Here is a 72,089-nt window from a genome sequence, read left to right as displayed (position 1 = left end):
CAAGATTAGCAGGTTAGCAAGGTTAGCAGATTTGCAAGGTTAGCAAGGTTAGCAGATTTGCAAGGTTAGCAAGTCTAGCAGGTTAGCAGGTTAGTAGGTTAGCAGGGTTATCAAGGTTAGCAGGTTAGCAGGTTAGCAAGATTAGCAGGTTAGCAAGGTTAGCAAGTTTAGCAGGTTAGCAAGATTAGCAGGTTAGCAAGGTTAGCAAGTTTAGCAGGTTAGCAAGGTTAGCAAGGTTAGCAATAAGACAGATACCGGTCCCAATGGGCCCTCAGTGTGTCTGAGGCCTGTGGCGTCAGTGTCAGGTCGTACCGATGAACTCGTGTCGCAGTCGGACCCGCCGCCGCAGGTCCTCCTGACCCAGGACCAGCACGTTGACCACACTCATCAGCGCCATCATGTAGGGCATGCTGTCGGTGGCGTGGAGCTCGCTCATGATCACGCTGAAGCGGTACTGCTGCTTCTTCAGGCTCTGAACACACACAGGACAGAAAAGAAAAGAAGCAAAGCTGGACCTGAGAGGAGGCCGAGGAGGGAGGTGAAGGTGGAAGTGAAGATGGAGGTGAAGATGGAGGTGAAGATGGAGGAACCTTGTAGCTGTCCAAGGCGTCCAGGGTCAGGTGACATCCCTGCGGGTCGAACAGAGCCAGCGCCGCCAGCAGCTCGAACACCTGCATCTTCACCATCACGTTGGATGTGTCCAGAGCTGGGGGGGGGGGGCACAGAGAGAGAGGGAGCCAGACAGGGTCAGAACACACTTGAATTCCCCAAAGACCCAAAAACCACTGGACTGGAACACCCGGACCAGCACCGGGTCGGGACACCGAGTCCTTTAACAATGGACAAAGGACTCTCCCTTAAAACATGTGACCAGGTGTGACCTCACAAAGGCTGTGTTCGAATCCGCATACTTCTCCTACTACTCATACTTACATACAACTTTAACTTTTTTAAGTTCCCGGATGCATCCTAGATTCTCTAAATGTTGGGTATGCATCATGAGGTTACTACTCATACTCAAACTACCCAAGATGCAACGTAACTTGACGTCGCCGATCGTCATTTCCTGTCAAAACGGCAGTTTCAAGCTAGCTACAACGAGGGTAGGTTCACTTCCTGTTTTCAAAACAAAAGCACCAATTGTATGGTAATGGCTTTCCCTATGATAAAAGGCAACGGGTATTTTATTTTGTGAAAATAACCGGAAGTGCGTTGCTCACTGCGGCTAGCTTTAGTAGCGCCGAATTCGTGGGAAGAAAATTGTAAACAGCCGGTATTTTGTCAGGTTTTCAACACGTTGGGGATCTAAACGACTACTTTCTCTCCTGAAAATGTTTCAAATGTTGCTAAAGTTTACAGAGTTTAGAGCTTAAGGGAAATCAGCTTCAGGCCGGCTGATTTCGGCTCGGGCAGGAGCGAGATGCATTGTGGGTAAACGCTCTGCATACTGTCTGATCGATGAGTATGTAGTATGCAGTATGCAGTATGTAGTATGTAGTATGTAATATGTAGTATGCAGTATGTAGTATGTAGTAGGCTGTTTCGAACACAGCTTAACACTCGGGTGTTAGCGCCCCAACAGCAGCTGTGGACCTAACGGAACCTGGCAGAACCGAACAGAACCCTTTGGTGTGGATAAACACCTACAGAGCTGCTGGTTCAGACTCCACCTGCTGTGTCCCACCCAGAACACATCGGACTAGGTCCTGATCAAACCTGGGTGACACCACCCTGCGGGACCATCAGGTCTGGCTTTCTGAGGCAGAGGGGCTGTGCCCCGCAGCAGCCTCCACCCACCCAGGGTCAGCCCAGGGTCAGCCTCCACCCACCCAGGGTCAGCCTCCACCCACCCAGGGTCAGCGTCCACCCACCCAGGGTCAGCCTCCACCCACCCAGGGTCAGCCCAGGGTCAGCCTCCACCCACCCAGGTTCAGCCTCCACCCACCCAGGGTCAGCCTCCACCGACCCAGGGTCAGCCTCCACCCACCCAGGGTCAGCCTCCACCCACCCAGGGTCAGCGTCCACCGACCCAGGGTCAGCCTCCACCCACCCAGGGTCAGCCTCCACCCACCCAGGGTCAGCGTCCTGACGTAGCCCTCGTTGTCCAGGATGAAGATCAGTCCCGAGGACGAGTTCATGACAGCCCGGATGCACTCCACACAGGTCAGCTGCAGCAGAGCGTCAGAGATGCGGGAGCAGCCGCGGCCCGACAGACGCTCCAGCGCCTCCATCAGCAGGTCCAGGCCGCGCTGCTCCAGGAACTGGACCATCCAGGACTCGCTGCTGGCCTCCAGCCGCCGCCGCAAGCCCGAGTAGTTGACCACCGTGGGAACCTGGAGGGGACGCAGTCATTATCCTTCAGCTGCTTCATCTTTAACCACCTCAGCTCCACCCTTTACCAGCTTTACACCAACTTCCAAACTTCTACTCTTATCAACATTTAGAGTAAAGTGGCTGGAACCGTTCAGTTAACAAGGTAATGCGGGAACAATGATACTCATCTTTCCCTAACCCTATCCCCTACCCTATCCCCTAACCTAACCCGCTACCCTATCCCCTAATCTAACCCGCTACCCTATCCCCTAACCTAACCCGCTACCCTATCCCCTAACCTAACCCGCTACCCTATCCCCTAATCTAACCCGCTACCCTATCCCCTAACCTAACCCGCTACCCTATCCCCTAACCTAACCCGCTACCCTATCCCCTACCCTAACCCGCTACCCTATCCCCTAACCTAACCCGCTACCCTATCCCCTAACCTAACCCGCTACCCTATCCCCTACCCTAACCCGCTACCCTATCCCCTAACCTAACCCCCTACCCTATCCCCTAACCTAACCCACTACCCTATCCCCTAACCTAACCCGCTACCCTTTCCCCTAACCTAACCCCCTACCCTATCCCCTAACCTAACCCCCTACCCTATCCCCTAACCTAACCCCCTACCCTAACCTGCTACCCTATCCCCTACCCTAACTCGCTACCCTATCCCCTAACCTAACCCCCTACCCTACCCTATCCCCTACCCTAACCTGCTACCCTATCCACTAACCTACCCTAACCCCCTACCCTATCCCCTAACCTACCCTAACCCCCTACCCTATCCCCTAACCTAACCCCCTACCCTATCCCCTAACCTAACCCGCTACCCTATCCCCTAACCTAACCCGCTACCCTATCCCCTAACCTAACCCCCTACCCTATCCCCTAACCTAACCCCCTAACCTAACCCGCTACCCTATCCCCTAACCTAACCCGCTACCCTATCCCCTAACCTAACCCGCTACCCTATCCCCTAACCTAACCCGCTACCCTATCCCCTAACCTAACCCCCTACCCTATCCCCTAACCTAACCCCCTACCCTATCCACTAACCTAACCCCCTACCCTATCCCCTAACCTAACCCCCTACCCTATCCCCTAACCTAACCCGCTACCCTATCCCCTAACCTAACCCCCTACCCTATCCCCTAACCTAACCCCCTACCCTATCCACTAACCTAACCCCCTACCCTATCCCCTAACCTAACCCGCTACCCTATCCCCTAACCTAACCCCCTACCCTATCCCCTAACCTAACCCCCTACCCTATCCACTAACCTAACCCACTACCCTATCCCCTAACCTAACCCCCTACCCTATCCACTAACCTAACCCCCTACCCTATCCCCCTAACCTAACCTGCTACCCTATCCCCTAACCTAACCTGCTACCCTATCCCCTAACCTAACCCCCTACCCTACCCCCTAACCTATCCCCTAACCTAACCCCCTACCCTATCCACTAACCTAACCCGCTACCCTATCCCCTAACCTAACCTGCTACCCTATCCACTAACCTAACCCACTACCCTATCCCCTAACCTAACCTGCTACCCTACCCCCTAACCTAACCCCCTACCCTACCCTACCATAACCCCAACCCCCTAACCCCCCAACCCTAACCCCAACTCTAACCCCCTACCCTATCCTACCATAACCCTAACCCCCTAACCTAACCCCCTACCCTACCGTAAGTCGGGGTTTACATGCCACATTTTGATAAATTAATATTAATGATATAAATATAATATTTAATATATTTATTTAATAAAGTTGAATAATTTCTCCAGGGAGTTGTCCCAGTGAGGTCTGCCTTCATGCCCCTACCTTCCCTTCAGGATCACAGCACCAGCCCCTCAACATAAGTCTGGATGTCCATGCAGCAATTTGGAAAACAAAGTTTTTAATAAATAATAATAAAAAAAATTTCTTCTGCTCGCCCTCCTTTTGCAGCACATAACATACCCCAATCAGGACCCGGATCAGGACCCGGATCAGGACCCGGATCAGGACTCGGATCAGGACCCAGATCAGGACCCCAATCAGGACCCCAATCAGGACCCAGATCAGGACCCAGATCAAGACTCGGATCAGGACCCAGAGTCAGGACCCAGATCAGGACTCGGATCAGGACCCAGAGTCAGGACCCAGATCAGGACTCGGATCAGGACCCAGATCAGGACCCAGATCAGGACCCGGATCAGGACCCAGATCAGGACCCAGATCAAGACTCGGATCAGGACCCAGATCAGGACCCAGATCAAGACTCGGATCAGGACCCAGAGTCAGGACCCAGATCAGGACTCGGATCAGGACCCAGATCAGGACCCAGATCAGGACTCGGATCAGGACCCAGATCAGGACCCAGATCAGGACCCAGATCAGGACCCAGATCGGGACCCAGATCGGGACCCCAATCAGGACCCAGATCAGGATCAGGACCCCGATCAGGACCCCAATCAGGACCCGGATCAGGACCCGGATCAGCCGTACCTGCAGCAGACGGATGCACAGCTCAGGGTCGGCGTTCTCCAGATTCGCCTCCAGCGCGGCGTCCGCCTCATCGGCGGCGTGCCTGGTCACGTGCTCCTTAACCGCTCCCCACTTGGTTTGGGACGCCATGACGACGGGAGTCCGCAGAGACGAGACTAAAGGGTCCCGGTTACTTCTTCAGCTCTGAAAGGAATGACATCATATGTTAAAGTTTTAGTTTGTCTCTGAGCCGAATACAGAGTTCAGTCAGAGACAATGAAGCCTTCAGTTATCAGCAGATGTGGAGTCACTGCGTCATGTGACCCAGAGGGTGTGTGTGTGAGTGTGTGTGTGTGTGTGTGTGTGTGTGAGTTACAGTCTTTGTGGGGACTCCAGGGAGCTGAACTCTGCTGGTTTCCACCCTTCAGTTTGTTTCTGCTGTAAACAAACAGAAAATCTGAGGTTTTAAACCAGCTCAACACAGAACATTTAACAGGAATTATTCTATAATATGCATGCTTGGAGATAACTGCAGCAGATCCACAGTTTGGGCCTATTTTAGGTTTCCTAAGGAACTATTTTAAGTTTAGGACTCATTTTCAGACAGTTGGAGGTTCCTGGTTCTAACCCGGCTGGTTCTGTCTGTGTGGGTTCTCTCCGGCTTCCTCCCACCGTCCAGAGACAGGCTGTCAGGTTGACTGGTGTCTCTGTGGTCCATGGTGGACTGGCCCATGGTGGACTGGCCCATGGTGGACTGGCCCATGGTGGACTGGCCCATGGTGGACTGGCCCATGGTGGACTGGCCCATGGTGGACTGGCCCATGGTGGACTGGTCCATGGTGGACTGGTCCATGGTGGACTGATCCATGGTGGACTGGTCCATGGTGGACTGGCCCATGGTGGACTGATCCATGGTGGACTGGTCCATGGTGGACTGGCCCATGGTGGACTGGTCCATGGTGGACTGGCCCATGGTGGACTGATCCATGGTGGACTGGTCCATGGTGGACTGGCCCATGGTGGACTGGCCCATGGTGGACTGGTCCATGGTGGACTGATCCATGGTGGACTGGTCCATGGTGGACTGGCCCATGGTGGACTGGCCCATGGTGGACTGGTCCATGGTGGACTGGCCCATGGTGGACTGGTCCATGGTGGACTGGCCCATGGTGGACTGGTCCATGGTGGACTGGCCCATGGTGGACTGGTCCATGGTGGACTGGCCCATGGTGGACTGATCCATGGTGGACTGGCCCATGGGAGAAAAGAAGAAAAGATCTAAAGTCCGCGTCTATCAATGAGCTGACTGACTGATCAATGAGCTGACTGACTGATCAATGAGCTGACTGATTGATCAATGAGCTGATTGACTGATCAATGAGCTGACTGACTGATCAATGAGCTGACTGACTGATCAATGAGCTGATGGACTGATCAATGAGCTGACTGACTGATCAATGAGCTGACTGACTGATCAATGAGCTGACTGACTGATCAATGAGCTGATTGACTGATCAATGAGCTGATTAACTGATCAATGAGCTGACTGACTGATCAATGAGCTGATGGACTGATCAATGAGCTGATTGACTGATCAATGAGCTGACTGACTGATCAATGAGCTGATTAACTGATCAATGAGCTGATTGACTGATCAATGAGCTGATTGACTGATCAATGAGCTGATTGATTGATCAATGAGCTGACTGACTGATCAATGAGCTGACTGACTGATCAATGAGCTGATTGATTGATCAATGAGCTGACTGACTGATCAATGAGCTGATTGATTGATCAATGAGCTGACTGACTGATCAATGAGCTGACTGACTGATCAATGAGCTGATTGACTGATCAATGAGCTGACTGACTGATCAATGAGCTGACTGACTGATCAATGAGCTGATTGATTGATCAATGAGCTGACTGACTGATCAATGAGCTGACTGACTGATCAATGAGCTGATTGACTGATCAATGAGCTGACTGACTGATCAATGAGCTGACTGACTGATCAATGAGCTGACTGACTGATCGATGAGCTGATGGACTGATCAATGAGCTGACGGACTGATCAATGAGCTGATTGACTGATCAATGAGCTGACTGACTGATCAATGAGCTGACTGACTGATCAATGAGCTGATGGACTGATCGATGAGCTGATGGACTGATCAATGAGCTGACGGACTGATCAATGAGCTGATTGATTGATCAATGAGCTGATTGACTGATCAATGAGCTGACTGACTGATCAATGAGCTGACGGACTGATCAATGAGCTGATTGATTGATCAATGAGCTGATTGACTGATCAATGAGCTGACTGACTGATCGATGAGCTGACTGACTGATCGATGAGCTGATGGACTGATCAATGAGCTGACGGACTGATCAATGAGCTGATTGATTGATCAATGAGCTGATTGATTGATCAATGAGCTGACGGACTGATCAATGAGCTGATTGACTGATCAATGAGCTGACTGACTGATCAATGAGCTGATTGACTGATCAATGAGCTGACGGACTGATCAATGAGCTGACTGACTGATCAATGAGCTGACTGACTGATCAATGAGCTGATTGACTGATCAATGAGCTGACTGACTGATCAATGAGCTGATTGATTGATCAATGAGCTGACTGATTGATCAATGAGCTGACGGACTGATCAATGAGCTGACTGACTGATCAATGAGCTGATTGACTGATCAATGAGCTGACTGACTGATCAATGAGCTGATTGACTGATCAATGAGCTGACTGACTGATCAATGAGCTGATGGACTGATCAATGAGCTGACTGACTGATCAATGAGCTGACTGACTGATCAATGAGCTGATTGACTGATCAATGAGCTGACTGACTGATCAATGAGCTGATTGACTGATCAATGAGCTGACTGACTGATCAATGAGCTGATTGATTGATCAATGAGCTGATTGACTGATCAATGAGCTGATGGACTGATCAATGAGCTGACTGACTGATCAATGAGCTGATTGACTGATCAATGAGCTGATTGACTGATCAATGAGCTGATGGACTGATCAATGAGCTGATGGACTGATCAATGAGCTGACTGACTGATCGATCACACAGAAACAGAGTGAACTCTGTGAAACGTTGGAACCCATCAGCGGGAGGTGTGGGACCCGCTGCCCGGACACACCCCCTCCTCTGCCGCACCAGGGTCCCGGTGAATCTCACCGGATTTAACGGCAGAAACACACAGTTTGTTTATCTGAGGTTTTTCGGACGGTTAAACTGAGTCAAAGCGGCGGTTGGACCAACGGACAGAACTAAAACACGTAGTTCGGCCCCGAAATGAACTAAAACTACATCAAACTTTCCTAAAAACTCACAGTTTATCAACAGCATTAATTCGTACCTGTTTAAACTTTAAATTTACCGAGCAGAACCGAGCAGAACCGAGCAGAACCGGTCGGAACCAGCGGGGCGGCGGTTGGATCCTTACCGTGGTGAGCGCGAGGGGGCGGCGGCGCGCGGCGCGTCTCTCCGGTGGATGAACACGTCCGCGTGCGGTGGGCGGGGTCAGAGGTCAGAGGTCACCGGCTCTGATAAGAAACTCTGGATGAGGGCCAGGGGCGCGGCTACGGGGGGGGCCGGGCTCCGACTTTAAGAGGCTCCTCTCAGAAAATGAGGAAATCCTTCCAGGAACCAATAAACCAGGAGTAAAAAACGAGTTAAAGCCCAAACAAACGATGAGATCTCTGACCTACAGACACACCGAGAGGAGGACCGGTACCCAGAAAGGTCTGACCCACATGTAACCCACATCATAAAAGTCTGGCTCCAGCATCTGGGCCAGAACTGAGCCAGAAGCCAGAGCTGCCTAAAGTGGCCCAGATGAGGCTCCAGCTGTAGTCCACAGGCAGAAATACTCCCATCAGAGCAGAAACGGACTTTCCTGAGTTCTTACAGACGGGCAGATAAAATATTTAAAGAATATATAAAGAAAAACATAATTTATGAAGTAATGATCCCAATAAATCAGACCCCTGGACTCAGGCCTCTGGACTCAGGCCTCTGGACTCAGACCCCTGGACTCAGGCCTCTGGACTCAGGCCTCTGGACTCAGGCCCCTGGACTCAGACCCCTGGATTCAGGCCTCTGGACTCAGACCCCTGGACTCAGACCCCTGGATTCAGGCCTCTGGATTCAGGCCTCTGGACTCAGGCCTCTGGACTCAGGCCTCTGGATTCAGACCTCTGGACTCAGGCCTCTGGACTCAGGCCTCTGGACTCAGACCCCTGGACTCAGGCCTCTGGACTCAGGCCTCTGGATTCAGACCTCTGGATTCAGACCTCTGGATTCAGACCTCTGGATTCAGACCTCTGGACTCAGGCCTCTGGATTCAGGCCTCTGGACCCAGGCCTCTGGACTCAGACCCCTGGACTCAGACCCCTGGACTCAGGCCTCTGGACTCAGGCCTCTGGACCCAGGCCTCTGGACTCAGACCCCTGGATTCAGGCCTCTGGACTCAGACCCCTGGACTCAGACCCCTGGATTCAGGCCTCTGGATTCAGGCCTCTGGACTCAGGCCTCTGGACTCAGGCCTCTGGATTCAGACCTCTGGACTCAGGCCTCTGGACTCAGGCCTCTGGACTCAGACCCCTGGACTCAGGCCTCTGGACTCAGGCCTCTGGATTCAGACCTCTGGATTCAGACCTCTGGATTCAGACCTCTGGATTCAGACCTCTGGACTCAGGCCTCTGGACTCAGACCCCTGGACTCAGGCCTCTGGACTCAGGCCTCTGGATTCAGACCTCTGGATTCAGACCTCTGGATTCAGACCTCTGGACTCAGGCCTCTGGATTCAGGCCTCTGGACCCAGGCCTCTGGATTCAGACCTCTGGACTCAGGCCTCTGGACTCAGGCCTCTGGACTCAGACCCCTGGACTCAGGCCTCTGGACTCAGGCCTCTGGATTCAGACCTCTGGATTCAGACCTCTGGATTCAGGCCTCTGGACTCAGGCCTCTGGACTCAGGCCTCTGGATTCAGGCCTCTGGACTCAGACCCCTGGACTCAGACCTCTGGATTCAGGCCTCTGGACTCAGGCCTCTGGATTCAGGCCTCTGGACTCAGGCCTCTGGACTCAGGCCTCTGGATTCAGGCCTCTGGACTCAGGCCTCTGGACTCAGACCTCTGGATTCAGGCCTCTGGACTCAGGCCTCTGGACTCAGGCCTCTGGATTCAGGCCTCTGGATTCAGACCTCTGGATTCAGGCCTCTGGATTCAGGCCTCTGGATTCAGGCCTCTGGATTCAGGCCTCTGGACTCAGGCCTCTGGACTCAGGCCTCTGGATTCAGGCCTCTGGACTCAGGCCTCTGGACTCAGGCCTCTGGATTCAGGCCTCTGGACTCAGACCCCTGGACTCAGGCCTCTGGACTCAGGCCTCTGGATTCAGGCCTCTGGATTCAGACCTCTGGATTCAGGCCTCTGGACTCAGGCCTCTGGATTCAGGCCTCTGGATTCAGACCTCTGGATTCAGGCCTCTGGACTCAGGCCTCTGGATTCAGGCCTCTGGATTCAGGCCTCTGGACTCAGGCCTCTGGACTCAGGCCTCTGGATTCAGGCCTCTGGACTCAGGCCTCTGGATTCAGGCCTCTGGACTCAGGCCTCTGGATTCAGGCCTCTGGATTCAGGCCTCTGGACTCAGGCCTCTGGATTCAGGCCTCTGGATTCAGGCCTCTGGATTCAGGCCTCTGGACTCAGGCCTCTGGATTCAGGCCTCTGGATTCAGGCCTCTGGACTCAGGCCTCTGGATTCAGGCCTCTGGACTCAGACCCCTGGACTCAGGCCTCTGGACCCAGGCCTCTGGATTCAGGCCTCTGGACTCAGGCCTCTGGACTCAGGCCTCTGGATTCAGGCCTCTGGATTCAGGCCTCTGGACTCAGGCCTCTGGACTCAGGCCTCTGGATTCAGGCCTCTGGATTCAGACCTCTGGATTCAGGCCTCTGGACTCAGGCCTCTGGACTCAGGCCTCTGGATTCAGGCCTCTGGACTCAGGCCTCTGGATTCAGACCTCTGGATTCAGACCTCTGGATTCAGACCTCTGGATTCAGACCTCTGGACTCAGGCCTCTGGATTCAGGCCTCTGGACCCAGGCCTCTGGACTCAGACCCCTGGACTCAGACCCCTGGACTCAGGCCTCTGGACTCAGGCCTCTGGACCCAGGCCTCTGGACTCAGACCCCTGGATTCAGGCCTCTGGACTCAGACCCCTGGACTCAGACCCCTGGATTCAGGCCTCTGGATTCAGGCCTCTGGACTCAGGCCTCTGGACTCAGGCCTCTGGATTCAGACCTCTGGACTCAGGCCTCTGGACTCAGGCCTCTGGACTCAGACCCCTGGACTCAGGCCTCTGGACTCAGGCCTCTGGATTCAGACCTCTGGATTCAGACCTCTGGATTCAGACCTCTGGATTCAGACCTCTGGACTCAGGCCTCTGGACTCAGACCCCTGGACTCAGGCCTCTGGACTCAGGCCTCTGGATTCAGACCTCTGGATTCAGACCTCTGGATTCAGACCTCTGGACTCAGGCCTCTGGATTCAGGCCTCTGGACCCAGGCCTCTGGATTCAGACCTCTGGACTCAGGCCTCTGGACTCAGGCCTCTGGACTCAGACCCCTGGACTCAGGCCTCTGGACTCAGGCCTCTGGATTCAGACCTCTGGATTCAGACCTCTGGATTCAGGCCTCTGGACTCAGGCCTCTGGACTCAGGCCTCTGGACTCAGGCCTCTGGATTCAGACCTCTGGATTCAGACCTCTGGATTCAGACCTCTGGATTCAGGCCTCTGGATTCAGGCCTCTGGACTCAGGCCTCTGGATTCAGGCCTCTGGACTCAGACCCCTGGACTCAGGCCTCTGGACCCAGGCCTCTGGATTCAGGCCTCTGGACTCAGGCCTCTGGACTCAGGCCTCTGGATTCAGGCCTCTGGATTCAGGCCTCTGGACTCAGGCCTCTGGACTCAGGCCTCTGGATTCAGGCCTCTGGATTCAGACCTCTGGATTCAGGCCTCTGGACTCAGGCCTCTGGACTCAGGCCTCTGGATTCAGGCCTCTGGACTCAGGCCTCTGGATTCAGACCTCTGGATTCAGACCTCTGGATTCAGACCTCTGGATTCAGACCTCTGGACTCAGGCCTCTGGATTCAGGCCTCTGGACCCAGGCCTCTGGACTCAGACCCCTGGACTCAGACCCCTGGACTCAGGCCTCTGGACTCAGGCCTCTGGACCCAGGCCTCTGGACTCAGACCCCTGGATTCAGGCCTCTGGACTCAGACCCCTGGACTCAGACCCCTGGATTCAGGCCTCTGGATTCAGGCCTCTGGACTCAGGCCTCTGGACTCAGGCCTCTGGATTCAGACCTCTGGACTCAGGCCTCTGGACTCAGGCCTCTGGACTCAGACCCCTGGACTCAGGCCTCTGGACTCAGGCCTCTGGATTCAGACCTCTGGATTCAGACCTCTGGATTCAGACCTCTGGATTCAGACCTCTGGACTCAGGCCTCTGGACTCAGACCCCTGGACTCAGGCCTCTGGACTCAGGCCTCTGGATTCAGACCTCTGGATTCAGACCTCTGGATTCAGACCTCTGGACTCAGGCCTCTGGATTCAGGCCTCTGGACCCAGGCCTCTGGATTCAGACCTCTGGACTCAGGCCTCTGGACTCAGGCCTCTGGACTCAGACCCCTGGACTCAGGCCTCTGGACTCAGGCCTCTGGATTCAGACCTCTGGATTCAGACCTCTGGATTCAGGCCTCTGGACTCAGGCCTCTGGACTCAGGCCTCTGGATTCAGGCCTCTGGACTCAGACCCCTGGACTCAGACCTCTGGATTCAGGCCTCTGGACTCAGGCCTCTGGATTCAGGCCTCTGGACTCAGGCCTCTGGACTCAGGCCTCTGGATTCAGGCCTCTGGACTCAGGCCTCTGGACTCAGACCTCTGGATTCAGGCCTCTGGACTCAGGCCTCTGGACTCAGGCCTCTGGATTCAGGCCTCTGGATTCAGACCTCTGGATTCAGGCCTCTGGATTCAGGCCTCTGGATTCAGGCCTCTGGATTCAGGCCTCTGGACTCAGGCCTCTGGACTCAGGCCTCTGGATTCAGGCCTCTGGACTCAGGCCTCTGGACTCAGGCCTCTGGATTCAGGCCTCTGGACTCAGACCCCTGGACTCAGGCCTCTGGACTCAGGCCTCTGGATTCAGGCCTCTGGATTCAGACCTCTGGATTCAGGCCTCTGGACTCAGGCCTCTGGATTCAGGCCTCTGGATTCAGACCTCTGGATTCAGGCCTCTGGACTCAGGCCTCTGGATTCAGGCCTCTGGATTCAGGCCTCTGGACTCAGGCCTCTGGACTCAGGCCTCTGGATTCAGGCCTCTGGACTCAGGCCTCTGGATTCAGGCCTCTGGACTCAGGCCTCTGGATTCAGGCCTCTGGATTCAGGCCTCTGGACTCAGGCCTCTGGATTCAGGCCTCTGGATTCAGGCCTCTGGATTCAGGCCTCTGGACTCAGGCCTCTGGATTCAGGCCTCTGGATTCAGGCCTCTGGACTCAGGCCTCTGGATTCAGGCCTCTGGACTCAGACCCCTGGACTCAGGCCTCTGGACCCAGGCCTCTGGATTCAGGCCTCTGGACTCAGGCCTCTGGACTCAGGCCTCTGGATTCAGGCCTCTGGATTCAGGCCTCTGGACTCAGGCCTCTGGACTCAGGCCTCTGGATTCAGGCCTCTGGATTCAGACCTCTGGATTCAGGCCTCTGGACTCAGGCCTCTGGACTCAGGCCTCTGGATTCAGGCCTCTGGATTCAGACCTCTGGACTCAGGCCTCTGGACTCAGGCCTCTGGATTCAGGCCTCTGGACTCAGGCCTCTGGATTCAGGCCTCTGGACTCAGGCCTCTGGACTCAGGCCTCTGGATTCAGACCTCTGGACTCAGGCCTCTGGATTCAGACCCCTGGACTCAGGCCTCTGGACTCAGGCCTCTGGACTCAGGCCTCTTGATTCAGGCCTCTGGATTCAGGCCTCTGGACTCAGGCCTCTGGACTCAGGCCTCTGGATTCAGGCCTCTGGATTCAGGCCTCTGGATTCAGGCCTCTGGACTCAGGCCTCTGGACTCAGGCCTCTGGACTCAGACCTCTGGACTCAGGCCTCTGGACTCAGGCCTCTGGACTCAGGCCTCTGGACTCAGACCTCTGGACTCAGGCCTCTGGACTCAGGCCTCTGGATTCAGACCCCTGGATTCAGACCTCTGGACTCAGGCCTCTGGACTCAGGCCTCTGGACTCAGGCCTCTGGACTCAGGCCTCTGGACTCAGGCCTCTGGACTCAGACCTCTGGACTCAGACCTCTGGACTCAGGCCTCTGGACTCAGGCCTCTGGATTCAGACCCCTGGATTCAGACCTCTGGACTCAGGCCTCTGGACTCAGGCCTCTGGACTCAGGCCTCTGGATTCAGGCCTCTGGATTCAGACCTCTGGACTCAGGCCTCTGGACTCAGGCCTCTGGATTCAGGCCTCTGGATTCAGACCTCTGGACTCAGGCCTCTGGACTCAGGCCTCTGGATTCAGGCCTCTGGATTCAGACCTCTGGACTCAGGCCTCTGGATTCAGACCTCTGGACTCAGGCCTCTGGATTCAGACCTCTGGACTCAGGCCTCTGGACTCAGGCCTCTGGACTCAGACCTCTGGATTCAGACCTCTGGACTCAGGCCTCTGGACTCAGACCTCTGGACTCAGACCCCTGGATTCAGACCTCTGGACTCAGGCCTCTGGACTCAGGCCTCTGGATTCAGACCCCTGGATTCAGACCTCTGGACTCAGGCCTCTGGACTCAGACCCCCGGACTCAGACCCCTGGACTCAGACCCCTGGATTCAGACCTCTGGACTCAGGCCTCTGGACTCAGAATTATTCTGCATTCTGCCACCAGATGGCGCCACATAATAACAGCAGAGAAACTCATTTCATTGAACTTCTTCTTCTCTGTTTTCACTCGCCTGTTAGAATAATAATGTTCAGCCTTTGATAACTTATTTTAACTTTATTGGGTTTTTATTGTTTTACATGTTTTAGCTTCTCTATAAATCTAAAGAGCCAAAGAGCTCTCCACCTTTCATCTGGAGGAAAATGCACTTTTATGGCTGATTTATGCCCAGAGCTCTGAATGTAAGGTGGGTGCACAGAAATATTTAGCATTATTTATTTATATTATTATTATTTATTCATATCATTTTTATTTATTTATATTAAGCTGTATTTATTTATTTTATTTTTATTTATTTATATTAAGCTGTATTTATTTATATTATTTTTATTTATTTATATTAAGCTGTATTTATTTATATTATTTTTATTTATTTATATCATTTTTATTTATTTATATTAAGCTTTATTTATTTATATTATTATTTATGTATATTTAGCTTTATTTATATTATTTTTATTTATTTATATTAAGCTTTATTTATTTATATTATTATTTATGTATATTTAGCTTCATTTATATTATTTTTATTTATTTATATTAAGCTTTATTTATATTATCATTATTTATTTATATTTAGCTTTATTTACTTATATTATTATTATTTATTTATATTATTTGTATTTATTTATATTTAGTTTTATTTATTTATATTATTTGTATTTATTTATATTAAGCTTTATTTATTTATATTATTATTTATGTATATTTAGCTTTATTTACTTATATTATTTTTATTTATTTATATTAAGCTTTATTTATTTATATTATTTTTATTTATTTATATTAAGCTTTATTTATGTATATTATTATTTATTTATATTTAGTTTTATTTATTTATATTATCATTATTTATTTATATTTAGCTTTATTTACTTATATTATTATTATTTATTTATATTATTTGTATTTATTTATATTTAGCTTTATTTCATCAGGCTCAGCCTCTTTGTTTCCACCATCATCATCATCATCATCGTCATCACATGTTTACAGTCATCACACACATTGTTGTTCTTATATAGTTTTAATGTGTCATCTGAGCTCACTCACGTGCACGCTGAACGCACGTGCACGTTTCTATTTACATGAGATGCAGTAAATATGAAGAAGGGCTGTCACAGTGTTGGACTGAGAGGAGCGTGCACGTTGTGTGCACGGATAACAGAACCTTAAACTCATTAAAATGTTCCAAAGGCACAGAAATGAAAACACAAACATGATTATGGAATAAATAAATAAAGATAAAACAGCTCCTGATTAACTGCTGTGGAAACAAACGTTCCATTATTTAATTTATTTAAAACTAATTAGCCTCCTGATGAGGCTCCGCCCCCCTGAAACCAGTCTGTGCACGGCGCCCCCTGCAGGTGTGGGGAGTCACATGTTTACAGCGCTGACTGTGAGCAGAACCGCTGAGCTCAGGGTTAGTGGTTAGTCTCCGGGCCGGGCCGGGCCGGGCCGGGCCGGGCTGAGCGTAGGAACCAAGCTGTACAAAAAGCTTTCAACATATTTACACCAACAGATCGGTGGTCTTCACATTCTTGGCGGTCCCGTTATGATCAGAACTTTAAAGGAAGAGTTCTGCAGAGTTCTGGCGTTCAGCTGCGGTTCTGGAACTTCTCCCTCAGGTTCTTCACCATGTTGTTCTGACCGCCGTCCGTCCTCCATCTCGCCCTCTGGGGCTCGTCCTGCTCGGGCCGGTCCGGCTCCTGGGGCCGGGCCTTGGCCTGCTCGGGCCGGTCCGGCTCCTGGGGCCGGGCCTTGGCCTGCTCGGGCCGGTCCGGCTCCTGGGGCCGGGCCTTGGCCTCCTCCCGCTTCTGGTACTCCTCGGACTCGCGGTAGGCCCGGCAGCGGTCGATGACGGCCATGATGGAGATCTTCTCCCGGCTGGTTGGGGAGCGGATCTGCACGTAGCCGTCCTCTCTGGGCTCTCTGGGCTCTCTGGGCTCTCTGGGCTCTCTGGGCTCTCTGGGCTCTCTGGGCTCTCTGGGCCCTCTGGGCTCTCTGGGCTCTCTGGGCTCTCTGGCCGTCTCTCCGGGCTCCGGCAGCTTCTCCATGACGAGGATCTTGTGCTCGGGGTCGTCGGGTCGCGGCGCCGCGGCCGCCACGTAGTAACCGCCGTAGTCTCCGTGGGCGGCCTGCTCCTGGAGCCTCTGCAGGTCGGACAGCTGGGCGGCGCCCAGTCGGGGGTCCAGAGAGTTGGCCCTGAGGAGCCGTTTGCTGCGGTCGTCCTGAGCGGACCCCCGGCCGCCGGGAGCTCTGGAGGGAGCGGCGCCGCCGGAGGCTCCGTCCGCCGGGAGGTGGGAGGAGCCGCTGGAGTGCCTCCTCAGGCCGCCGTCGAAGTCCTGGTCCGCGCTGACCGGGCTCTTCTGGGGGCCGCCGCGGTCCGAGTACTTGGAGCGGAGTTCACGGACGTCGGGCCAGTCGAAGCCCTCGATGTGCGATGGGGGGCTCAGGGGGCTGCGAGCGGGGGGCCGGACCTGGTCCACCGGACTCAGAGGTAGACAGGCCTGGCTGTCCAGAACCAGCGGCAGAGTCAGGCTGGGGTTACCTGCAGAGGATGGAACAAACGTTAGCTTTGTTAGACCCGATTCTTTTATTGGAAGCCCAAGAACAAGCTGGAGGAATCTTAAGTTAAACAAAGTATTTATTGGTGGTCACATGTGAAGTTTAGCCGTGCTGAACTCAGAGAGACAGAGCCCTCGCAGGGCCTCCATCAGAGAGAGCCCCGATATCTGGACACATTTCATATTTATGTCCACCTTTATCTCTCAGAGGTTGTACCTACATTTGACGACGCATCATTGAATACTTACTCATGCTGTGAACAGGCCATCCACCGTCTTTGTCATGTTCTTTGGATGTGATAAGCGATGTGTGTGTGTGTGTGTGTGTGTGTGTGTGTGTGTGTGTGTGTGTGTGTTTCAGGCGTGCATCTACTGCACCAGACCTATCTGTCCTAAGAGACGCTTTATCTGACCCAGTTATTTTATCCCGCTACGTCATCTTAAAGTGTTGGACATACATTCGCGTTGTATGAGCAGAGTGTAACGTACACACTAGGAACATAGATTATCTAGAGAACTACAGAATATGAATACATAAAGTCTAAGAATAAAGCCAATTTATAACAGTTTTAAGAGCCACATTAATTTAAAAATTACAGAATTCTCTCTGTTAGAGTTAGTTTAGGTCTGCTAGCTTCCTTCTGTTCTCTGTTAGCTTCCTTCTGTTCTCTGCTAGCTTCCCTCTGTTCTCTGTTAGCTTCCTTCTGTTCTCTGCTAGCTTCCTTCTGTTCTCTGTTAGCTTCCTTCTGTTCTCTGCTAGCTTCCCTCTGTTCTCTGTTAGCTTCCTTCTGTTCTCTGCTAGCTTCCTTCTGTTCTCTGTTAGCTTCCTTCTGTTCTCTGCTAGCTTCCTTCTGCTCTCGGCTAGCTTCCTTCTGTTCTCTGCTAGCTTCCTTCTGCTCTCGGCTAGCTTCCTTCTGTTCTCTGCTAGCTTCCTTCTGTTCTCTGCTAGCTTCCTTCTGCTCTCGGCTAGCTTCCTTCTGTTCTCTGCTAGCTTCCTTCTGTTCTCTGCTAGCTTCCTTCTGTTCTCTGTTAGCTTCCTTCTGTTCTCTGCTAGCTTCCTTCTGTTCTCTGTTAGCTTCCTTCTGTTCTCTGCTAGCTTCCTTCTGTTCTCTGCTAGCTTCTTTCTGTTCTCTGCTAGCTTCCTTCTGTTCTCTGCTAGCTTCCTTCTGTTCTCTGCTAGCTTCCTTCCTTTCTCTGCTAGCTTCTTTCTGTTCTCGGCTAGCTTCCTTCTGTTCCCTGCTAGCGTCCTTCTGTTCTCGGCTAGCTTCCTTCTGTTCTCGGCTAGCTTCCTTCTGTTCCCTGCTAGCGTCCTTCTGTTCTCAGCTAGCTTCCTTCTGTTCTCAGCTAGCTTCCTTCTGTTCTCGGCTAGCTTCCTTCTGTTCCCTGCTAGCGTCCTTCTGTTCTCAGCTAGCTTCCTTCTGTTCCCTGCTAGCGTCCTTCTGTTCTCAGCTAGCTTCCTTCTGTTCTCTGCTAGCTTCCTTCTGTTCTCAGCTAGCTTCCTTCTGTTCTCTGCTAGCTTCCTTCTGTTCTCGGCTAGCTTCCTTCAGTTCCCTGCTAGCGTCCTTCTGTTCTCAGCTAGCTTCCTTCTGTTCTCGGCTAGCTTCCTTCTGTTCTCGGCTAGCTTCCTTCTGTTCCCTGCTAGCGTCCTTCTCAGCTAACAAACCGACTGATTTCCATTAAAATGCTAACGTGAAATGTTCCCTTGTGTTTGTTCCGCTCAGTGGACTCGATATGTGAACCGGCTGCTTTCTGCTGAGATGCTGTAGCACTGACGTTGTGCTATCGTGCTAAGCTAACTGGCTTTTACAATGGAGCCACTGTGCAGTATTTTCTCTTTTCTTTAAAATGCTCCCAAACTTTAGACATTTTCCCTCTTTTTCTCAGATTTTGCTCCTCGTTGGGCAGAGATGTTGGTGGGAGTCAAACGAATGTAATTAAAACTCAGATCTAAGAACAGAAACTAAACTGAGGTTCCATGTAGAGAAGTCAGAACGCGTTGGAGGTGACGGGCAGCCGATGTTTTACCTGAACTCTCCTTCTCCTCCACCACGCAGGCCAAACTCTTCTGGCCCATCAGGAGGCCCTGGCTTCGCTGTCGGACCACCGGTTTGGGGGTTTTGAGCCGCTGGCTGTACTGGCGGGCCAGATGGAGGACTTTGCTCTTGGCCGTGTCGACGTCATCCAGCTCTGAGTCCTCGCCGGGCCTTTCCCCCCCGGCCTCCGCCCTCAGCTGGACCACCCGGGGAACCGGCGCCCTGAGGCCCACCGCGGCCTGCGGCCCCAACGCCCGCCGGGCGCTCCTCAGACTTCCTGTTGGGTTCGGCGGTTTGCTTTGGTCTCTGGTCCTGAGGGGCAGAGGACTCCAGCTCTCCTCTGTGATGGTGCTGAGGTCGGACGCTTCGCTCTCTGGGCAGCGGGTCCTGGTGGGGTGGGAGAGGCCGGGGGGTCTGGGGGGTCTGGGAGCCTCTCTGGATGAATCGCTGACTTCCTCGCTGATCTGTCGCTCCATGGCCTTCCAGACCTGAATCATCTCAGAAGAAGGTCTGAACTCCTCGTCCTCAGACGGACCGTCCTGCACACTCTGGGACCCGAACCAGAGGGGTTCGCCAGAATCTGGGCTGAACCGATCCGCCTTCAGGGAGTCCAACGAGTGGCTGCACACCATGTTGCCCCGGAGCTCTGTGGGCGGGGCAGAATCCGCCGGGGGGGCATCCGGACCGGGGCAGGAGCCGGGCTGGGTGGTCTAGATAGATAGATAGAAAAATAATTTATTCATTGTTGTGTTGCAGCAGCGTACAGTAAAAGATATGTAAACAATTAAAGTAAAAACAAGCAAATAGAATAAAAAAAAAATATATATAAATTAAATTAAAATTTTTTTTTTTAAAAATTAAAAAAATAAAATAAAATAAAAATAACATAAAATTTTCCTTGTTTTCATATATATATATATATATATATATATATATATATATATATATATAAAATAATAATAACAATAATAAAAAAATAAAAAAATAAATAGAATAAGAATAAGAATAGTGAGTCTGCACCGGCTCGTCCTTTGGGATGCTGTCGAAGCGGCTGACGGAGCTCCGGACCAGCCCGGGCGGGATGTAGGTCAGACTCTCGCGGCGCTGCAGGCAGAAGTTGGTGTCCTGGGCGCTCTCGTAGTAGCTCTTGATCTTCCCGATGAGCAGCAGGTCCTGCGTGGACAGGGTGGAGTCCCGCCGCCGCCGGACGCTCCGCTCCGGGTCGAAGACGGCGTCGTCCCGGGGAGACAGCGGCGCCGGGTCCGTCCCGGCCTCAGGAGGCTCTGAGGAGGCGCCGGCGGGCGACTCGCCGCCGAGGCTGAGGCTGCTGCCGGTCCTGCTGGGTAACCGTGGCGACGGACAGCCCAGGGAGCGGGCGTCGTCCTGGGCAAAGCTGCCGCGCTTGATGCTGCTGGTGAAGTGGCGAGCGATGGCGCCGGCCTGGTCCAGGACGGAGGAGGGGAGGATGCTGGGGGAGGCGCACTCCTTCCCCGCCGCCTCCTCCTCCTCCTCCTCCGAGGACTCGCCGCTGCTCAGCGTCTTTGCGTCTGAATCAGGCGCCGCAGAGGGCGGCTCCTCCACGGGCGCCGGGTCTGCGTCCGGCTTCAGATCCTCCGGCTCAGCCGCAGGGATCCCGGAGGGACCCAGGTCAGAGCTCGGTTCTGGTTCAGGATCCTCGGTTGGGTTCTCCTGTGGCTGCTTATCTGCAGAGCAGATCTGTTCCTGACAGAAACACAAGAATCAGAGATGAAAAATACCAAAGAGCCAAAACATGAGCAGCTTCTGGTCCCCAGAGGCCTGGACCAGAGTCCTGATCAGCCTCATTTCTTTACATATTTTATGTAAAAACATGTTCCAACATGAACATAAACCCAGAATCTGAGGCAGAACCAGAGTTAGTTCAGTTCTGAGCAGCTTTAAAGTGAATATCTGCAGATGTTTCCATGGTAACAGCTGCAGAGACTCACTGAAACATGTTCCAACATGAACATAAACCCAGAATCTGAGGCAGAACCAGAGTTAGTTCAGTTCTGAGCAGCTTTAAAGGGAATATCTGCAGATGTTTCCATGGTAACAGCTGCAGAGATTCACTGAAACATGTTCCAACATGAACATAAACCCAGAATCTGAGGCAGAACCAGAGTTAGTTCAGTTCTGAGCAGCTTTAAAGTCAATATCACCTTGTTGCTGCAGAAATCCTGTTTTCTGTCTGTCACACTGTGTTATCTTTGCTGTTTTTCACACATGCAGCTAAAGAAATGGGAACAAATGATGTGTCTTTGAGCCAATCCATAACTTAAAGTTCCTCAGGGCTCCATTCTGGGCCCTCGTCCTTTTCCCTTTAACTTTCTGTTACCCGACGAAAAGCTTGTAAATGTAAAAGTTACTGAACTCGGTTAGTAAAGAGCACATTTTCCTGCAGTAAGTGACTGAGACGGTGACCTCAGCGACACGTCATCATGTCATCTCACAGAGAATCGGCACAAAGCCTCGTTCATGTGTTCAGAACACAGAGTCGTGAGCAAATGAGAAAGTACTGGAGAAAAACAACTTTCACCATCAGTCTTAATGTGAGAATCTTTCTTTTCACTTTTTAATCTCAATCAATATCCTCGTTTTTCCTGTAATAATGTAAAAATGTTCTTTTCTTTGTGAATCTACCAAAGAAATTCACATAAATTTGTTCTTTTTACCTTCCAAATGTACAAATTTAACCTTTTTTTCTTGTAAAAATCATTTATTTGTTGCTAATTTTTGGCTTTATTTTTCACTAATCTGTACATTTTGCTGTTTTTCACAGATGCAGCTAAAGAAATGGGAACAAATGATGTGTCTCTGTGACAGGCTGCTGGCAACAAAAAGCCTAAAGATCCAGTTTAAAACGGCTTCTTTGCTAAGTTGGACACAACACTGGTTCAGGACTCTTTTGTTTACCTGGTCAGGAGTTGATTCTGTTCCACCCGACTCTTCTTCAGAAAGACATCCATTTTCTTTGTTTGTGGAGATGCCTCCTCTCTCTGCCTCCTTCAATAAGTACAACAACAATATGTTATAATATATATATAATAAACTATGTTGCTCTCTGTTAAACTGTTCATGTATTAAAGGGTCATTTCATTCAAAGAACTTTGTCCTCAGAATCTAAGTCCTGGTTTTTTTAACTTCCCCCGTTTATCCTGAGATTAAACAAACTGAGTGAACTGGCCCTTTAATACAGACCGACATGAATGCACAACATGCAAAAAGACCACAATGCAACAGCAAACTAAAAGGCAGCAGCAGCAGCAAACTTCTGGTTTCAGCAGCAGAGCAACACATCAGAGGCTCAGAAACAAACAGAAACGTCCTGTTTGTTTGACTTCTCCAGAGCAGAGGTTAGCCTAGCTTAGCACAAAGATCCATAACTTGTACTGGAAACAGAACAATGACATCGTTTGTTTCTGTTTGTCAGAGGAACACAAACCGACAGAACTGCAGATCTGCAGTTTCTGCTGTAAAACCAGTAAAACCAGTAGAACCACAGGGGCTCCAGCACCGAACCCTGAGGAACTCCACATGTCCACTAACCAGGAAGCCACCAGTCAGAGACGCTGAGTGAGGTCATGACTGATAATTAAACTCAGTGAGAAGTCTTTCTGGCTTCTTCAGACAGAAGGTGACCGAAGGCCGGCGGTGTTCTGGTTCTGGTTCTGGTCTTTGTGCTGAGCTAACCGACCCACCTGAGACCACCGGACTCTGGAGAGAACTCTGGAGTTTACCCGCTCTCCTCATGGACACCAGAGTCTTTTTTATCTGCCGGGGTTTCCTGGGGCAGAATGAATGTGGGGGGGTCTGTTCCTAACATTATTGGGGGGGGGGGGGTCTGTTTGACCTGGTGATGATTTCAGAGAACACAGAAAACATCAGAACTTGATTCTGCCCCTGGAACCCAGCACGGCTGTGGTATTCGTGTCTTTGAGGAGTCTGCAAGCGACCCGTCACTTCGGCGTCTGCTGAGCCCAACATGCTGCTGTTAGTCCCGAACACAAAGCCCACGCAGAAGATGCTCAGAGCTCTGCAGCAGCTGGCGTTTTGGCTGTTGTCCGTTTAGCGTGTTAGGGAGCGGAGCGGTGGCGATGAAGCCGGCCGGCAGCAGAACGCCTCACCGTCCCGGCAGAGGAAAGGAAGACCGTGTACCGCCAGCAGGAGATGGCGGCCAGCACGGAGCTGGCAAAGTCTTCTACCTGCTCGCCCTCCAGCACAAACTCATTCTCTTCTTCTTCGCTGCACATCAGGAGCTCCGGTGAGCCTTTCCTGCAGAGCTCCTCCTCCTCCTGGTGGGCGGGGCCTTCGAATCCCAGCGTGCTGACGGCGGGCTGCAGCGGGCGCCGCTCGCCCGATGACACGCCGTCGCTGTCCGAGTGCTGCGGACGTCACACACTGCTCATCCTGCTGCTCTACCGCTAACATGCTGCTGCTCTATCGCTAACATCCTGCTGCTCTACCGCTAACATCCTGCTGCTCTACCGCTAACATCCTGCTGCTCTACCGCTAACATCCTGCTGCTCTACCGCTAACATCCTGCTGCTCTACCGCTAACATCCTGCTGCTCTACCGCTAACATGCTGCTGCTCTACCGCTAACATCCTGCTGCTCTACCGCTAACATCCTGCTGCTCTATCGCTAACATCCTGCTGCTCTACCGCTAACATGCTGCTGCTCTACCGCTAACATCCTGCTGCTCTACCGCTAACATCCTGCTGCTCTACCGCTAACATGCTGCTGCTCTACCGCTAACATGCTGCTGCTCTACCGCTAACATGCTGCTGCTCTTCCGCTAACATGCTGCTGCTCTACCGCTAACATCCTGCTGATCTACCGCTAACATGCTGCTGCTCTTCCGCTAACATGCTGCTGCTCTACCGCTAACATGCTGCTGCTCTACCGCTAACATGCTGCTGCTCTTCCACTAACATGCTGCTGCTCTACCGCTAACATGCTGCTGCTCTACCACTAACATGCTGCTACCGCTAACATGCTGCTGCTCTACCGCTAACATGCTGCTGCTCTACCGCTAACATGCTGCTACTCTACCGCTAACATCCTGCTGCTCTACCGCTAACATCCTGCTGCTCTACCGTTAACATGCTGCTGCTCTACCGCTAACATGCTGCTGCTCTACCGCTAACATGCTGCTGCTCTACCGCTAACATCCTGCTGCTCTACCGTTAACATGCTGCTGCTCTACCGCTAACATGCTGCTGCTCTACCGCTAACATGCTGCTGCTCTACTGCTAACATCCTGCTGCTCTACCGCTAACATCCTGCTGCTCTACCGCTAACATCCTGCTGCTCTACCACTAACATGCTGCTGCTCTACCGCTAACATGCTGCTGCTCTACCGCTAACATGCTGCTGCTCTACCGCTAACATGCTGCTACCACTAACATGCTGCCGCTCTACCGCTAACATGCTGCTACCACTAACATGCTGCCGCTCTACCGCTAACATGCTGCTACCACTAACATGCTGCCGCTCTACCGCTAACATGCTGCTACCACTAACATGCTGCTACTCTACCGCTAACATGCTGCTACCACTAACATGCTGCTGCTCTACCGCTAACATGCTGCTGCTCTACCGCTAACATCCTGCTGCTCTACCGCTAACATCCTGCTGCTCTACCGCTAACATGCTGCTGCTCTACCGCTAATATGCTGCTGCTCTACCGCTAACATCCTGCTGCTCTACCGCTAACATGCTGCTGCTCTACCGTTAACATGCTGCTGCTCTACCGCTAACATCCTGCTGCTCTACCGCTAACATGCTGCTGCTCTACCGCTAATATGCTGCTGCTCTACCGCTAACAATGCTGCTGCTCTACCGCTAACATGCTGCTGCTCTACCGCTAACATGCTGCTGCTCTACCGCTAACATCCTGCTGCTCTACCACTAACATGCTGCTGCTCTACCGCTAACATGCTGCTACCACTAACATGCTGCCGCTCTACCGCTAACATGCTGCTACCACTAACATGCTGCCGCTCTACCGCTAACATGCTGCTGCTCTACCGCTAACATGCTGCTACCACTAACATGCTGCTGCTCTACCGCTAACATGCTGCTGCTCTACCCCTAACATGCTGCTGCTCTACCGCTAACATGCTGCTACTCTACCGCTAACATGCTGCTACCACTAACATGCTGCTGCTCTACCGCTAACATGCTGCTGCTCTACCCCTAACATGCTGCTGCTCTACCGCTAACATGCTGCTACCACTAACATGCTACTGCTCTACCGCTAACATGCTGCTGCTCTACCGCTAACATGCTGCTGCTCTACCGCTAACATCCTGCTGCTCTACCGCTAACATCCTGCTGATCTACCGCTAACATGCTGCTGCTCTTCCGCTAACATGCTGCTGCTCTACCGCTAACATGCTGCTGCTCTACCGCTAACATGCTGCTGCTCTTCCACTAACATGCTGCTGCTCTACCGCTAACATGCTGCTGCTCTACCACTAACATGCTGCTACCGCTAACATGCTGCTGCTCTACCGCTAACATGCTGCTGCTCTACCACTAACATGCTGCTGCTCTACCGCTAACATGCTGCTACCACTAACATGCTGCCGCTCTACCGCTAACATGCTGCTCCTCTACCGCTAACATGCTGCTGCTCTACCGCTAACATCCTGCTGCTCTACCGCTAACATCCTGCTGCTCTACCACTAACATGCTGCTGCTCTACCGCTAACATCCTGCTGCTCTACCACTAACATGCTGCTGCTCTACCGCTAACATCCTGCTGCTCTACCACTAACATGCTGCTGCTCTACCGCTAACATCCTGCTGCTCTACCGCTAACATGCTGCTGCTCTACCACACCTGTTCACCATCACAGCACCAAACATGGAGGCTGCGGCAGTTTCTTACCTGCAGGGGCGCTGAGAGTCCAGCAGCAGAAGAAGAGCAGCGGGTGACGTGATTGGATGAGCACAGACAGCAGGTTAAAAACAGAGCAAACAGAAGATCAATAAAGGTGTAAAATGATGTTGACAGAAGGAGCAGCTGGGTGAGCCCAGGGTTCATAGTCCACAGACTGTTTACCTTTGCTGCTCCTCAGGATCTGTTTGGTTGGTTCTGCCGAGCAAACACAGTCAAATATTTAGATCCATGAGAATCAGTGAGATCAATAACCAATAATCAGGTTATAGTCAGAGATTACCTGACTGTCTGCGGCCCGGACGGGCGTCCCGGGGAAACTCGTCAGACTGAGCAGACGGAGCTTTCTTCAGACGCTCGGGACTGTATCGATACCGGGGGGGGTCTGCAGGAAGGGAAGGCCGACAAGAGTTACAGCATACTTCAACCACAACAACAACAACAACAACAACAACAACAACAAAAATCACAAAAACCACAACCACAACAACCACCACATAACAACAACCACCACACAACAACAGCAAACAACAAAAAAAACAACAACCACAACAACAGAACATGAAACAACTTTTACTCACAAATAGAATCCATCTCCAGGATGGCCTCTTTGGCCTGAAACACACAAACAGAAAATTTAATGAAGATATGGACCGGTGTATGGACAGGTGTATGGACCGGTGTATGGACAGGTGTATGGACCGGTATATGGACAGGTGTAAGGACAGGTGTATGGACCGGTGTATGGACAGGTGTATGCACCGGTGTATGGACCGGTGTATGCACCGGTGTATGGACCGGTGTATGGACCGGTGTATGGACCGGTGTATGGACAGGTGTATGGACCGGTGTATGGACAGGTGTATGGACCGGTATATGGACAGGTGTATGGACCGGTGTATGGACCGGTGTATGGACCGGTGTATGGACCGGTGTATGGACCGGTGTATGGACAGGTGTATGGACCGGTATATGGACAGGTGTAAGGACAGGTGTATGGACCGGTGTATGGACAGGTGTATGGACCGGTGTATGGACAGGTGTATGGACCGGTATATGGACAGGTGTAAGGACAGGTGTATGGACCGGTGTATGGACAGGTGTATGCACCGGTGTATGGACCGGTGTATGCACCGGTGTATGGACCGGTGTATGGACCGGTGTATGGACCGGTGTATGGACAGGTGTATGGACCGGTGTATGGACAGGTGTATGGACCGGTGTATGGACAGGTGTATGGACCGGTATATGGACAGGTGTATGGACCGGTGTATGGACCGGTGTATGGACCGGTGTATGGACCGGTGTATGGACAGGTGTATGGACCGGTGTATGGACCGGTGTATGGACAGGTGTATGGACAGGTGTATGGACCGGTGTATGGACCGGTGTATGGACAGGTGTATGGACCGGTGTATGGACCGGTGTATGGACCGGTGTATGGACCGGTGTATGGACCGGTGTATGGACAGGTGTATGGACAGGTGTATGCACCGGTGTATGGACCGGTGTATGCACCGGTGTATGGACCGGTGTATGGACCGGTGTATGGACCGGTGTATGGACAGGTGTATGGACCGGTGTATGGACAGGTGTATGGACCGGTGTATGGACAGGTGTATGGACCGGTATATGGACAGGTGTATGGACCGGTGTATGGACCGGTGTATGGACCGGTGTATGGACCGGTGTATGGACCGGTGTATGGACAGGTGTATGGACCGGTATATGGACAGGTGTAAGGACAGGTGTATGGACCGGTGTATGGACAGGTGTATGGACCGGTGTATGGACAGGTGTATGGACCGGTATATGGACAGGTGTAAGGACAGGTGTATGGACCGGTGTATGGACAGGTGTATGCACCGGTGTATGGACCGGTGTATGCACCGGTGTATGGACCGGTGTATGGACCGGTGTATGGACCGGTGTATGGACAGGTGTATGGACCGGTGTATGGACAGGTGTATGGACCGGTGTATGGACAGGTGTATGGACCGGTATATGGACAGGTGTATGGACCGGTGTATGGACCGGTGTATGGACCGGTGTATGGACCGGTGTATGGACAGGTGTATGGACCGGTGTATGGACCGGTGTATGGACAGGTGTATGGACAGGTGTATGGACAGGTGTATGGACCGGTGTATGGACCGGTGTATGGACAGGTGTATGGACCGGTGTATGGACCGGTGTATGGACCGGTGTATGGACCGGTGTATGGACCGGTGTATGGACCGGTGTATGGACCGGTGTATGGACAGGTGTATGCACCGGTGTATGGACCGGTGTATGGACCGGTGTATGGACAGGTGTATGCACCGGTGTATGGACCGGTGTATGGACCGGTGTATGGACCGGTGTATGGACCGGTGTATGGACAGGTGTATGCACCGGTGTATGGACCGGTGTATGGACCGGTGTATGGACAGGTGTATGCACCGGTGTATGGACCGGTGTATGCACCGGTGTATGGACAGGTGTATGGACCGGTGTATGGACAGGTGTATGGACCGGTGTATGGACCGGTGTATGGACCGGTGTATGGACAGGTGTATGGACCGGTGTATGGACCGGTGTATGGACAGGTGTATGGACCGGTGTATGGACCGGTGTATGGACCGGTGTATGGACAGGTGTATGGACCGGTGTATGGACCGGTGTATGGACCGGTGTATGGACCGGTGTATGGACAGGTGTATGGACCGGTGTATGGACAGGTGTATGGACAGGTGTATGGACCGGTGTATGGACCGGTATACGGACAGGTGTATGGACTGGTGTATGGACCGGTGTATGGACAGGTGTATGGACCGGTGTATGGACCGGTGTATGGACTGGTGTATGGACAGGTGTATGGACTGGTGTATGGACCGGTGTATGGACAGGTGTATGGACAGGTGTATGGACAGGTGTATGGACAGGTGTATGGACCGGTGTATGGACCGGTGTATGGACAGGTGTAAGGACAGGTGTATGGACCGGTGTATGGACAGGTGTATGGACCGGTGTATGGACCGGTGTATGGACAGGTGTATGGACAGGTGTATGGACAGGTGTATGGACCGGTGTATGGACCGGTGTATGGACCGGTGTATGGACCGGTGTATGCACCGGTGTATGCACCGGTGTATGGACCGGTGTATGGACAGGTGTATGGACAGGTGTATGGACCGGTGTATGGACCGGTGTATGGACAGGTGTATGGACCGGTGTATGGACCGGTGTATGGACCGGTGTATGGACCGGTGTATGGACCGGTGTATGGACCGGTGTATGCACTGGTGTCAGTGGTCTCGGACCTTCTGTGGGATGATGGCCTGGTGATTTTCCAGAATGATGCGTTTGATGTGGTGCGCCCAAAGCTTCTTTTCTTCCACCGTCTTCGCCTGAAACACAAAATGATGGATCCACAGATCACTGATCTGTGAGTTTATGTGCACAGAGGCAGAAATAAATCTGTTAATCTTTTACGCTTTAGAAACTCTAACTCACCTGGACGGTGTGAGGCTGCTTGGGCTGCTTGTAATGCGTGACGCTGAAGCTCAGAGAGTCTTTGGCGCTCTCGATCAGCATCAGAGTGGAGCACTGAAAACACAGGAGAAGCATCAGCACCACAGCCGCCGGTTACACCCGTTTCTCTGCTCGTTAGCTTGTTGCTCACAGAGATGTGCGTCTTGTAGGCGTAGTGCTCTCCACGCCGTTTGGTGATGAGCAGCATGCGGTCGAACAGGAAGAGCGTCCTCTCGTTTTTGGCCCGACGGACCTTGAAGGTTCCCTCGAGGACCAGTTCCCCGTAGGTGGTGAGGTCCGGACCTTTCCAGTTGAGCAGCAACGACTGGACCTCCTGAGGAGACAAAGACTCTGATCAGCTGGCTGATAATCTGAACCCCCCCACAAACTCCACAGGTGTGTTCCAGGTGTCATCTGGGTTATAAAAACGCTGGTTACACCCAGCCTAGAACACTTTAAAGCAGCAGTTCCCAAACTTTCTCTGCTGGGTAGGGATGGGAATTGATCAGATTTTTACGATTCCAATTCCATTTTCAATTCTGCTTAACGATTCGGTTCTTTGTCGGTTTCCTTATGGATTCTCATTTGGAGAAAAAGGACAACAAACCGGTCGATCAGCATCAACTTTGTTTAGTTTAGAAGTAACACGAGTCATGACCTCACAAACCCAACAACGGTGAGGTCCACATTGGTCTATCCTGGCCTGGGTAATTTAACTCTTCCTGCTCTGGTGAAAGGAGAAGCTGGAGGTAGAGGTGAACTGGGGGTAGTACCACCAGCCTCTGGCTCTGAGCCAGTCAGGCTCTGTCTCTCATGATTTCATCTAAATGTAATGCCTGAGAAGGCATTCATTTAACCTTAACCGTTACTAACAGCAGCTTTTACAATCAGGCAAATGGTGCTAACATGATAGGCAGTGTTTGTTAGTTAGTTAGTTACCTGCAGTGTTAGCCGAGGACATGCTAACGTTGCTAACGTTGCTGGGTTCAGATTCACCAACGTTAGTCCGGAGCGGATCGAAAACGCGACATTCATTCATAGTTATTGCATGTTGGTAGTATTTCCTCCCTTTGGTGAAATATTCACTTTGCAAGTTGCCCTGTTGTCGTCTTTTTTAGGGATGTGTAACCAAACTTTCGAGCGTTTGTACCGCTTGGGCGCCATGTTTACTGTTGGCTGCTGGCTGCGCTGGACTCGCCACGCAACGCTGCGTGGTGACGTCATTCGCGCCCACTGGAACCGATAAGGGAATCGTTTGCAAAATCGCCAAACGATTCCAAGGAATTGAAACACTGGGAACCGGTTCTCAACAAGAACCGGTTTTCGATTCCCATCCCTACGGCTGGGCCCCCCTTTGGTACATAAGAACATTTTAAAAGTAAATAAAGAAAACTGCCATCACAACTTGTTTTAGAGTGAGAAATAAATACCGCCTTTACAGTGTAATTATTTAAAGTGTCATGAGGCACAGTTGAAACTATGTCCACAGCACAGGGAAGTATTCATTCCTCTGCTATTGTGCTGCCACTAAAGACAACTTTATATGAGGAGAGTCGAGCATCTGCCGATGCTGCAGAACATGATCTGACGGATGCAGCTTTACCAACAAAAACTGTTGAGCACGGCAGTTATTGTGCTCTGGATGTTTTGTCTCCAAGTCAAAAGCTTGTTGGGCTTCAAGCTGTCACAAGCTAGCTTTAAATATATATGTTTATTAGGTTGTCAATATACAATCCAAGATCAATCTGAAAGGATACATTTCACCTATTTTTCCCCTTTTAGAACTCCCACAACCACCTCCCCAACCTAGAGTCACATTTACTTGACTTAGGCACATAACAATGGGTAAAAATGCTAATAAGCAAACACAAATCTATCCCCACATCAAAGAAAAAAAAAAAAATAATAATAATAATTATAATAATAATAATAAAAGGGAACATTGAGCAGGTTACTCTGCGGGGTTAGGGTAGCAGGTTACTGTGCAGGGTCAGGGTAGCAGGTTACTGTGCAGGGTCAGGGTAGCAGGTTACTGTGCAGGGTAAGGGTAGCAGGTTACTGTGCAGGGTTAGGGTAGCAGGTTACTGTGCAGGGTCAGGGTAGCAGGTTACTGTGCAGGGTAAGGGTAGCAGGTTACTGTGCAGGGTTAGGGTAGCAGGTTACTGTGCAGGGTTAGGGTAGCAGGTTACTGTGCAGGGTTAGGGTAGCAGGTTACTGTGCAGGGTTAGGGTAGCAGGTTACTGTGCAGGGTTAGGGTAGCAGGTTACTGTGCAGGGTTAGGGTAGCAGGTTACTGTGCAGGGTTAGGGTAGCAGGTTACTGTGCAGGGTCAGGGTAGCAGGTTACTGTGCAGGGTTAGGGTAGCAGGTTACTGTGCAGGGTTAGGGTAGCAGGTTACTGTGCAGGGTCAGGGTAGCAGGTTACTGTGCAGGGTTAGGGTAGCAGGTTACTGTGCAGGGTCAGGGTAGCAGGTTACTGTGCAGGGTTAGGGTAGCAGGTTACTGTGCAGGGTCAGGGTAGCAGGTTACTGTGCAGGGTAAGGGTAGCAGGTTACTGTGCAGGGTCAGGGTAGCAGGTTACTGTGCAGGGTAAGGGTAGCAGGTTACTGTGCAGGGTTAGGGTAGCAGGTTACTGTGCAGGGTAAGGGTAGCAGGTTACTGTGCGGGGTTAGGGTAGCAGGTTACTGTGCAGGGTCAGGGTAGCAGGTTACTGTGCAGGGTAAGGGTAGCAGGTTACTGTGCAGGTTTAGGGTAGCAGGTTACTGTGCAGGGTTAGGGTTACTGTGCAGGGTTAGGGTAGCAGGTTACTGTGCAGGGTCAGGGTAGCAGGTTACTGTGCAGGGTCAGGGTAGCAGGTTACTGTGCAGGGTCAGGGTAGCAGGTTACTGTGCAGGGTCAGGGTAGCAGGTTACTGTGCAGGGTCAGGGTAGCAGGTTACTGTGCGGGGTTAGGGTAGCAGGTTACTGTGCAGGGTTAGGGTAGCAGGTTACTGTGCAGGGTCAGGGTAGCAGGTTACTGTGCAGGGTTAGGGTAGCAGGTTACTGTGCAGGGTTAGGGTAGCAGGTTACTGTGCAGGGTTAGGGTAGCAGGTTACTGTGCAGGGTCAGGGTAGCAGGTTACTGTGCAGGGTTAGGGTAGCAGGTTACTGTGCAGGGTCAGGGTAGCAGGTTACTGTGCAGTTTTAGGGTAGCAGGTTACTGTGCAGGGTCAGGGTAGCAGGTTACTGTGCAGGGTCAGGGTAGCAGGTTACTGTGCAGTTTTAGGGTAGCAGGTTACTGTGCAGGGTCAGGGTAGCAGGTTACTGTGCAGGGTCAGGGTAGCAGGTTACTGTGCAGGGTCAGGGTAGCAGGTTACTGTGCAGTTTTAGGGTAGCAGGTTACTGTGCAGGGTAAGGGTAGCAGGTTACTGTGCAGGGTTAGGGTAGCAGGTTACTGTGCAGGGTCAGGGTAGCAGGTTACTGTGCAGTTTTAGGGTAGCAGGTTACTGTGCAGGGTTAGGGTTACTGTGCAGGGTTAGGGTAGCAGGTTACTGTGCAGGGTCAGGGTAGCAGGTTACTGTGCAGGGTTAGGGTAGCAGGTTACTGTGCAGGGTCAGGGTAGCAGGTTACTGTGCAGGGTTAGGGTAGCAGGTTGCTGTGCAGGGTCAGGGTAGCAGGTTACTGTGCAGGGTAAGGGTAGCAGGTTACTGTGCAGGGTTAGGGTAGCAGGTTACTGTGCGGGGTTAGGGTAGCAGGTTACTGTGCAGGGTTAGGGTAGCAGGTTACTGTGCAGGGTTAGGGTAGCAGGTTGCTGTGCAGGGTCAGGGTAGCAGGTTGCTGTGCAGGGTTAGGGTAGCAGGTTACTGTGCAGGGTCAGGGTAGCAGGTTACTGTGCAGGGTCAGGGTAGCAGGTTACTGTGCGGGGTTAGGGTAGCAGGTTACTGTGCAGGGTTAGGGTAGCAGGTTACTGTGCAGGGTCAGGGTAGCAGGTTACTGTGCAGGGTCAGGGTAGCAGGTTACTGTGCAGGGTCAGGGTAGCAGGTTACTGTGCAGTTTTAGGGTAGCAGGTTACTGTGCAGGGTTAGGGTAGCAGGTTACTGTGCAGGGTTAGGGTTAGGGTTACTGTGCGGGGTTAGGGTAGCAGGTTACTGTGCAGGGTTAGGGTAGCAGGTTACTGTGCAGGGTCAGGGTAGCAGGTTACTGTGCAGGGTCAGGGTAGCAGGTTACTGTGCAGGGTTAGGGTAGCAGGTTACTGTGCAGGGTTAGGGTAGCAGGTTACTGTGCAGGGTTAGGGTAGCAGGTTACTGTGCAGGGTTAGGGTAGCAGGTTACTGTGCAGGGTAAGGGTAGCAGGTTACTGTGCAGGGTAAGGGTAGCAGGTTACTGTGCAGGGTTAGGGTAGCAGGTTACTGTGCAGGGTTAGGGTAGCAGGTTACTGTGCAGTTTTAGGGTAGCAGGTTACTGTGCAGGGTCAGGGTAGCAGGTTACTCTGCGGGGTTAGGGTAGCAGGTTACTGTGCAGGGTAAGGGTAGCAGGTTACTGTGCAGGGTCAGGGTAGCAGGTTACTGTGCAGGGTCAGGGTAGCAGGTTACTGTGCAGGGTTAGGGTAGCAGGTTACTGTGCAGGGTCAGGGTAGCAGGTTACTCTGCGGGGTTAGGGTAGCAGGTTACTGTGCAGGGTCAGGGTAGCAGGTTACTGTGCAGGGTAAGGGTAGCAGGTTACTGTGCAGGGTCAGGGTAGCAGGTTACTCTGCGGGGTTAGGGTAGCAGGTTACTGTGCAGGGTCAGGGTAGCAGGTTACTGTGCAGGGTAAGGGTAGCAGGTTACTGTGCAGGGTTACGGTAGCAGGTTACTGTGCAGGGTTAGGGTAGCAGGTTACTGTGCAGGGTTAGGGTAGCAGGTTACTGTGCAGTTTTAGGGTAGCAGGTTACTGTGCAGGGTTAGGGTAGCAGGTTACTGTGCAGGGTAAGGGTAGCAGGTTACTGTGCAGGGTTAGGGTAGCAGGTTACTGTGCAGGGTCAGGGTAGCAGGTTACTGTGCAGTTTTAGGGTAGCAGGTTACTGTGCAGGGTTAGGGTAGCAGGTTACTGTGCAGGGTTAGGGTAGCAGGTTACTGTGCAGTTTTAGGGTAGCAGGTTACTGTGCAGTTTTAGGGTAGCAGGTTACTGTGCAGGGTTAGGGTAGCAGGTTACTCTGCGGGGTTAGGGTAGCAGGTTACTATGCAGGGTTAGGGCAGCAGGTTACTGTGCAGGGTTAGGGTAGCAGGTTACTGTGCAGGGTCAGGGTAGCAGGTTACTGTGCAGGTGAAGCCAAAAGCAAGATACGTGTCGTCATATCTTCTTTTCTTTGCCATGGAAGCAGATTTGGCTTCATCCTCTGCTTTGCCATCAAAAGTTGTCCATGTTTAGCTAGCAGTGTCATTTCTTGATTGATTTATTGCATTCCACCTGCCCCCACTTTGGGAACCACTTTTTTAATCAGCTGGTAGACCGATGAAGATGACCACGGCACGTAATGATGATGTCATTGGAAGAGCTTTACTTTAAAGATCAGAGGATATTACATAATTTGGAGCTCTTTAAGCACAGATGTGTACAGATGTGTACCTGCAGTCTGACGGCATGCTCGTGTTTCCTCTTCATGTCGTTGATGTACCAGGCCACACCCGTCATGGTGTAGATAGCCTCCTCCACCACCTCATAACCCTCCTCCTCTGGGTCAAAGTGCTTTGCAATCTCCTGAACCACAGCAACACAAAGCAAACATGATGTCACACATCAGAAAACTGAATCATCTTTGGCAGGAACACAAACTGATGTGAAATGACATCAGGTGAGTTGGTACCTGAAGCAGCAGGTGATATTTGAGAATCCTCTGAACAGGTTTGAGCAGGTATGAGCCCAGAGGTAGCGAGCGCTTCATCGACGCCTGACGCTCCCGGAAAAACTTTGCCAGCGATTTATTTCTCATGCACTCCGTCAGCGCCGCCACCGAGCTGCAACCGGCAGAAAATTGCACAGATATGAGAGGGAAAGGTGTTTTTAACAGGTGTCAAAACAGGTAATATTAGCAAGAGATGGGTGTGACCACTAAACAAACAGGCTGTAAAAGGTCAAATAGGAGAATGTGAAGAACAGATGAAATACAGCTGTGACAAGGTGTGGACAGGTAGATATCAGGTGTGGACAGGTGTGGACAGGTGTTACCAGGTAGATAACAGGTGTGGACAGGTGGATAACAGGTGTGGACAGGTGGATAACAGGTGTGGACAGGTAGATATCAGGTGTGGACAGGTAGATAACAGGTGTGGACAGGTAGATATCAGGTGTGGACAGGTGTTACCAGGTAGATAACAGGTGTGGACAGGTGGATAACAGGTGTGGACAGGTGGATAACAGGTGTGGACAGGTGGATAACAGGTGTGGACAGGTAGATAACAGGTGTTACCAGGTAGATAACAGGTGTGGACAGGTGGATAACAGGTGTGGACAGGTGGATAACAGGTGTGGACAGGTGGATAACAGGTGTGGACAGGTAGATAACAGGTGTTACCAGGTAGATAACAGGTGTGGACAGGTGGATAACAGGTGTGGACAGGTAGATAACAGGTGTTACCAGGTAGATAACAGGTGTGGACAGGTGGATAACAGGTGTGGACAGGTGGATAACAGGTGTGGACAGGTAGATATCAGGTGTGGACAGGTAGATATCAGGTGTGGACAGGTAGATATCAGGTGTGGACAGGTAGATATCAGGTGTGGACAGGTAGATAACAGGTGTGGACAGGTAGATATCAGGTATGAACAGGTAGATAACAGGTGTGAACAGGTAGATTCAATTCAATTCAAAATTCAATTCAAATTCAATTCAAAAATACTTTATTTATCCCAGAGGGAAATTAAAAGTTGATGTAGCTCAATTAAATCAAGGAGTTATTATAGATGCTGATGGCTGTGGGCAGGAAAGATTTCCTGTAGCGGTCCGTTTTGCATCCAAACTGAAGAAGCCTTTGACTGAAGAGACTCTGTTTTCCGATAACAGTCTCATGGAGAGGATGTTCAGGGTTGTCCATAATTCTCTTGATTTTATGCAAAATCCTTCTTTGCATTATTGTCTCCAGAGGTTCCACAGTCGTCCCCAGAACAGAACCAGCCTTCTTTATCAGGTTGTTGAGTCTTTTTAGGTCCCTGGTTCTGATGCTGCTGCCCCAACAGATGACGCAAGAGGAAATGACGCTCTCAACAACAGACTTGTAGAAGATCTGCAACATCTTGTTGCAAACCTTGAAGGACCTTATCTTCCTCAAGAAGTACAGTCTGCTCTGTCCTTTCTTGTAGATGGCTTCACTGTTGTGTCTCCAGTCCAGTCTGTTGTCCACATGAACACCAAGGTATTTATATTCCTCAACCACCTCCACTTCTTCTCCCATGATGGAAACAGGGTTTGATCTGACCCTGTTTCACCTGAAATCTACAATCATCTCCTTTGTTTTGTTAACATTCAAGATGAGATGATTGTTCCCACACCATGCCACAAAGCGGTCCACCAGCTCTCTGTACTCAGCTTCTTGTCCATCTCTGATACACCCGACAACTGCAGAGTCATCTGAATATTTCTGTAGATGACAGGAGTCTGACTTGTACTGGAAGTCTGAAGTGTACAGAGTGAAAAGGAATGGTGAGAGTACAGTCCCCTGTGGTGCTCCTGTGCTGCTGATCACCTGGTTAGACACACAATTCTTCAGTCTGACAAACTGTGGTCTGTTTGTCAGGTAGTCATTAATCCAGGTGATTGTTGAGGCCTCCACCTGAGTCTTCTGGAGTTTCAGACTAAGCAGATCAGACTGGATTGTGTTAAATGCACTGGAGAAATCAAAGAACATGATCCTCACAGTGCTGCCTGCTTTGTCCAGATGACAGTGGGTTTGTTGAAGCAGGTTTATGATAGCGTCTTCAACTCCAACTCCATGGCGATAAGCAAACTGCAGGGGGTCCTGATATGTGCTGGTTTGCTTACACAGGTGGGTCAACAGGAGTCTCTCCAGGACCTTCATGATGTGGGATGTCAGTGCAACAGGTCTGTAGTCATTGATGACTGAAGGGTGAGTTTTCTTTGGTACCGGAACCAGACAGGATGTCTTCCACAACAGTGGTACCTTCTCTTGGGTCAAGCTAAGGTTGAAAAGGTGTTGCAGAATCCCACAGAGCTGCTCTGCACAGGCCTTCAGGACTCGGGGGCTGACACCATCTGGACCTGCAGCCTTGTTCCGGTTCAGTCTCTCCAACTGCCTCTTCACCTGACTTCTAGAAACAGAAAAGTGGGAGGGGGAGGCAAAGGGGACAGCAGCATCTCCTGATTTGGTTGAAGACAAACTAGTGGAAGCAGAAGAATCCATGACTGAGGTGGAGGTGGAGATGGAGATGTTACAGGAAAGCTGTGGGTCAGAGGAGGGTGGGATGTCTCTTTGGCTGGGAACAGGAGGGGAGGATGGTGAGCTTGTTCCTGAACTGAACCTGTTGAAGAATGTGTTCAGCTCATTTGCTCTGTCCAGACTTCCATCCATCCGATCCTCCCTCTGCTTGAGGCCTGTGATCTTCTTCATTCCTGACCACACATCTCTGATATTGTTCCTCTGCAGTTTGCTCTCAAACTTCTTTCTATACACCTCCTTGCTCTCTCTGATCTTGACTTTGAGCTGCTTCTGTATACTCCTCAGTAACTCCCTGTCTCGCTCCCTAAAGGCTCTTTTTTTCCTGTTCAACTGTTCCTTTAGCTCACTGGTGATCCAGGGTTTGTTATTAGGGAAGCATCTCACTGTTCTGGTGGGGATGGTGTTGTCCACACAGAAGTTTATATAGTCAGTCACACACTCAGTCATGGCATTAATGTCCTCTCCATGTGGCTTACAAAGAGAAATCCAATCGATTGCATCAAAACAACCCTGTAAGGCTTCTTCAGCTTCATGTGACCACTTTCTAACAGTCCCCTTTGTGACAGGTAGTCTCTGGACAAGGGGTTTATATGCTGAACAGAGAAAAACAAGGTTGTGATCTGATTTTCCCAGGGGAGGTCTTGATTTGGAAATGTATGAATCCTTGACATTTGTGTAAAACAAATCCAATGTCTTGTTTTCTCTGGTAGAGCAGCTGACAAACTGTTGAAAAGTTGGCAGTGTAGCAGAGAGTGAGGCATGATTAAAATCACCAGATATTGCCACAAAAGAATTGGGGTGTTGTGTCTGTATCTTAGCAACAACGGAACTGATGACATCACATGCAGTGTCGGCAACAGCTGAGGGTGGAATGTAAACAGCCACCAAAACAACACTGGTGAACTCTCTTGGCAAATAATATGGACGAAAACTTACTGCCAATAGTTCAATGTCAGGACTGCAGAGACGACTCTTCACAGTAACATGTCCTGGGTGACACCATCTGTTGTTGACAAGCACTGCCAATCCACCCCCTTTCCTTTTCCTGCTACTCTTTAAATCTCGATCTGCTCGTACAGTCAGGAAGCCCGGCAGAGAGACGCTGGAGTCGGGGATATGATCCTGCAGCCATGTCTCAGTAAAACACATAATGCTACATTCCCGATATTCTTGCTGAGTCCTTATCAAGGCTAAAAGTTCATCCAACTTGTTAGCTAACGATCTTACATTTCCCATGATGCAGGATGGCAGAGATGGTTTGAACTTCTTCTTTCTTTCTCTCCTCTTTGCTCCTGCTCTGCATCCACGACGCCTCATTTTCAATTCCAGTGGGATTTCTGGCTTCAGTTGTCGAATTATTTCTGCTTTTCCAATGTTATTCAGCTGCTCCCTGTTGTAAACCACCTTGTTGCTATGGTGATGCATCATGACAAAAGAGTAAAATATACAAAAGTATTGGGAAAAATTAATCCAGCTGCACAGCATCCAAGGCAGGAAGGAACAGTTGTCCAAAAAATGCAATTTCTTCCAAGAAATAACAGGAATGAAATTTAGAAAAAAAGAAAAATCTCAATGTGAGGTACAGAGCTACTCCAACGTGCTGCCACCCTCAGCAGCGCATTCTAGAACCTGTTATTCTAGATAACAGGTGTGGGCAGGTAGATAACAGGTGTGGACAGGTGTGGACAGGTGTGAACAGGTAGATAACAGGTGTGAACAGGTGGATAACAGGTGTGGACAGGTGTGGACAGGTGTGAACAGGTAGATAACAGGTGTGAACAGGTGGATAACAGGTGTGGACAGGTGTGGACAGGTGTGGACAGGTGTGAACAGGTGGATAACAGGTGTGAACAGGTAGATAACAGGTGTGAACAGGTGGATAACAGGTGTGGACAGGTGTGGACAGGTGTGAACAGGTGGATAACAGGTGTGAACAGGTGTGAACAGGTGATAACTCACTTTGGGTAGTTGGTGCAGTACTGCGTGTAGATCTCAAAGTATTCACTCTGAAACAAAATAAATGTTTGACACTGAGCGGAAACACTTTGATCCAAATGATTCTTGATGACATCATTAACTCTCACCTTCATGACGAAGCACCTGGCGACAGCGACCGGGTCGTTGTCACACATGTCAAGATCCTGCAGCAGCTCGCTGCGAACAGGAAACAAACTGAGGATACGGAACAACAGGGTCACCTGTTCAGACAGTTAAGAAAGGTGTTTCTCACCTGTTGAACTCGTAGATGTCCTCGATGTTCCCAAAGAGAGCGCAGACCTGCTCAGGACGGATGGACAGGTCGGCCTGATCAATGATGTGAGCCAGATAATCCTGCAGGTGGATAACAGGTGTGAACAAGTGGATAACAGGTGTGAACAGGTGTGAACAGGTGGATAGCAGGTGGATAACAGGTGTGAACAGGTGTGAACAGGTGTGAACAGGTGGATAACAGGTGTGAACAGGTGGATAACAGGTGGATAACAGGTGTGAACAGGTGGATAACAGGTGTGAACAGGTGGATAACAGGTGTGAACAGGTGTATAACAGGTGTGAACAGGTATGAACAGGTGTATAACAGGTGTGAACAGGTGGATAACAGGTGTGAACAGGTATGAACAGGTGGATAACAGGTGTGAACAGGTGGATAACAGGTGTGAACAGGTGGATAACAGGTGGGAACAGGTGGATAACAGGTGTGAACAGGTGTGAACAGGTGGATAAAAGGTGTGAACAGGTGTGAACAGGTGGATAAAAAGGTGTGAACAGGTGGATAAAAAGGTGTGAACAGGTGGATAAAAAGGTGTGAACAGGTGGATAACAGGTGGATAACAGGTGGATAACAGGTGTGAACAGGTGGATAACAGGTGTGAACAGGTGGATAAAAGGTGGATAACAGGTGTGAACAGGTGGATAACAGGTGGATAACAGGTGTGAACAGGTGTGAACAGGTGGATAAAAGGTGTGAACAGGTGGATAAAAGGTGGATAACAGGTGTGAACAGGTGTGAACAGGTGGATAAAAGGTGGATAACAGGTGTGAACAAGTGTGAACAGGTGGATAACAGGTGTGAACAGGTGGATAAAAGGTGTGAACAGGTGGATAACAGGTGGATAATAGGTGGGAACAGGTGTGAACAGGTGTGAACAGGTGGATAAAAGGTGGATAACAGGTGTGAACAGGTGGATAACAGGTGGATAACAGGTGTGAACAGGTGTGAACAGGTGTCAGCCTGATCAAGGATGTGAGCCAGATAATCCTGCAGGACCAACAACAGACCGGACACTGACACTGACTCCCCAATCACACAAGTTATACATTTCTGTTTCGACCCGGGTCAGGTTTCTGGTTCTGGGCTCAGGTCTTAGTTCTATGTTCAGGTTTCTCTCAGTCTGACCCGAGTACTTCTAAATATAACCAAGGGTTTGACCCGGTTTCTGACCCAGTCTCTGGCGTTCGCTGACTCACCTCTACGATCATGCGCAGGTCTCTGACGTACATCCTCTCCGTCTCGATGATCTCCATGACGACGCGGTCCAGGTAGGTCGGCTGAGGGTTGGGCGCCATGCCGCCGCTGATGAACGCCTGCTGCCGGTGGCTCAGCGCGCGGCTCACCGTCCACGTCCTGTTGTTGTTGTTCTTGTTATGAACGAAGCTCCGCCCCTTCCTGTCCGGCCGGGGGCTCGGCCCCTCCCCGTGGGGGGGGGTCGGGTTCTGGTTCAGGTCGGTGTCGGAGGACCCCGCGGACAGCTGGGGGGGGGCGAGGCCGTCGTCTCTGGAGGATCCGGAGCCCGAGGACAGCGTGGAGATCAGGCTGACCGGGCGCCGGCCCGACGACGGCAGGTCGGAGGAGTCGGAGGGCGTGGCCGACGGAGCGCGCTCATCGCTGCTGATGGAGGCGATGGACAGGCGGGGGGACTCTGGGGGGGGGGGGGGAGACAGAGTGATGACATCGTTACTACTCAAACTAACCAAGATGCAACGTAACGTGACGTCGCCGATCATCATTTCCTGTCAAAACGGCAGTTTCAAGCTAGCTACAACGAGGGTAGGTTCACTTTCTGTTTTCAAAACAAAAGCACCAATTGTACCGTAATGGCTTTCCCTGTGATAAAAGGTAACGGGTATTTTATTTTGTGAAAATAACAGGAAGTGCGTTAGCTCACTGCGGCTAGCTTTAGTAGCGTCGAATTCGTGGGAACAAAATTGTCGGTAGCCGGTATTTTGTCAGGTTTTCAACACGTTGGGGATCTAAACGACTACTTTCTCACCTGAAAATGTTTCAAATGTTGCTAAAGTTTACAGAGTTTAGAGCTTAAGGGAAATCAGCTTCAGGCCGGCTGATTTCAGCTCGGGCAGGAGCGAAATGCATTGTGGGTAAACGCTCTGCATACTCTCTGATCGATCAGTATGTAGTATGTAGCATGTAGCATATAGTATGTAGCATGTCATTATGTAGTATGTAGCATGTAGCATGTAGTATGCGGTATGTAGCATGCAGCATGTAGTATGTAGTATGTGGCATGTAATATGTAGTATGTTGCATGTAGCATGTAACATGTAGCATGTAGTATGCGGTATGTAGTATGTAGCATGTAGCATGTAGCATGTAGTATGTAGCATGTAGTATGTAGCATGCAGCATGTAGTATGTAGCATGTAGTATGCAGTATGGAAGTATGTAGTATGTAATATGTTATATGTAGTATGTAGCATGTAGTATGTAGCATGTAATATGTAGTATGGAAGTATGTAGTATGTAATATGCAGTATGTAGTATGGAAGTATATAGTATGTAGCATGAAGCATGTAGCATGTAATATGTTATATGTAGTATGTAGCATGTAATATGTAGTATGCGGTATGTAGTATGTAGCATGCGGTATGTAGCATGTAGTATGTAGTATGTAGCATGTAGTATGTGGTTTCGAACACAATAATAATTAGCTACTGAGTAGCATTGTAAATATTGTTTATTAATTATTGTATTTTTGTACATATTGATATTTCCCTTTCTTATTCTTATTAATATTTTCTTTTTCCTGTAATGAGAGCACTGCAACAAAGGAATTTCCCGCAAGGGATTAATAAAGTAATTCTGATTCTGATTCTTCCTGATTTTCCTGATCTTTCTGATTCCCTTTAATCCACGGGATGACATCACCATCCAATCAGCAGGCTTCCTGCGGATCATTCAGATAAACTGTCATCAATCACTGCTCTGATCGGATCATTAACTTCTGATCAGATTCACTTCCGTACGTTCACCCGGCGGCCGCTCCGCTCCAGGTTCCACTCTGAGACCTGTGAGCTGCAGCATAGCATCATGGGTAATGTAGTGTTCTCACAGATCCAGCAGAAACAAACTTCAAACTCTCACTGTCAGCAGATGGGAAGTTTCCTAAAAGCCAACAGAAACAGATGTTACTCTGAACTTTTATTATTCTTCTGATGACCCGTTTGGTCTCAGAGCGAACCTGACGGAGTTCTGACCTCTGAAGCAGAACCAAAGAAGCAGGAAGCTGGAACAGAGTCCAGAGTAGGAGAGAGAGTTTGAATGAAAACAGCTTCAAAGCGTCCGTTAGCTGCCGGCTTCCTGCAGTCAGCGAGGCGCTCACTGACCCCACAGGAAGGGAGGGGCTTTATGGGCCTGATAAGAGCCTGAGGGCCAATCACAGCGCAGAGTTTACATTCAAACTCAGAGCCGGCCGTTACAGCACCCACAGAACCAGAACCTCATCAGAACCTCACCAGAACCTCATCAGAACCCAGACACAGGACGAAGGTTCTGATGAACCAGGCAGCTTCAAACCCACAGAACCGGAGACGCTCAGATTTCTGAGAGTTTTCAGTTCTGTGATGAACTCAGAGACTCACCGAACCAGCGGCGCACAAACGCCCGTCTGAACCGCCGCTGGGCCCCAACGCTCCTGAAGGAGGTGCTCCCCTCCTCAGAACACCTCACCACCGCCACACCTCCTGCAGCCAGACTGCCCCACATGCTCCTCTGATACCCCATCAGCTCCAGATGATCCCAGAGGTTTAAAGGAAAAGCAGATTCCCTGCAGCTCAAAGGACTCCTGAACGCCCCACGTGCACAGAGGAGGGGGAGGGGCTATAAGGAGGGGCTATAAGTGTCAGGGATGGGTGACGATGGAGGACACGGATGTGGACTTAAAAAGCAAAACTGGGTTTATTTACAAAAAATAACAAAGTACAAACAAAAAGCGCAGCTAAGCCAGATTCAAAAAACCAAACTGTGAGGAAATAAACAAAGGACTTGGCAGGGCATAGATAAATAAATCCTTAACTTGGAACCACGGGAAGCAAGGCAGGCAGGTCAGGTAAGCAAACAAAGATCCGACCAACTGAGAGGGGAGACTGGAAACTACATAGGGAGTGATTGGGGACAAGGTGCAGCTGGTGGGGAATGAACTAATTAACAGAGTGAGGGGAAAACCAATGGCAGGACTAAAAACTCAAAACATGAACTGAACACAAAAACGTAGCTTAAAACATGAAACTAAAAACATAAGTCCATGGGTGTGACAATAAGGAGGGGGAGGGGCTATAACAGTGGTTCTCAAACTTTTTGGGATTTCCCAGGCCCACCTGCCCCCGTCGCCCCAACAAAAATATTGACAAATTACATTTCAACTTTATTGAACAAACACCAATCATATTTTATAATGAATCAAAATCCATAACATCAAACAACACAAAGAGTTCAAAAAGAGAAAATAAAAGTGTGTAATTTGCAATCTGTGCAAAAAAACAACTAAAATGTACCCTGCATTAGTGGCTGCAATGATTCTGTTCTGCACAACTTCTCAAAACGTGGCTGCAGGCTTCAAACTGCCACACAAGTCCCGCTCAGTGTCGAGCTGAGGTCTGCGTTTTGTTTTCAGACGCCGCAGCTGAACAGCATGTGGCTGCACTGCGGGATTCTGTTTGTGACTTTGTGTGAGGCCGTTTGTGCTCGACTGTTAACCGACGCAGCCGTTACAGGCGCTGCTCCTGCTGTCGATTTTCTTTTAAAGAAATCCAGCGGCTCGTTAACGTGACGGGGTGTTATAGTGATGGGATACTCCAGTTTGTACGAGTCACTCACTAAAGGGAATCGCGTTTTCGAGTCACTTGAATCGATCACCCAGAGAACGCGCCACGGAATGTACAAACAAGCTCCAAATCATTGTGAAAAAGGCTAAAAATCAAGAAGTCTCCAAGGGCAGGATCTGAGGATCTGAGGTTCTGAGGTTCCGAGGTTCTGAGGATCTGAGGTTCTGAGGTTCTGAGGATCTGAGGTTCTGAGGTTCTGAGGTTCTGAGGATCTGAAGTTCTGAGGATCTGAAGTTCTGAGGATCTGAGGTTCTGAGGATCTGAAGTTCTGAGGATCTGAGGTTGTGAGGATCTGAGGTTGTGAGGATCTGAGGATCTGAGGTTCTGAGGATCTGAGGTTCTGAGGTTCTGAGGATCTGAGGTTCTGAGGTTCTGAGGATCTGAGGTTGTGAGGATCTGAGGTTCTGAGGTTCTGAGGATCTGAAGTTCTGAGGATCTGAAGTTCTGAGGATCTGAGGTTCTGAGGATCTGAAGTTCTGAGGATCTGAGGTTGTGAGGATCTGAGGTTGTGAGGATCTGAGGTTGTGAGGATCTGAGGTTCTGAGGATCTGAGGTTCTGAGGATCTGAGGATCTGAGGTTCTGAGGATCTGAGGTTCTGAGGTTGTGAGGATCTGAGGTTGTGAGGATCTGAGGTTCTGAGGTTCTGAGGATCTGAGGTTCTGAGGATCTGAGGATCTGAGGTTCTGAGGTTCTGAGGATCTGAGGATCTGAGGTTCTAAGGATCTGAGGATCTGAGGTTGTGAGGATCTGAGGATCTGAGGTTCTGAGGTTCTGAGGATCTGAGGATCTGAGGTTCTGAGGTTCTGAGGATCTGAGGTTCTGAGGATCTGAGGATCTGAGGATCTGAGGTTCTGAGGTTCTAAGGTTCTAAGGTTCTGAGGATCTGAGGATCTGAGGTTGTGAGGATCTGAGGATCTGAGGTTCTGAGGATCTGAGGTTCTGAGGTTCTAAGGTTCTAAGGTTCTGAGGATCTGAGGATCTGAGGTTGTGAGGATCTGAGGATCTGAGGATCTGAGGTTCTGAGGTTCTGAGGATCTGAGGATCTGAGGTTCTGAGGTTCTGAGGATCTGAGGTTCTGAGGTTCTAAGGTTCTGAGGATCTGAGGTTGTGAGGATCTGAGGTTCTGAGGATTTGAGGTTCCGAGGTTCCGAGGATCTGAGGTTCTGAGGATCTGAGGTTCTGAGGATCTGAGGATCTGAGGTTCTGAGGTTCTGAGGATCTGAGGTTCTGAGGATCGGAGGTTCTGAGGTTCTGAGGTTCTGAGGATCGGAGGTTCTGAGGTTCTGAGGATCTGAGGTTCTGAGGTTCTGAGGATCGGAGGTTCTGAGGTTCTGAGGATCTGAGGTTCTGAGGTTCTGAGGTTCTGAGGATCTGAGGTTGTGAGGATCTGAGGTTCTGAGGTTCTGAGGATCAGAGGTTCTGAGGATCTGAGGTTCTGAGGATCTGAGGTTGTGAGGATCTGAGGTTGTGAGGATCTGAGGTTCTGAGGTTCTAAGGTTCTGAGGATCTGAGGTTGTGAGGATCTGAGGTTCTGAGGATTTGAGGTTCCGAGGTTCCGAGGATCTGAGGTTCTGAGGATCTGAGGTTCTGAGGATCTGAGGATCTGAGGTTGTGAGGTTCTGAGGATCTGAGGATCTGAGGTTCTGAGGTTCTGAGGATCTGAGGTTCTGAGGATCGGAGGTTCTGAGGTTCTGAGGTTCTGAGGATCGGAGGTTCTGAGGTTCTGAGGTTCTGAGGATCTGAGGTTCTGAGGTTCTGAGGATCTGAGGTTGTGAGGATCTGAGGTTCTGAGGTTCTGAGGATCAGAGGTTCTGAGGATCTGAGGTTCTGAGGTTGTGAGGATCTGAGGTTCTGAGGTTCTGAGGTTCTGAGGATCTGAGGTTGTGAGGATCTGAGGTTGTGAGGATCTGAGGTTGTGAGGATCTGAGGTTGTGAGGTTCTGAGGATCTGAGGTTCTGAGGATCTGAGGTTCTGAGGTTCTGAGGATCTGAGGTTCTGAGGATCTGAGGTTCTGAGGTTCTGAGGTTCTGAGGATCTGAAGTTCTGAGGATCTGAGGTTCTGAGGTTCTGAGGATCTGAGGTTCTGAGGATCGGAGGTTCTGAGGTTCTGAGGTTCTGAGGATCGGAGGTTCTGAGGTTCTGAGGATCTGAGGTTCTGAGGATCGGAGGCAGCCCACATCCAAAGAAGAGCTTTGGGATGTCCTCCAAGAAGCCTGGAGAACTATAGAAAGCTCGTCTGAGAGGGTTCAGGCTGGGTCAGGAGTTCTGATCGGTTCTGCAGCAGGTGAACAGAAGAACGCCGATCTGGGATCAGACCTGAGTCAGAGAGGCCGCGATCAATCCCTGATCAATCCCTAATCAATACCTGATCAATACCTGATGGATGGGCAGCTGGACCGTTCTGTTAGAGCCCGGCTGGAGGTCAGTGTGTGCTGTAATCTGCAGTAATGAGGATGAAGCCTTAATCCAGCACACACACCTGCTGCGATGACCCAACAGCCTGAGCCGACCAATCGGCTGCTCCCGGCAACGTGCAGGTTGTTCAGCTCAATCTGCCCTCGGAGGTCATGTGACCCGGGTCACAGAACCAACTCCCAAAAATAACTGGAACAGAACCGGTTCTGCTGATAAACCCGAGTGTGTCAGGAATGTACCAGGTGAAACCCGGGCTGTGTTCCAAGCCGCATACTACTCCTACTAACTTTCTGAGTTAGTATGCGAGTTTGAGTAAGCAGAAGTTCCCGGATGCATACTAGATTCTCTAAATGTTGGGTATGCATCATGAGGTTACTACTCATACTCAAACTACCCAAGATGCAACGTAACGTGACGTCGCCGATCATCATTTCGAGTCAAAACGGCAGTTTCAAGCTAGCTACAACGAGGGTAGGTTCACTTCCTGTATGCAGTATGTAATATGTAGTATGTAATATGTAGTATGTAGTATGTAATATGTAGTATGTAATATGTAGTATGTAGTATGTAATATGTAGTATGTAATATGTAGTATGTAGTATGTAGTATGTAATATGTAGTATGTAATATGTAATATGTAATATGTAGTATGTAGTATGTAGTATGCAGTATGTAATATGTAATATGTAATATGTAGTATGTAGTATGTAGTATGTAATATGTAGTATGTAATATGTAGTATGCAGTATGTAATATGTAGTATGTAATATGTAGTATGTAATATGTAGTATGTAGTATGTAATATGTAATATGTAGTATGTAGTATGTAATATGTAGTATGTAGTATGTAATATGTAATATGTAGTATGTAATATGTAGTATGTAGTATGCAGTATGTAATATGTAGTATGTAGTATGTAGTATGTAGTATGTAGTATGTAGTATGTAGTATGCAGTATGTAATATGTAGTATGCAGTATGTAATATGTAATATGTAGTATGTAGTATGTAGTATGCAGTATGCAGTATGTAATATGTAATATGTAGTATGTAATATGTAGTATGTAATATGTAGTATGTAGTATGTAATATGTAGTATGCAGTATGTAATATGTAGTATGTAATATGTAGTATGTAGTATGTAATATGTAATATGCAGTATGTAATATGTAGTATGTAGTATGTAATATGTAGTATGCAGTATGTAATATGTAATATGTAGTATGTAATATGTAGTATGTAATATGTAGTATGTAGTATGTAATATGTAGTATGCAGTATGTAATATGTAGTATGTAGTATGTAATATGTAGTATGTAGTATGCAGTATGTAATATGTAGTATGTAGTATGTAATATGTAGTATGCAGTATGTAATATGTAATATGTAGTATGTAATATGTAGTATGTAATATGTAGTATGTAGTATGCAGTATGTAGCATGCAGTATGTAATATGTAGTATGCAGTATGTAATATGTAGTATGTAGTATGCAGTATGTAATATGTAGTATGTAGTATGTAATATGTAGTATGCAGTATGTAATATGTAATATGTAGTATGTAATATGTAGTATGTAGTATGTAATATGTAGTATGTAATATGTAGTATGCAGTATGTAGTATGCAGTATGTAGTATGCAGTATGTAGTATGTAGTATGTAATATGTAGTATGTAGTATGTAGTATGCAGTATGTAATATGTAGTATGCAGTATGTAATATGTAATATGTAGTATGTAGTATGCAGTATGTAATATGTAATATGTAGTATGTAGTATGTAATATGTAGTATGTAGTATGTAGTATGCAGTATGTAATATGTAGTATGCAGTATGTAATATGTAGTATGTAGTATGTAGTATGCAGTATGTAATATGTAGTATGTAGTATGTAATATGTAATATGCAGTATGTAATATGTAATATGTAGTATGTAATATGTAATATGTAGTATGCAAGTATGTAGTATGTAGTATGGAGTATGCAGTACGTAGTATGTAGTATGTAATATGTAGTATGTAGTATGCAGTATGCAGTATGTAATATGTAATATGTAGTATGTAGTATGCAGTATGTAGTATGTAATATGTAGTATGTAATATGTAGTATGTAGTATGTAGTATGCAGTATGTAATATGTAATATGTAGTATGTAGTATGCAGTATGTAATATGTAGTATGTAATATGTAATATGTAGTATGTAGTATGCAGTATTCAGTATGTAATATGTAGTATGTAATATGTAGTATGTAGTATGCAGTATGTAGTATGCAGTATGTAATATGTAATATGTAGTATGTAATATGTAGTATGTAGTATGCAGTATGTAATATGTAGTATGTAGTATGGAGTATGTAATATGTAGTATGTAATATGTAGTATGTAGTATGCAGTATGTAATATCTAGTATGTAATATGTAGTATGTAATATGTAGTATGTAGTATGCAGTATATAGTATGTAATATGTAGTATGTAGTATGTAATATGTAATATGTAGTATGTAGTATGCAGTATGTAATATGTAGTATGTAGTATGTAATATGCAAGTATGTAGTATGTAGTATGCAGTATGTAATATGTACCATGCAGTATGTAGTATGTAGTATGAAATATGTAGTATGTAGTATGTAGTATGAAATATGTAGTATGTAGTATGAAATATGGAATATGTAGTATGGAATATCTAGTATGTAGTATGTAGTATGGAATATGTAGTATGTAGTATGTAGTATGTAGTATGTAGTATGTAATATGGAATATGTAGTATGGAATATCTAGTATGTAGTATGTAGTATGGAATATGTAGTATGTAGTATGTAATATGTAGTATGTAATATGAACACCATCAGAACCCGATGAGAACACGGCACCCATAGATCAATAAAACTGAATGAATTTAAAGCACAAACTCAGCCCAGTTGGGCCGAGGCACCATTGATCTAAAATAAATCACCATCTGGATTCTCAGGTGTGTTTGATCTCATTTGTCCCAACACCTGTTGGGACAGGGTCTCCAGGTGTCTCCAGGTGGTGTCTCCAGGTGGTGTCTCCAGGTGGTGTCTCCAGGTGGTGTTTCCAGGTGGTGTCTCCAGGTGGTGTTTCCAGGTGGTGTCTCCAGGTGGTGTCTCCAGGTGGTGTCTCCAGGTGTCTCCAGGTGGTGTCTCCAGGTGTAGTTGACCTACTCCATGTTGAGGAACAACAAAACTACTTCCTGTTTCTGATCACCAAGAACCAATCAGGGGAGACCTCAGACTCTGGCCCCGCCTCCCTCAGTGACATCACAGCACCTGTCTTCAAGTCGGCTGGTTCCCATGGTGATTAAGAGTCATGTGACCTGAGATTATCTTCAAGTGCAGAGAGACAGGAAGTCTCACACGCACACACACACACACACACACACACACACACACACACACACACACAATCCAGGCTGTTGCTATGGTGACGGTCACATGATGTCCCACCATCAGAGACCTCCAACCAAGTTAGTTAAAAAAAAGGTGGATTTAAGCGTCCGTACTGCGAGCTGTGAGGCTCCTCCCCCTTTTTACTGAAGGCCGACCCCCCCTGGGTATGCAGCTGCAGGTCGGGCTCACCTGCAGAACTCTCAGAACCCTCAGAAGCCCCAGAACCCCCAGAACCCTCCCCTGAAGCTGTTGGATCCCAGCTTACCTTAGAGTTAGCGCCGTCTGGAACCAGAGCCAGGACTGTTCAGGTCCGAGTCTCCTCAGGTCTGCTCGGCAGTGGAACCAGAGCCAGGACTGTTCAGGTCCGAGTCTCCGCAGGTCTGCTCGGTCCGACACAATCCACCTGCTGCCTGGCGGGGGGGGCGGGGCCTAATCCAATCATCCAATTAGCCTCAAAGGGATGAGCAAAGCGGCACGCCATCTGCTGGCTTCAGCCCCACAGGACGGAGGGACAGACACCTGGACCGGGACCAGTAACTGGACCGGGACCAGGACCAGTAACTGGGCGAGAACCAGAACCAATAACTAGACCTGAACCAGTAACTGGACCGGGACCAGGACCTCCCCTCAGCAGCGTCAGAGGTCAGAGGTCACATGACAGCTCACCTGTGTGTCCTCACAGGTGAGCTGTCATGTGACCTCTTCACCTGCAGGAGGCGCGTGTGTCCTCACAGGTGAGCTGTTGGCTCCGCCCCCCAGCAGCGTCACTAACAGCCCTCTCAGCTGGGGCAGATGTGAGCTGGGGCAGATGTGAGCGCCACCGGTTCCCTCCACCACAGAAAGAAAGAGCGCTCACATCCACTCAGACAAAGACGCTCTGTGCCGGGACCAGACGCCTCAGCATCTCTAACCGGGCCGACCTCGGGCCGACCTCTGACCCGTTAGAGAACCCACAGAGCCCAGCAGCACAGAACACCTGCCCACCTGCCCCGTTCTCCTGCCCCAGCTGAGCCACAAAGCAGAAACATCGGCTGTGTTCGAAACTGCATACTACATTCTACATTCTACATACTTCGACACTACATTCTACATGCTACATACTTCGACACTACATACTTCATACTACCACACTACATACTGCATACTACATACTTCGACACTACATACTACATACTTCCACACTACATACTGCATACTACATACTTCGACACTACATACTACATACTTCCACACTACATACTGCATACTACATACTTCATTCTACCACACTACATACTACATACTACATACTTCCACACTACATACTGCATACTTCCACACTACATACTGCATACTTCCACACTACATACTACATTCTTCCACACTACATACTGCATACTACATACTTCATACTACCACACTACATACTGCATACTATATACTGCATACTACATTCTACATACTTCGACACTACATACTGCGTACTACATACTGCATACTACATACTACATACTTCCACACTACATACTGCATACTACATACTTCATACTACCACACTACATACTGCATACTACATACTTCAACACTACATACTACATACTTCCACACTACATACTACATACTACATACTTCCACACTACATACTTCCACACTACATACTGCATACTACATTCTTCCACACTACATACTGCATACTACATACTTCCACACTACATACTTCCACACTACATACTGCATACTACATACTTCCACACTACATACTGCATACTACATTCTTCCACACTACATACTGCATACTACATACTACATACTTCCACACTACATACTGCATACTACATACTTCCACACTACATACTGCATACTTCCACACTACATACTGCATACTTCCACACTACATACTGCATACTACATTCTTCCACACTACATACTGCATACTTCATACTACCACACTACATACTGCATACTACATACTGCATACTACATTCTACATACTTCGACACTACATACTGCATACTACATACTGCATACTACATACTTCCACACTACATACTGCATACTACATACTTCATACTACCACAATACATACTGCATACTACATACTTCCACACTACATACTTCCACACTACATACTACATACTACATACTTCCACACTGCATACTTCCACACTACATACTGCATACTACATACTACATACTTCCACACTGCATACTTCCACACTACATACTGCATACTACATACTACATACTTCCACACTACATACTTCCACACTACATACTACATACTACATACTACATACTTCCACACTATATTCTTCCACACTACATACTGCATACTACATACTGCATACTACATACTTCCACACTACATACTGCATACTACATACTTCCACACTACATACTACATACTTCCAAACTACATACTGCATACTTCCACACTACATACTACATACTTCCAAACTACATACTGCATACTTCCAAACTACATACTGCATACTACATACTTCCACACTACATACTGCATACTACATACTTCCAAACTACATACTGCATACTTCCAAACTACATACTGCATACTACATACTTCCACACTACATACTACATACTTCCACACTACATACTACATACTTCCACACTACATACTGCATACTTCCACACTACATACTACATACTACATACTTCCACACTACATACTACACACTGCATACTGCATACTTCCAAACTACATACTGCATACTACATACTTCCACACTACATACTACATACTTCCACACTACATACTACATACTTCCACACTACATACTGCATACTTCCACACTACATACTGCATACTACATACTTCCACACTACATACTACATACTTCCACACTACATACTACACACTACATACTGCATACTTCCAAACTACATACTACATACTTCCAAACTACATACTGCATACTTCCAAACTACATACTGCATACTACATACTTCCACACTACATACTACATACTTCCACACTACATACTACATACTTCCACACTACATACTACATACTTCCACACTACATACTGCATACTTCCACACTACATACTGCATACTACATACTTCCACACTACATACTACATACTTCCACACTACATACTACATACTTCCACACTACATACTGCATACTACATACTTCCACACTACATACTACATACTTCCACACTACATACTACATACTTCCACACTACATACTGCATACTTCCACACTACATACTGCATACTACATTCTTCCACACTACATACTGCATACTACATACTTCATACTACCACACTACATACTGCATACTACATACTACATACTGCATACTACATACTTCCACACTACATACTACATACTTCCACACTACATACTGCATACTACATACTTCCACACTACATACTACATACTTCCACACTACATACTACACACTGCATACTACATACTTCCACACTACATACTACATTCTTCCACACTACATACTGCATACTACATACTTCCACACTACATACTACATACTTCCACACTATATACTACATATTACACACTGCATACTACATACTTCCACACTACATACTGCGTACTACATACTACATACTACATACTACATACTGCATACTGCATACTTCCAAACTACATACTGCATACTACATACTTGCAAACTACATACTGCATACTACATACTGCATGCTACATACTGCATACTACATACTGCATACTACATACTGCATGCTACATACTGCATACTACATACTTCCACACTACATACTGCATACTACACACTACATACTACATATTGCATACTTCCACACTACATACTGTATACTACATACTTCCACACTACATACTGCATACTACATACTTCGATACTACATACTACATACTACATACTTCCACACTACATACTGCATACTACATTCTACATACTACATACTTCCACACTACATACTGCATACTACATTCTACATACTACATACTTCGACACTACATACTGCATACTTCCACACTACATACTACATACTTCCACACTACATACTGCATACTACATTCTACATACTACATACTTCGACACTACATACTGCATACTACATACTTCATACTACATACTGCATACTACATACTTCCACACTACATACTACATACTTCCACACTACATACTGCATACTACATACTTCCAAACTACATACTGCATACTACATACTTCCACACTACATACTGCATACTGCCACACTACATACTGCATACTACATACTTCCACACTACATACTGCATACTACATACTTCCAAACTACATACTGCATACTACATACTACATACTGCATACTACATACTTCCACACTACATACTACATACTACACACTGCATACTACATACTGCATACTGCATACTACATACTACATACTGCATACTTCCACACTACATACTACATACTACATACTTCCACACTACATACTGCATGCTACATACTGCATACTACATACTTCCACACTACATACTGCATACTACATACTACATACTGCATACTACATACTTCCACACTACATACTGCATACTACATACTACATTCTACATACTACATACTGCATACTACATACTTGCAAACTACATACTGCATACTACATACTGCATACTACATACTGCATACTACATACTTCCACACTACATACTGCATGCTACATACTGCATACTGCATACTACATACTTCCACACTACATACTGCATACTACATACTTCCACACTACATACTGCATACTGCATACTACATACTTCCACACTACATACTGCATACTTCCACACTACATACTGCATACTGCATACTACATACTTCCACACTATATACTATATACTAAATACTTCCACACTACATACTACATACTACACACTGCATACTACATACTTCCACACTACATACTGCGTACTACATACTACATACTACATACTGCATACTGCATACTTCCACACTACATACTGCATACTACATACTTGCAAACTACATACTGCATACTACATACTGCATACTGCATACTGCATACTACATACTGCATACTACATACTTCCACGCTACATACTGCATACTACATACTGCATGCTACATACTGCATACTACATACTGCAAACTACATACTGCATACTACATACTGCATACTGCATACTGCATACTACATACTTCCACGCTACATACTGCATACTACATACTGCATGCTACATACTGCATACTACATACTTCCACACTACATACTGCATACTACATACTACATACTACATACTGCATACGTCCACACTACATACTACATACTACATACTACATACTTCGACACTACATACTACATAGTACATACTTCCACACTACATACTGCATACTACATACTACATACTTCCACACTACATACTACATACTGCAAACTACATACTGCATACTACATACTGCATACTGCATACTGCATACTACATACTTCCACGCTACATACTGCATACTACATACTGCATGCTACATACTGCATACTACATACTTCCACACTACATACTGCATACTACATACTACATACTACATACTGCATACGTCCACACTACATACTACATACTACATACTACATACTTCGACACTACATACTACATAGTACATACTTCCACACTACATACTGCATACTGCATACTACATACTTCCATACTACATACTGATCGATCAGCCAGTATGCAGAGCGTTTACCCACAATGCATTTCGCTCCTGCCCGAGCTGAAATCAGCCGGCCTGAAGCTGATTTCCCTTAAGCTCTAAACTCTGTAGACTTTATCAACATTTGAAACATTTTCAGGCGAGAAAGTAGTCGTTTAGATCCCCAACGTGTTGAAAACCTGACAAAATACCGCCTGTTTACAATTTTGTTCCCATGAATGTGGCGCTACTAAAGCTAGCCGCAGTGAGCTAACGCACTTCCGGTTATTTTCACAAAATAAAATACCCGTTGCCTTTTATCATAGGGAAAGCCATTACCATACAATTGGTGCTTTTGTTTTGAAAACAGGAAGTGAACCTACCCTCGCTGTAGCTAGCTTGAAACTGCCGTTTTGACAGGAAATGACGATCGGCGACGTCACGTTACGTTGCATCTTGGGTAGTTTGAGTATGAGTAGTAACCTCATGATGCATACCCAACATTTAGGAGAATCTAGTATGCATCCGGGAACTTCTCGCTTACTCAAACTCGCATACTAACTCAGAAAGTTTGCCCTTGAGCAAGGCACCGTACCCCCGTGCTCCCCGGGCGCTGAACGGCTGCCAACCGCTCCAGGTTGGCATGTGTTAATGGACGGGGTAAAAGTGGAAGGCAACCTTCGTGTGTACGCATGATCAATAAATCTGATCTGAACTTTCAAAATGAAAGCTGCATGTTGCTTCTTATCTGAAGCAGTGTGATGATGAGGAGTTTCTTACCTTCAGCCATGGAGCCGTGAGAGGAGGAGCTGCGAGATCCTTCAGGCATCGCCTGCACACACACACACACACACACACACACACACACACACACACACACACACACACACACACACACACACACACACACACACACACAGGTGAGCATCATGTTCAACACAAACTGAAGCATCAGCAACATAAACAGGTGGAGCAAAAGGAGGTGAGTCATGTGATCAGACTGACGATGAAGGTAAAACCAGACGAGGATGAAGAACTGTTCTGCATTCAGTCTGATGAATTTATTTACGTCTGCATCATAACCTACAATTTAAAGTTTAAACAAACTGCTGATGAGATCCAGGCTAACAGGCCAACAGACTAACAGGCCAACAGGCTAACAGGCCAACAGAGTAACAGGCCAACAGGCCAACAGTCTAAAAGGCCAACAGACCAACAGACCAACAGACTAACAGGCCAACAGTCTAACAGACCAACAGACCAACAGACCAACAGGCCAACAGACTAACAGGCCAACAGGCCAACCGGCCAACAGGCCAACAGACCAACAGGCCAACAGACTAACAGGCCATCAGGCCAACAGACTAACAGGCCAACAGACTAACAGGCCAACAGACTAACAGGCTAACAGACTAACAGGCTAACAGGCCAACGGGCCAACGGGCCAACAGGCCAACAGGCCAACAGACTAACGGACTAACAGACTAACGGGCTAACGGGCCAACGGGCCAAAGGGCCAACGGGCCAACGGGCCAACGGGCCAACAGGCCAACAGGCCAACAGACCAACAGACCAACAGGCCAACAGGCCAACAGACCAACAGGCCAACAGGCTAACAGGCCAACAGGCCAACAGGCCAACAGACTAACAGGCAAACAGACTAACAGGCTAACAGGCCAACAGGCCAACGGGCCAACAGGCCGACGGGCCAACGGGCCAACAGGCCAACAGGCCAACAGACTAACGGACTAACAGAATAACAGGCCAACAGGCCAACAGGCCAACGGGCCAACAGGCTAACAGACTAACAGGCCAACAGGCCAACATACTAACAGACTAACAGGCCAACAGGCCAACAGACTAACAGGCCAAAAGGCTAACGGACTAACAGAATAACAGGCCAACAGGCCAACAGGCCAACGGGCCAACAGGCTAACAGACTAACAGGCCAACAGGCCAACATACTAACAGACTAACAGGCCAACAGGCCAACAGGCCAAAAGACTAACAGGCCAACAGGCCAACAGGCCAACAGGCCAACAAACTAACAGGCCAACAGGCCAACAGGCTAACAGACTAACAGACTAACAGGCCAACAGGCCAACAGACTAACAGGCCAACAGGCCAACAGGCCAACAGGCTAACAGACTAACAGGCCAACAGGCCAACGGGCCAACAGGCCAACGGGCCAACAGGCCAACAGGCCAACAGGCCAACGGGCCAACAGGCTAACAGACTAACAGGCCAACGGGCCAACAGGCCAACAGGCCAACAGGCCAACGGGCCAACAGGCCAACGGGCCAACAGGCTAACAGACTAACAGGCCAACAGGCCAACAGACCAACAGGCCAACGGGCCAACAGGCTAACAGACTAACAGGCCAACAGGCCAACATACTAACAGACTAACAGGCCAACAGGCCAACAGACTAACAGGCCAAAAGGCTAACGGACTAACAGAATAACAGGCCAACAGGCCAACAGGCCAACGGGCCAACAGGCTAACAGACTAACAGGCCAACAGGCCAACATACTAACAGACTAACAGGCCAACAGGCCAACAGGCCAAAAGACTAACAGGCCAACAGGCCAACAGGCCAACAGGCCAACAAACTAACAGGCCAACAGGCCAACAGACTAACAGACTAACAGGCCAACAGGCCAACAGGCCAAAAGACTAACAGGCCAACAGGCCAACAGGCCAACAGACTAACAGGCCAACAGGCCAACAGGCCAAAAGACTAACAGGCCAACAGGCCAACAGGCTAACAGACTAACAGACTAACAGGCCAACAGGCCAACAGACTAACAGGCCAACAGGCCAACAGGCCAACAGGCCAACAGGCTAACAGACTAACAGGCCAACGGGCCAACAGGCCAACGGGCCAACAGGCCAACAGGCCAACAGGCCAACGGGCCAACAGGCTAACAGACTAACAGGCCAACGGGCCAACAGGCCAACAGGCTAAAAGACTAACAGACTAACAGGCCAACAGGCCAACAGACTAACAGGCCAACGGGCCAACAGGCCAACAGTCTAACAGGCCAACGGGCCAACAGGCCAACAGTCTAACAGGCCAACGGGCCAACAGGCCAACAGGCCAACGGGCCAACAGGCCAACGGGCTAACGGGCCAACAGGCCAACAGGCCAACGGGCCAACAGACCAACTGGCCAACAGGCCAACAGGCCAACAGTCTAACAGGCCAACGGGCCAACGGGCCAACGGGCCAACGGGCCAACGGGCCAACAGACTAACAGGCCAACAGGCCAACGGGCCAACAGGCTAACAGGCAACAGACTAACAGGCCAACAGGCCAACGGGCCAACGGGCCAACGGGCCAACAGACTAACGGACTAACAGAATAACAGGCCAACAGGCCAACAGGCCAACAGACTAACAGGCCAACAGGCTAACATACTAACAGAATAACAGGCCAACAGGCCAACAGGCCAACAGACTAACAGGCCAACAGGCTAACATACTAACAGAATAACAGGCCAACAGGCCAACAGGCCAACAGACTAACAGGCCAACAGGCCAACATACTAACAGACTAACAGGCCAACAGACTAACAGACTAACAGGCCAACAGGCTAACATACTAACAGAATAACAGGCCAACAGGCCAACAGGCCAACGGGCCAACAGGCTAACAGACTAACAGGCCAACAGGCCAACATACTAACAGACTAACAGGCCAACATGCCAACAGGCCAACAGACTAACAGACTAACAGGCCAACAGGCCAACAGGCCAACAAACTAACAGGCCAACAGGCCAACAGGCTAACAGGCCAACAGACTAACAGGCCAACAGACCAACAGGCTAACAGACTAACAGACTAACAGGCCAACGGGCCAACAGGCCAACAGTCTAACAGTCTAACAGTCTAACAGGCCAACAGGCCAACAGTCTAACAGGCCAACAGGCCAACAGACTAACAGGCCAACAGGCCAACAGTCTAACAGGCCAACAGGCCAACAGACTAACAGGTCAACAGGCCAACAGGCCAACAGACTAACAGGCCAACAGGCCAACAGTCTAACAGGCCAACAGGCCAACAGTCTAACAGTCTAACAGTCTAACGGGCCAACAGGCCAACAGACTAACAGGTCAACAGGCCAACAGGCCAACAGACTAACAGGCCAACGGGCCAACGGGCCAACAGGCCAACAGGCCAACAGGCCAACAGTCTAACAGGCCAACAGGCCAACAGTCTAACAGGCCAACAGGCCAACAGGCTAACAGGCCAACAGGCCAACAGGCCAACAGTCTAACAGGCCAAAAGTCTAACAGGCCAACAGTCTAACAGGCCAACAGGCTAACAGGCCAACAGGCCAACAGGCCAACAGGCCAACAGGCCAACAGTCTAACAGGCCAACAGTCTAACAGGCCAACAGGCCAACAGGCCAACAGGCTAACAGGCCAACAGGCCAACAGACTAACAGGCTAACAGGCCAACAGGCCAACAGGCTAACAGGCCAACAGGCCAACAGGCCAACAGTCTAACAGGCTAACAGGCTAACAGGCCAACAGGCCAACAGTCTAACAGGCTAACAGGCTAACAGGCTAACAGGCCAACAGGCCAACAGACTAACAGGCTAACAGGCCAACAGGCCAACAGGCCAACAGTCTAACAGGCTAACAGGCTAACAGGCCAACAGGCCAACAGGCCAACAGGCCAACAGTCTAACAGGCCAACAGTCTAACAGGCCAACAGTCTAACAGGCCAACAGGCTGACAGGCTAACAGGCCAACAGGCCAACAGGCCAACAGTCTAACAGGCTAACAGGCCAACAGGCCAACAGACTAACAGGCCAACAGGCCAACAGGCCAACAGGCCAACAGACTAACAGGCCAACAGGCCAACAGTCTAACAGGCCAACAGGCCAACAGTCTAACAGGCCAACAGGCCAACAGGCCAACGGGCCAACAGGCCAACGGGCCAAGAGGCCAACAGGCCAACAGGCCAACAGACTAACAGGCCAACAGGCCAACAGGCTAACAGGCCAACAGACTAACAGGCCAACAGACTAACAGGCCAACGGGCCAACGGGCCAACAGGCCAACAGTCTAACAGTCTAACAGGCCAACAGTCTAACAGGCCAACAGGCTAACAGGCTAACAGGCCAACAGGCCAACAGTCTAACAGGCTAACAGGCCAACAGACTAACAGGCCAACAGGCCAACAGGCCAACAGGCCAACAGGCCAACAGGCCAACAGACTAACAGGCCAACAGGCCAACAGTCTAACAGGCCAACAGGCCAACAGTCTAACAGGCCAACAGGCCAACAGGCCAACGGGCCAACGGGCCAACGGGCCAAGAGGCCAACAGGCCAACAGGCCAACAGACTAACAGGCCAACAGGCCAACAGGCTAACAGGCCAACAGACTAACAGGCCAACAGTCTAACAGGCCAACAGGCCAACAGACTAACAGGCCAACGGGCCAACGGGCCAACGGGCCAACGGGCCAACAGGCCAACTGTCTAACAGTCTAACAGGCCAACAGTCTAACAGGCCAACGGGCCAACAGACTAACAGGCCAACGGGCCAACGGGCCAACAGGCCAACAGGCCAACAGGCCAACAGACTAACAGGCCAACAGACTAACAGGCCAACAGGCCAACAGACTAACAGGCCAACAGTCTAACAGGCCAACAGGCCAACAGGCTAACAGGCCAACGGGCCAACAGACCAACAGGCCAACAGGCCAACAGGCCAACAGGCCAACAGGCCAACAGGCTAACAGGCTAACAGGCCAACAGGCCAACAGACTAACAGGCCAACAGTCTAACAGGCTAACAGGCTAACAGGCCAACAGGCCAACAGACTAACAAGCCAACAGACCAACAGGCCAACAGGCCAACAGGCCAACAGGCTAACAGGCCAACAGGCCAACAGGCCAACAGTCTAACAGGTCAACAGGCCAACAGACTAACAGGCCAACAGTCTAACAGGCCAACAGGCCAACAGGCCAACAGTCTAACAGGTCAACAGGCCAACAGACTAACAGGCCAACAGTCTAACAGGTCAACAGGCCAACAGGCTAACAGGCCAACAGGCCAACAGGCCAACAGGCCAACAGTCTAACAGGTCAACAGGCCAACAGACTAACAGGCCAACAGGCCAACAGTCTAACAGGCCAACAGGCCAACAGTCTAACAGGTCAACAGGCCAACAGGCCAACAGGCTAACAGGCCAACAGGCTAACAGGCCAACAGGCTAACAGGCCAACAGTCTAACAGGTCAACAGGCCAACAGAATAACAGGCCAACAGGCCAACAGTCTAACAGGCCAACAGGCCAACAGTCTAACAGGTCAACAGGCCAACAGGCCAACAGGCTAACAGGCTAACAGGCCAACGGGCCAACAGGCCAACAGGCCAACAGGCCAACAGTCTAACAGGCCAACAGGCCAACAGGCTAACAGGCCAACGGGCCAACAGAATAACAGGCCAACAGGCCAACAGTCTAACAGGCCAACAGGCCAACAGTCTAACAGGTCAACAGGCCAACAGGCCAACAGGCTAACAGGCTAACAGGCCAACGGGCCAACAGGCCAACAGGCCAACAGGCCAACAGTCTAACAGGCCAACAGGCCAACAGACTAACAGGCCAACAGGCCAACAGACTAACAGGCCAACAGACTAACAGGCCAACAGACTAACAGGCCAACAGGCCAACGGGCCAACAGGCCAACAGTCTAACAGTCTAACAGTCTAACGGGCCAACAGGCCAACAGACTAACAGGTCAACAGGCCAACAGGCCAACAGACTAACAGGCCAACAGGCCAACAGTCTAACAGGCCAACAGGCCAACAGACTAACAGGCCAACGGGCCAACGGGCCAACAGGCCAACAGGCCAACAGGCCAACAGGCCAACAGTCTAACAGGCCAACAGGCCAACAGTCTAACAGGCCAACAGGCCAACAGGCTAACAGGCCAACAGGCCAACAGGCCAACAGTCTAACAGGCCAAAAGTCTAACAGGCCAACAGTCTAACAGGCCAACAGGCCAACAGGCCAACAGGCCAACAGTCTAACAGGCCAACAGTCTAACAGGCCAACAGGCCAACAGGCCAACAGGCCAACAGTCTAACAGGCCAACAGTCTAACAGGCCAACAGGCTAACAGGCTAACAGGCCAACAGGCCAACAGTCTAACAGGCTAACAGGCCAACAGGCCAACAGACTAACAGGCCAACAGGCCAACAGGCCAACAGGCCAACAGACTAACAGGCCAACAGGCCAACAGTCTAACAGGCCAACAGGCCAACAGTCTAACAGGCCAACAGGCCAACAGGCCAACGGGCCAACAGGCCAACGGGCCAACGGGCCAAGAGGCCAAGAGGCCAACAGGCCAACAGGCCAACAGGCTAACAGACTAACAGGCCAACAGGCCAACGGGCCAACGGGCCAACAGGCCAACAGTCTAACAGGCCAACAGTCTAACAGGCCAACAGGCTAACAGGCTAACAGGCCAACAGGCCAACAGTCTAACAGGCTAACAGGCCAACAGGCCAACAGACTAACAGGCCAACAGGCCAACAGGCCAACAGGCCAACAGACTAACAGGCCAACAGGCCAACAGTCTAACAGGCCAACAGGCCAACAGGCCAACGGGCCAACAGGCCAACGGGCCAACGGGCCAAGAGGCCAACAGGCCAACAGGCCAACAGACTAACAGGCCAACAGGCCAACAGGCTAACAGGCCAACAGACTAACAGGCCAACAGACTAACAGGCCAACAGGCCAACGGGCCAACGGGCCAACGGGCCAACAGGCCAACAGTCTAACAGTCTAACAGGCCAACAGTCTAACAGGCCAACAGGCCAACAGACTAACAGGCCAACGGGCCAACGGGCCAACAGGCCAACAGGCCAACAGGCCAACAGGCCAACAGGCCAACAGACTAACAGGCCAACAGACTAACAGGCCAACAGGCCAACAGACTAACAGGCCAACAGTCTAACAGGCCAACAGGCCAACAGGCTAACAGGCCAACGGGCCAACAGACCAACAGGCCAACAGGCCAACAGGCTAACAGGCTAACAGGCCAACAGGCCAACAGACTAACAGGCCAACAGTCTAACAGGCTAACAGGCTAACAGGCCAACAGGCCAACAGACTAACAAGCCAACAGACCAACAGGCCAACAGGCCAACAGGCCAACAGGCCAACAGGCCTCGGTATGCTTCTCCGACGCTATCCACCAGTCCGACTCCGTGGTCATGCAGAGGCTCTAAACCTTTGGAAGTTCACCGTCTGGATGTCGGATACCCGAGGCAGTTCACCTCCCGATCAGCAGGCGGCGCTACTTTAGACGACCCGATCTCTCACGTCTATGGTGAAAGTGGCTGATTGATTGTTCACCCTCCAGCTCCGTCAGCGGAGACCCTCCTGGAGAGGGCGACCATAAATCAGGCCTAAGTCTTCATCTGCCCTCCATCAGGCCTCCATCAGGCCTCCATCAGGCCTCCATCAAACCTCCATCAAACCTCCATCAAACCTCCATCAAACCTCCATCAAACCTCCATCACGCCTACATCTGCCCTCCATCTGGCCACCATCAGGCCTCCATCAGGCCTCCATCAGGCCTCCATCTGCCCTTCATCTGCCCTCCATCACGCCTACATCTGGCCACCATCAGGCCTCCATCAAACCTCCATCTGGCCTCCATCAAACCTCCATCTGCCCTCCATCACGCCTACATCTGGCCACCATCAGGCCTCCATCAAACCTCCATCTGGCCTCCATCAAACCTCCATCTGCCCTCCATCAGGCCTCCATTTGCCCTCCATCTGCCCTCCACCTGGCCACCATCAGGCCTCCATCAGGCCTCCATCTGGCCTCCATCAAACCTCCATCTGCCCTCCATCTGGCCACCATCAGGCCTCCATCTGGCCTCCATCAAACCTCCATCTGCCCTCCATCTGGCCACCATCAGGCCTCCATCAGGCCTCCATCAAACCTCCATCTGCCCTCCATCTGGCCACCATCAGGCCTCCATCAGGCCTCCATCAAACCTCCATCTGCCCTCCATCAGGCCTACATCTGCCCTCCATCAGGCCTCCATCAAACCTCCATCTGCCCTCCATCAGGCCTCCATCTGCCCTCCATCAAGCCTACATCAGGCCTCCATCAGGCCTCCATCAAACCTCCATCTGCCCTCCATCAAGCCTACATCTGCCCTCCATCAGGCCTCCATCTGCCCTCCATCAAGCCTACATCAGGCCTCCATCAGGCCTCCATCAAACCTCCATCTGCCCTCCATCAAGCCTCCATCAGCCCTACATCAAGCCTACATCAGGCCTCCATCAGGCCTCCATCAAACCTCCATCTGCCCTCCATCAAGCCTCCATCAGCCCTACATCAAGCCTCCATCAGGCCTCCATCAGGCCTCCATCAAACCTACATCTGCCCTCCATCAGGCCTCCATCTGCCCTCCATCAAGCCTACATCAGGCCTCCATCAGGCCTCCATCAAACCTCCATCTGCCCTCCATCAAGCCTACATCTGCCCTCCATCAGGCCTCCATCTGCCCTCCATCAAGCCTACATCAGGCCTCCATCAGGCCTACATCAAATCTCCATCTGCCCTCCATCAGGCCTCCATCAGCCCTCCATCAGGCCTACATCTGCCCTCCATCAGGCCTCCATCAGCCCTACATCTGCCCTCCATCAGGCCTCCATCAAACCTCCATCAGGCCTCCATCAAACCTCCATCAGGCCTCCATCTGGCCTCCATCAGGCCTCCATCAAATCTCCATCAGGCCTCCATCTGCCCTCCATCAGGCCTCCATCAGGCCTCCATCAAACCTCCATCAGGCCTCCATCAAATCTCCATCAGGCCTCCATCTGCCCTCCATCTGGCCTCCATCAGGCCTCCATCAAACCTCCATCAGGCCTCCATCAAATCTCCATCAGGCCTCCATCTGCCCTCCATCAAACCTCCATCAGGCCTCCATCAGCCCTACATCAAACCTCCATCTGCCCTCCATCACGCCTACATCTGCCCTCCATCTGGCCTCCATCAAACCTCCATCTGCCCTCCATCAGGCCTCCATCTGCCCTCCATCTGCCCTCCATCTGCCCTCCATCTGGCCTCCATCTGGCCTCCATCAAACCTCCATCTTCCCTCCATCAGGCCTCCATCAGGCCTCCATCAAACCTCCATCTGCCCTCCATCAGGCCTCCATCAAACCTCCATCTGCCCTCCATCAGGCCTCCATCAGACCTCCATCAGCCCTCCATCAGCCCTACATCTATCCTCCATCAAGCCTCCATCAGGCCTCCATCAGACCTCCATCAGCCCTCCATCAGCCCTACATCTATCCTCCATCAAGCCTACATCAGGCCTCCATCTGCCCTCCATCTGCCCTCCATCAGGCCTCCATCAGACCTCCATCAGCCCTCCATCAGCCCTACATCTATCCTCCATCAAGCCTCCATCAGGCCTCCATCAAACCTCCATCTGCCCTCCATCAGGCCTCCATCAGACCTCCATCAGCCCTCCATCAGCCCTACATCTATCCTCCATCAAGCCTACATCTGCCCTCCATCAAGCCTCCATCAGCCCTACATCTGCCCTCCATCAAGCCTCCATCAGCCCTACATCTGCCCTCCATCAAGCCTCCATCAGCCCTACATCAAACCTCCATCTGCCCTCCATCAAGCCTCCATCAGCCCTACATCAAACCTCCATCAGGCCTCCATCAAACCTCCATCAGACCTCCATCAGGCCTCCATCAGACCTCCATCAGCCCTCCATCAGGCCTCCATCAAACCTCCATCTGCCCTCCATCAGGCCTCCATCAAACCTCCATCAGCCCTCCATCAGGCCTCCATCAGGCCTCCATCAAACCTCCATCAGGCCTCCATCTGCCCTCCATCAAACCTCCATCAGGCCTCCATCTGGCCTCCATCAGCCCTACATCAAACCTCCATCAGGCCTCCATCAAACCTCCATCAGCCCTCCATCTGCCCTCCATCAGGCCTCCATCAAACCTCCATCAGGCCTCCATCAGCCCTACATCAGGCCTCCATCAGGCCTCCATCTGCCCTCCATCAAACCTCCATCAGGCCTCCATCAGGCCTCCATCAAACCTCCATCAGGCCTCCATCAGCCCTCCATCAGCCCTACATCAAACCTCCATCAGGCCTACATCAGGCCTCCATCTGCCCTACATCAAACCTCCATCAGGCCTCCATCAAACCTCCATCAGGGCTCCATCAAACCTCCATCAGGCCTCCATCAGGCCTCCATCAGCCCTACATCAAACCTCCATCAGACCTCCATCAGCCCTACATCAAACCTCCATCAGGCCTCCATCAGCCCTACATCAAACCTCCATCAGGCGTCCATCAGGCCTCCATCAGCCCTACTTCAAACCTCCATCAGGCCTCCATCAGACCTCCATCAGACCTCCATCAGACCTCCATCAGCCCTCCATCAGGCCTCCATCTGGCCTCCATCAGGCCTCCATCAGGCCTCCATCTGGCCTCCATCAGGCCTCCATCAGGCCTCCATCAAACCTCCATCAGGCCTCCATCAGGCCTCCATCTGGCCTCCATCAGGCCTCCATCAGGCCTCCATCAAACCTCCACAAAACCTCCATCAGCCCTACATCAAACCTCCATCAGGCCTCCATCAAACCTCCATCAGGCCTCCATCAGGCCTCCATCAGGCCTCCATCAGGCCTCTATCAAACCTCCATCTGGCCTCCATCAGCCCTACATCAAACCTCCATCAGGCCTCCATCAGCCCTACATCAAACCTCCATCAGGCCTCCATCAAACCTCCATCAGGCCTCCATCAGGCCTCCATCAGGCCTCCATCAGGCCTCTATCAAACCTCCATCAGGCCTCCATCAGCCCTCCATCAAACCTCCATCTGGCCTCCATCAGCCCTACATCAAACCTCCATCAGGCCTCCATCAAACCTCCATCAGGCCTCCATCAGGCCTCCATCAGGCCTCCATCTGGCCTCCATCAGGCCTCCATCAGGCCTCCATCACCCCCATCTGATTCCTGCAGATTTCTGCAAACATCTGATCGACTGTTCATGATCAATAAACACTGGCTGATTTATCAGTGACTGAAAACAACGTGTGGGCGTGATCAGAGTACCTGTCAGTCACCATGTCTGAGCTGGTTGCCCTGGCAACCCACTGACAGGTCTACACAGTGTATGTCTTTGATTGTCTCTGAAAGGTTCCTGAGCCCAGACAGCATCTGCCGCGCGGAGCTCCGTTAACAGGCTCCGTGTTTTAAGCTCCATCAGCTCTCCTGCAACGACTCTAACATCATCACACCTGCTCCTGTGACTCCTCTGAAACTCATCAACTCTCTGAGGTCTTCGGCTCCACTCACTCGTCTTAACCTGATCAAATATCAGCAGTTCAGACTCGTTTCTGGCTGTTTCTGGCTGTTTCTGGCCGCCTGCCGCTGCTGTCAGGGCGGATCGGGGTTCAGCTGCAGCACAGAAGTAAAAGTTTAATTCTGCCCCAGATAAAAGCTCGGGTCGGTATAAAACAGCCGCCGGAATAAAAGCAGAACCCTCCTGATTATTATCTCACTGAGGTCTCTGATATTAATGTCGAGGTTTCTCATACAAACACGTCATCCTTAAATATCCTGTTTTGTGAATGGAGTTCTCCGTGGAAGCCCCACCTACACTGTGTGTGTTCTGTGTGAGGACTTCCGTGTCTCTGGGGTGCGGATCCAGCTGTGTCCGCGCGCAGAAACACGCACGCCTCACTCGGACTCACAACACAAACTCGTGAAGAAGAAAGAAAGAGTTGAAACTCACCTGGTCTCTGGGTCATGGACACGCTGTTAGAAATCCTCTGACACGCAAAATGAACTTTACACACAAACTAAACTCCGTTTCCTCAAAGTCCGACTGGGCTGCACACTGCGCATGCGCCACATTTAAAAAGTCCAACCGCCGCCGGAGCCAGTCTGAGGTCCAAAGGTTCCCCTGAGAGACCAGAACCGGAACCAGAACCGGAACCAGAACCAGAACCACTGGGCTGCCACAAACAAAGACGGGACTTCAAGTTAATTAATTTAAAAACGCATAAAGCTGCAGTTCACTAAAGCGACCAACAGGAGGCAGAGCTCCACATCACTTTAAATCAGTGATACTCACTATTTGTCACAAGAGCCACATTATTTTTAATTACAACTTTATTTTGCTTTACAAGATACAAAAACAGTGCAAAAACATGACAAGTATCATTAATAATAAATGAAGAACAAATAAGCATACCAAAATAAATACATACATAAGTAGTAATAAATGAAGAGAGAGAGAGAAAGAGAAAGAGAAAGATAGAGAGAGATAATATAAAGAGTGACGCTCCCACTGAAAAAGAATATTTTTAAATTAATCTCATTTTAATTCTTGCTAAGTATTACATCAGATCCTCTCAGGATGCAAGACGGCGTTGTCGCAAGGCCGCTACAGGTGGCGGCATGACCTGGTGCTGAAAAAGCTGGCAGAGGTTGCAGAGGCATGCAGGCAACAGGCCAACAGCCAACCTCCTGCCCCAGTGAGACGGCCCATCCCCTTTGCTAGAGCTGGGGAGAACCCAAAACCCACCCACCAGAGAGCAACACCAAGACTCCTCTCACCCAGTGGAGAGTGGACCATGAGGGTTGACCTGGGAAGACAGCTCCAGTTTCCTAGGGAGATAGTGGAAACATCACTCCGGCCAGATATGATCTTGTGGTCAGTCCCAAGCAAGACCATCCTGATGGTGGAACTCACTGTCCCGTGGGAACAAGGGATGGAGGCTGCCAATGAACGCAAGCGTTCCAAGTATGCAGACTTGGCAGCAGAGTGTCAGAAGGCTGGCTGGAAAGCTATTACATGGCCTGTTGAGGTGGGGTGTAGGGGCTTCGTGGGCTCCTCAATGGTTCGCCTGCTGCGAAACATTGGCTGGACAGGAGCAGGAAACCGGAAAGCCATTAAGGAACTGGCGGAGGAGGCAGAGAAGGGCAGTTTCTGGATATGGCTAAGGAGGAGAGATAGAGGGTGGGGGCAAAACACCTAGGGCTTCAGCAGGGGGTGGCAGGTAGAGATACCAGCCATCGCTCCGCCACCAAGAGATGTACTGGGGTTAAAGGAGCGAAACATCTGTGATTGGTGGTTCCCAGCTGATGACCCGTTCCTGCCCATAGGTGTTTCAAGGGAGCACTTTAGAATAGAGGGCACTGGTGGAGGTGCGTCAGGCAGCAATGCCTAGCAGGCATACCAACAGCCTGTATCTTCAAATCTCAACCTGGAGGCATCCAGTGACTACTGCGAAAGGGCAGTTGGCATCCAGGAAAGACTGGAGGACAGCCAGGAAAGACTGGATGACCGCAGGAAAGTCTGCACCTGGGGGTGGCAGGCTAGTTACCTACCCACCAGTCTCAAGGGACACCCCAAGCAACTACGAAGACAAATAAAGGAAAACAACCCGAAGGCCCTCCAAGAGGCGGGGTGGAAGAAGGGCCAAACCGGACAGATTCTTTGGTAACGACCGGAACGGACACAGGCAACGATCGTAGGATTATGAGAAGATGCAGGTGCGGATGGGAAAAGGTGACCACCTTCAGAGGGCTAAGGATCCACCAGGGAAGGAGGAAGTGTGAGGAAGGAGCCCGAAAGCAACATTGCACTGCAGCTGCAGGTCAGACAAAAGGAACCCAGAGCCAGGTCGCAAACCACAGAGCTGAGGGATCCAACGTTGCAGAGGGAAGGCAGGTGACAGGGGAAGGAGGGACCGTGGCGGACCCTGAGGCATCCGAAGGTGGCGCCGACAACAGCCCTAGAATACCAACAGACCCTGGAACACCGTTACATCCAGACACCCAAGAACCAAGACCGAGGACAGAAAGGAAAGAGCCAGGAAGGAGGCCATCGGTCAAATGGCCAAAAGCGAATGAGACAGCAGTTTGGCAGCAGCTGGACAAAGATCTCAGCATCATCCTGGAACACTCATTGCGTGGACAGGTGGAGACCAAACTGAACAACATTGGGGACATACTGTATGAGGAATGCAAAGGCAGGTTTGGGACCCTGACAGCAAAGCGGAGCACCGGCCCAGAGCAAAAAGGGAGGAGGGAGAGGGAGATCGAGGCACTGGTGAAGAGGCGGCGTCACCTTCGAAAGCAGTGGAGGAAGGCAAAGCCAGAGGAGAAGGAGGGCCTGAAGCTACTGTGGGAGGAGGTGAAAAAGAGCATCGCCAGCCTACGGAGGGCAGAGCGCATCCGCAGGC

At 50.0% G+C, this 72,089-nt stretch overlaps 2 protein-coding genes across 8 annotated transcripts in view; both read right to left on the bottom strand.

The window, feature by feature from the left end:
- The window catches only part of LOC142374743 (inverted formin-2-like), a 20,692-nt gene extending 12,346 nt beyond the window's left edge, over nt 1–8,346 (bottom strand). For 4 of the 5 annotated variants that reach the window (XR_012768790.1, XM_075458528.1, XM_075458530.1 and 1 more), the window contains exons 1-6: nt 8,192–8,309; nt 5,173–5,234; nt 4,818–5,000; nt 2,072–2,333; nt 591–706; nt 313–472 (exon numbers count right to left, since the gene is read on the bottom strand). Coding sequence is in view for 4 of the 5 variants with exons in the window: in XM_075458528.1 (XP_075314643.1) it covers nt 313–472; nt 591–706; nt 2,072–2,333; nt 4,818–4,946 (667 nt within the window). In the remaining variant the exon portion in view is untranslated. Of the gene's footprint in view, nt 1–312; nt 473–590; nt 707–2,071; nt 2,334–4,817; nt 5,001–5,172; nt 5,235–8,191 lie in introns of all 5 variants that reach the window. The other variant, XM_075458529.1, reaches the window with a different exon arrangement.
- Nucleotides 8,347–15,812: 7,466 nt separating this feature from the next.
- Nucleotides 15,813–69,717, bottom strand: LOC142374741 (pleckstrin homology domain-containing family G member 3). Of its 3 annotated transcripts, none has more exons than XM_075458526.1 (19): nt 69,632–69,717; nt 57,599–57,650; nt 41,713–42,164; nt 40,478–40,578; nt 40,332–40,401; nt 40,207–40,253; nt 35,661–35,811; nt 35,423–35,554; nt 29,996–30,178; nt 29,827–29,919; nt 29,634–29,720; nt 26,913–26,946; nt 26,615–26,716; nt 26,497–26,529; nt 26,323–26,333; nt 22,342–22,431; nt 20,428–21,129; nt 19,400–20,117; nt 15,813–17,358 (listed from the first exon to the last, which is right to left on the bottom strand). In XM_075458526.1, exons 2-19 carry the CDS (start codon nt 57,645–57,647, stop codon nt 16,406–16,408), a joined length of 4,008 nt encoding a protein of 1,335 aa, XP_075314641.1. In that variant the 5' UTR covers nt 57,648–57,650; nt 69,632–69,717; the 3' UTR covers nt 15,813–16,405. The 3 variants fall into 3 exon arrangements, with proteins under 3 accessions (XP_075314641.1, XP_075314642.1, XP_075314640.1); XM_075458527.1 differs by lacking the exon at nt 69,632–69,717 and adding an exon at nt 68,950–69,055; XM_075458525.1 differs by lacking the exons at nt 57,599–57,650; nt 69,632–69,717 and adding an exon at nt 44,121–44,254.
- Between the last annotated feature and the right edge of the window lie 2,372 nt (nt 69,718–72,089).

This window comes from Odontesthes bonariensis, chromosome 24 (assembly GCF_027942865.1).
Source record: "Odontesthes bonariensis isolate fOdoBon6 chromosome 24, fOdoBon6.hap1, whole genome shotgun sequence".
Lineage (NCBI taxonomy): Eukaryota > Metazoa > Chordata > Actinopteri > Atheriniformes > Atherinopsidae > Odontesthes > Odontesthes bonariensis.
This window is presented reverse-complemented; position numbering and strand designations above follow the sequence as displayed.

Coding starts and splice junctions, on each gene's coding strand:
- LOC142374741 (XM_075458525.1), bottom strand. CDS start 44,244: ATGTGGGGCAGTCTGGCTGCAGGAGGTGTGGCGGTGGTGAGGTGTTCT. Junction 35,555..35,660: donor AATATCACCTGCTGCTTCAG/GTACCAACTCAC, acceptor GCTGTGGTTCAG/GAGATTGCAAAGCACTTTGA. Junction 21,130..22,341: donor CAGAATCAACTCCTGACCAG/GTAAACAAAAGA, acceptor TGTTTCTGTCAG/GAACAGATCTGCTCTGCAGA.